Source organism: Vicugna pacos, unplaced genomic scaffold, assembly GCF_048564905.1.
Source record: "Vicugna pacos unplaced genomic scaffold, VicPac4 scaffold_118, whole genome shotgun sequence".
Taxonomy (NCBI): domain Eukaryota; kingdom Metazoa; phylum Chordata; class Mammalia; order Artiodactyla; family Camelidae; genus Vicugna; species Vicugna pacos.
In genome coordinates, this window is record NW_027328798.1 from 454,437 (window position 1) to 526,525 (window position 72,089).

Below are 72,089 nucleotides of genomic sequence, written 5' to 3' on the forward strand. Positions count from 1 at the left end.
ATAAACAACCTGTTTCCCAAAGTGTTTGTTCTCGATCTGAGATGATTGTCCTGTGGTGGTAGGTAAGTGGGCGATGGGGCCTATTACATCACCCCCTTTCACTAGAAGTCTACCTCGCTACTTTTCACCCTACTCCTAGAGGTGCTGTCATTCTGTTACACCTAGGCCTGTAAGACCGTCTTGCCTGAATCCTCACGTGAAGAGGGATGGTTATGTGCAGTTTTAAAAAATTGCTTGGGTCATGTGGTCCTTTGTTCCTTCCAATGGAAATCACTATTCCAGAGCAAATAGTATGCCTCCATAGAAAGTATATTGTTTGTAAGTTGTCTTCAGAGGTTTTGCAGTTGGTTTAAATATTTGCTTGGTGATGGCATCTTGATTGATTGAAGGAGGCAACCCTCACTAGGGGCATTGTGTGCTTTCTGTCTGAGAGTTCCTTTACTGGCAGCAGAGTGTTCGTAGGCAGAGTTAGAAAGTTACCTGGTCTGAGAAGCCGAATTTGCCCGCAGCTGGGAATTGGCAGAAGAGTCTGTTATGGAAGGAAAGCTTTAGGATTATCTGGTAGCAGAGTTCTGGGATCCAAACCCTGGGAAACCTCAGCTTTTGTAGAGTATGTTCTGTAACAATAGGCTATAGGATAATTTTTACACTTGTTATAGGATGTAGAGTTGGGGAAAGGCTTAAAAGTGAAAGAACCTTAAAAGAGAATCTCCGAATATTTTAAAGAAGACAGTTCTCAGAATGAGAGCTTTTCTGGAAAAGACTAGCTCTTCACTTCACAGGGGAAGCAGGGAGCAGGTGTAACTGCACTTACGGTAACTTAAAAGGTAAACCTTACCCTCCCACTTAGCTGTTTCCTGGTGTAGGTTCATCTCCCACATCTGTAGTTTTAGACCTGATGTGTCATTTTCTGGTACTCCATTCTGCTTCTTAGTGAGAGACTGACCCAAAGTCACATAGCAATTGAAAAATTGCGCAAAGGTCTTTATTGTTAAAAATGTAGACCTGTGGCAGGGTGCTGCATTTGCAATTGACTTTCAGTACAGAGAACACTGAAAAGAATGCAGTGTTATTTCTTGTTTTATTCCTTTAAGCCTTTGAATAGAAGGTTTTCTTTGCAGAGTTTCTGGAGTACATCAGAACAAGCAGGAACTAAAATAGCTTTAAGAAATCTCCAGTATAGACGTTGCTTATAGTGTGGTATCTGTCTTATGTTAATTCTTTAAAGCAGGAAGTTGTAACTCTCAATTTCTTAAGCAAATATAAACATTCTTGACTCTTATTGACATTCTTTGTGGGGTGAAGCTGCTTTTGCTTCCATTCTGAGCATTGAAAGGCCTTCTATGATACTTCTACCAGTCCTCAGTATTTTATTTTCCCTCTGTTGTGAACTTGTTTTTAAATTTGAAGCAGATATAAATATCATTAACTTGCTACATATGTAGATATTCAGTGTTACATAGTCAGAAAGTTTGTGTACATCACACGTATCTACATAATTCCCCCCTTTCCAACTGTGTTCCTGATGAAAGGATGGTGGGAAATGGCATTATGGGCATATGTCTTACAGTACACAGTGTTTCCCCTGTTCCCTCTACCATATCTGGATGTTCTTTCATCTTTCAGCTTCTAGACTTACTTGCTCTTTTTCTTAAGCCAGGTGTATCTCATCCCCCTGCGCACACACACATGTGTACACACACACACATTCTACCGTAGGGAGTAGCGTGCACCATCCAATTCTCCCACTCCAGCTCTGGACCCACCCACTGGAGGCAGTGTCTTGCACGAATTCATTTGTAAGTTGCTTTTTAAAACTCGAGTGGTCAGGAATTAGGACTGATATCCACACCTACTAGGCAGGCCCTCAAGGACAACTTCTATGGTTAATGCCAGGTTATCTTAATGTTTGACTACCTGGGTTTCATGTCTTCCTGTGCCACCTGTGTGACCCATGATTCCCACATTTCTGTCTCCTGCTAGAATTTTTCTCTCCAACTCTGGACTCTTACAATCTTCTACTGATTTGACACCTTCAATTGAAACTCTGATATCTTAAAAGCAACATGTGTAAAAACTGAGCCCTTTGTTCTCCTACCCCCCAAACTGGTTCTTCCTGCAACCTCCCCCATTCAGTTAGTGGAAACTTAATCCATCCAGCTGCTTGGGTTAAAAAGCTTAGAGTTACTCTGACTTTCACTGACATACCACATGAATTCTGTCAATAGATCTGGTTTAACACTGCCTTTAAACCATATCCAGAACCCAGCCACTTCTCACCATGGCTCCTGCCTCGACTGCTGCTTCCCTGTCCTGAGCCACTGTCCTCTCCTCCTGCACAGCCCTTTTCAGAGGCTTCCCACCTTTCATCTCTGACCCGTTTTGACTATTCTCACCCGGCAGTCAAGTGAGCCTCGAAAACCTAAGTTAGATAGTGTCGTCCTTCTGCAGTGCCTCCCCATTTCACTCTGGGTAAAAGCCACAGTCCTTACAACGTCCTCCAAGGCCATGAAGGACCTGCACTGACCCTTCTCCGCAGCTCCAGCCGTGTCCCCATTCTGGAACATGTGAGGTGTGCGCTGCCCTTGGTGATGGTTATTCCGTCCACCTGGGACTTCTTACCTCCAAGTCTTAGTTCTAACCTCAGTCCTCAGTGTGGCCTGCTCTGGTATTTAATACAACATCACCCTCATCCCATACCCTCAACTCTCTTTACCTTGCCCTTTTTTGATTTTTCCATGGTTCCTCTTTCCTAACATGCCACCTCCTCTGCTGCTCTGTTGTGTGAATTGTCATCTCCACCCCCATCCCAGCTAGACTCCAACCAAGCTCCGTGAGGACAGGAATTTTGTTTTGTTTATTGATCTATTCCAAGTGCCTAGACTAGTCCTGGGTACATAGTAGGCAGTCAAAAATTATTTGCTGAATAAATTTAAAGACTATTTTAAAAATGAATCATCCTTTCAGGAACGGGTGAGGATCGGAAGCTGCATGAAGGAAAATGGTGCAGTAAATATTGATATTTGCCTGTTGTTCTTTGTGTGATATATATATGTGTTTTAGTCTTAATTTGGTATCCCAGTTTCTTAATTTAATAGCTGTATTAAGGTGTAATTTACAGGCCATAAAATTCACACATTATAATTGTACAAGTCAGCCATTTTATCTATTTCTAGATTTGTGCAACTTTGTCCTCATAAAGTCCCCTTGTGTCCGTCCATATGCAGTTTGCCCTCCCCTCAGTGGCACCCTGATTTTATTTCTTTTTTTTTTTTGGCAATCACATCTCAAACGGATAATTTACACAGCAGTACTAATATAGCTTTGCACTTTTTGAAATGACACACTTAAATATGAAATTAGCAGTCATTGCTGAATGTAGGTAGCAGTATCCGACATTGGTGAAAAGAATGGACTTGAGTGTCAGACTGGCTGCAGTCTTACCCAGCTCCACCATTTACCAAGTTACCCAAATTATTTTCTGCCTCAAGCTCTTTATCTGTTATATGGGGGTAATAATAGCAGCTTACAGAGTTGTTGTGAGGATTAAGCAAACAGGGAAAAAAAATTTAGTATAGTGGCCTGCTTATGTTATTACCTAAGAAATGGGCTTATGTTATTACCTAAGAAATAGCCTTGCAGGTAAAGGGCAAAATTCAAATCAGTTTCTAAAGTATATGTAAAATATAATCCAGTTCCTGCCTGGTTTGTAAACACGTATGCCTACTGAAGAATTTAAAAGCAGGCTAATTTCCAACAGAAAAGATCATTTCTCAGCATTTCTTTCAAAGATAGCTGCAAAATCACTTTTACTAAATGTTCCATGCCCAACTCTTACAGAAATTTGACACCACGGACGTAATTATCTACATTTTTGTTAAAATGATTCTGACCATCAGGAAGTGTTCTCAATTATATTTTAGCCTTTATGTTGAGAAATACTGTGAGACTTCTTCTAAATTAATGGGTGGGGGCATTCATTGTAGCTCTTGTAGCCTGATAAGCCTGCACTAAATTATCTTTTTTTAACTTTTAATTAAAGTAATAAATTAATTTTTTGCTGGGGGGTGGTAATTAGGTTTTTATTTATTTATTTTATTTTTAGAAGAAGTACTGGGAATTGAACCCAGGCCCTTGGGCATGCTAAGAACATGATCGTCCACTTGAGCTATACCCTCCCCCCTAAATTATCTTAAATAAGGTCTTTTTCTCTGTTTTGTTAATTTATGTACAGATGCGCAAAGCAGGGTCATCAGAAGCCTCTCAATCACGAAGATGATAATAGTGAAAAACATTGCGCAGTGACAGTGAATCCTTGGCATATGAAGAAAGATTGTAAAGTCCTGAATGAATTAAGAAGGTATTGTTACATTAACATACGTGTAAGCATGGCTCTCTTACCTTTATTTTTCACTTTATAATGAAGATAATCCCCAACCGTCACGGTTGCTTTGTTTGATAGAGGCCATATCTAAACCCTTTTCTGCAAGTTTTTTAAATAAGAAAGAGCAGCTAATTTATCAGAAGTGTGAATGGTGTAATCTGGTCTGTCTAGTATGGTAGCCACGAGCCACATGTGGCTATTGTGAATTGAGATGTTCTATAAGTGGAAAATACATAATAGATTTTCAAGACTTCGTACAACAAAAATAATGTAAAATATTATTAATAAGTTTTAAAAGTGTCAATCACACTTTTGAAATGATAGTGTATTGGATATTTTGGGATAAATGTAATTATTACTGGAATTAATTTCACTTATTGCTTTTTATTTTCTAAATGGAATTACTGGAAAATTGTGACTTGCACTATGTTTCTATTGAGAGTGCTGGCTTCTAACTTATTGCAAATAATATGAAAAGAAAACTTTGATTAAAAATTTTGTAATTGAGTCGTTGATTTACATCATATTAGTTTCAGGTGTACAAAATAGAGGCTCAACATTTTCATAGATTATATTCCATTTAAAGTCACCATAAAATAATGGCTATATTTCCCTGTGCTGTATGATACAGCCCTGTAACCTATCCATTTTATATGTAGTACTTTTTACCTCTCAATCCCCTAACCCCTTCCTGCCTCCCCTCTTCTCCTTCTCCCCATTGGTAACCACAAGTCTGTTCTGTGTACCTGTGAGTCTATTTCTGTTTTATTATAGTCATTAATTTGTTTTATTTTTTAGATATACATATAAGTTAATACATAGAATATTTGTTTATCTTTCTCTGACTTATTTCACTTAGCATAATACCCTGTAGGTCCATCCATGTTATTGAAAATGGCATTATTTTATTTTTTAATGGCTGAACAGTATTCCATTTGTGTGTGTGTTCATGGTATGTATATATGTGTGTGTATATATATGTATACATGTATATATACATATATATATATATATAATATACCACAACTTCTTTATCCAGTCATCTGTCAGTGAACATTTGGGTTGTTTCAGTGTCTTGGCTATTTTAAATAGTGCTGCTGTGAACATTGGGGTGCATGTGTCTTTTTGAATTAAATTTTTCTCCAAACATATACCCATGAATGGGATTGCTGGATCACACGGAAGTCTATTTTCATTTTTTTATGGAACCTCTCTTCTGTCCTCCATAGAGGCTGCACCAATTTACATTCCCACCAATCGAGTAGGAGGGTTCCTTTTTCCTTAAAAGGTAAAAAATTCTCTACATTTACCTACCTTCCTTTCAGTTTAGGACACAGTTTGGCAAAAACCAGATAGAATTTAAAAGGAGTAAATACAGTATTTATTTTGAATGTCCATGCATTATGGATAGATATGTTATTGATGAGTTGGTTCCCTATTTTTGTAGGTGCAGATGTTTTTATAGCTTCACAGACATTTCAGTCTTGCAGAGAGGAAAATTTCTTTTTATTTTGCTGAACTTGTCCGGGTGTCTTTATCGGACTTGGTCCAGGCCTGCAGAGGTGAATACACATCCAAACCTGAACCATTTGAATGTCTGCAAGATATTAAGAGTCTAGAATATCAGATCTGGACTGTAACTCTGGTAAATGACATCAGTGACTGGACTCAAGAAAACTCCATTTGAGGACAAAACCTTTCATAAGCCAAAAAGGCTTTGAAATTGTGGCAAAGCCAGAGACTTTTGTGCACCACTTATGGCCACAAACCCATGAGGACAACCACAGGCCTTCTGGAGTGCCAAGGAAATTCCATGTGAGGAGTCCAGCACTCACAGGAATCCAACAAGTCCCTGTCTGCCAGAACACTTTCATTGCTACTGTGCTGTTTTGAGTAAATGTCTTTTCATCAGGTTCAAATTGGTTTGTTGTTATTTTTTTGCATAAAAAAACAACTTCTTGTTCCCTGGTGAAAGTTAAAGCCTAACATTTTCTGATTTCTTTTGACAGAGAAAACATGAGCCTGTGGATCTAACCTCATCTGTGATGGTCTGCAGCTGGGAGCAACCAGATCAGTGTCAGTCCCCTTGCAGCCATTGGCTGGGAGCCTGCATGTTCCTTGGAATGGTATTTGAAACATGTCACACTAGCCGTGCCTTCGCTGTGGGCTGGGAGGCGAGTCACTCAGAATCTGCATTATGGAATGTATGTTTCAGATCTACAGTTAGGAGATCTTTTTTAATAGCCAGAGAATATAGTCATAAATATATCTATTAATGTATTTATGCAAGAACATTTTTAAAGATTTTTTTATTATAAAAAGTTTCCCCCCAAAATTGAAAATGAAAGAACAATGGAATTAAAAATCATCTGTACCTTAATTATACATAAAGAATCATAAAATCCTTCTAAACTTTTTTTGTTCAAATGAAGATATTTTTCCCTTCCAAAAAGGAAAATTATCATTTCACATTTTTTTACTTTCTCCTTTTATTATATATTCCATATCAATAAATATAAATCTTTTAAATCCCTTTTAATGGCTGTTTAACACTATATTGAACAGATATGTAAATAGTCCTAGGTTTCAGAAATTTAAAAAATTGTCATTACAATACCACTGCAAAGAATATTTTGGTGTTTCTATTTTTAGTTACTAATTTGGACTAAAAATTAACAAGTTTGCTTTTCTTCATCTAAAACATTGGTTATTTTACGAAGGAACTGTAAGGATTTTAAATAACTTTTCAGTAATTTCAACAAAGAAATTATCTTTAAGGCAAAAATGTATGATGGATTGCAAATCTATTTTTATTATATCTTCACTTTTACCAGTGTGACATATGTGTGTGTTTACACAAGTGCTTTAACTACCAGCAACGTAAGAAAAATCTGTGTACTAAAAATGTGAAAATACTTTCCCGGTTTGTGTTTTCATTCTCCCAATGTAGGTTTTGGATGACAAGCTTGTATTTGCAAAAGTACACCCCCTGTGGGAGGTGTTCTGTACATACGCTGAGATACTGCACATAATATTGCCTCTGAAGCCCAATGATCTGAAAACCCGGTCCTCAGCCTTTGATAACTTGAGATGTTTTATGAAAGTCCTCCAAGTGGATGAAAGTATCAACAACCGGAACAAGAGCTTTTCTTTGCCCTATTTGAGAAGAGCTCCGTGAATGACTTTTATATTCAGCACAGAGATACATTCTCCAATCCAACCACCAGAAACCGCATTGTAAGTCTAAACCGAGTTTAGCTGCTGTCTTGGGGGTGATTTAGAACCTGCTGTTGAATTATCAGTGATTTGGTTTGGTTGGTTTGATTTGGTTTTTAAAAGCTGCCCATAAAAAGGAAAAAAGAGAAAGAAAAGAAATATGCCTACAGATTCCTGTTAGGATAGTAAACAGTGGCTGGTTAGTTACCTTGTATAAACCACAAGCTCTCTTAGAACATTTTTAGGTTTACTTCATCCTTTCTCAGATCAAGTATCAAGTAAGGGACAGTGTTAAAAAAAATTCAGGATTAACAGGTTTGTGAGCTCCAGGATTTGCAAGGCAGCTTTCCCTCCCCATGGTGTAAGTCAAATGGCAGAATTGAAATAAAGCACCTCATGTATCCTCCGGTGTTAACAGGAAAAGGCTAATCTTCTTGACCTTGTTTCTTCCTGGGTAAAATGAAGATAATATATCAGGAGGCGGCAAGCTCATTTAAGGCAGGAAGCATGTTGTCTTGTTCACTGCTGAATCTCAGGCACTGGGAAGGCTGAGTTTAACGAGCGAATGAATGAACGAACTGTACTTCCCCCACAGTTACCATGTGGGACAGTGAGGATTAGAAGCTAAGAGCATAGACTCTAGAGGGGAGGGCACAGCTCAAGTGATGGGGCGCATGCTTAGCAAGCATAAGGTCCTGGGTTCAGCCCCCATCACGTCCTCTAAAATAGACATATAACCCTAATTACCTCCCCTCCCCCACCAGAAATACCTTATTATCTCCCCATCACCAAAAAAAAAAAAAAGAGAAGTGGCCAAGAGCGTAGACTCAAGCTGGAACACCTGTGTTGGTTTCTCGCTGTCGACCTTGTAAATGTCATTTACCCTCTGTGTCTATCAAGTTCCTCACCAATAAAATGGGGATAATTGTAGTACCCACCTCGTAGAGATGCTATGGGGATTAATGAATCTGTGTCAGTGATACAACAGCCCTGGCTTATATTAAGTACTATGCATCTGTCAGCTCTTTTCATAATTACTGACAGATGTTATTATCGACAAAAGATGTATTAGTTCTTTGAAAGAGAAATGCATGTTAGACCATTTCATTTATCACTTTCTGTAATTCAGGCTTTTCCCTCTGAAATAACATTTTATGTCTGTGCACTAGAAAGCCACAGGGCTTTCCAAATTTCATCTGTCTGGGTTCTTGTCATGATGGCAATACTGCAGATTGCTGACATTTTTTAGGGACTCCGTCTGAGATGACAGCAACCCCTCAAATTTACGAGCGCTTCTCTAACTGATAACATCTCGCTAGAAATGAAGTTTTTATAATGTAACAGCTTCAGATGCTTAATGATGCCATAAATGCAAGGATGTTATATCTAAGCTCTTTAAATAAATCTTGTCATTGAAATAAAGGAAATACTATATTATAGCCCTCTATGACTTTGTTATCTTTGCTATCTGTTTATCTGACTCTCTAAGACCAAAGAAAGCAAATACTAAGATTGATCATTACTACTGTGTGGTACACGTATTTGTGGATGAAGACAATATTGAAATGCACTGTTTAAGATATTAAAATGGACATTAAACAGCTTCTTGATGCACATGCATGAACAGAACAGGGAGCTGGGTGCAGGGAGCAGACACTGAGCTTCCTGGATTAGAGACCCAGCTTAGCAGTCCAGCCCAGCAGTCCACATGTTTCATATTTATGTCCCAGCAAAATTAGCAGTGAGAGTCTTAAATGAACTTTGGGGACACTTGCAAACAGCTGTCATGATTACTAATGTGGGACACCAGGATTCTACAGTGTTTAGTTGGCATCTGTGCATAACCAGTTCTTTTCCACTAAAGCTTCTTGTAATTGCTGGTCCCACATCCAGGTTGAGGAATCATCTCATGTGGTGTTTGGGAGGGAGGTAAGTGGAGTCAGGACCCATGTTAAGGCTGGGTGGGTAATAATCTGGTGCTAGTACAAGAGAAAGGAAAGTAGGTCAGGTGGGAAGGAGAATGACTGGATTTAAACTTTGTTTCTTGAGTAAGCTAAATATATGACATCATGTCAAGTTACTTTGTTGTTTATATTCCATTTGCTGTCACCAAATAACTACTGAATTGTGGGGACAAAAATGCCTGGGTTTTAGAATTGACCCTGCCCCTAACCTGCCAGAGTCCAGGTTCCTCTGGGTGCCCAAAGAGGGGGCTGGACCATCAGGTGTCCCTCCACTGCAGCAGTTTGGGCACTTGGGTGGCCTAGATTTTTGCTGTGGAAGACTGGCCCGGTTGTAGGACATTAAGCATCTGCAAGGTGGTCCCAGGACTGTGACATCTAAGCGTTCCTTTCCACCCACGTTTGCAAATGACCCTCAAGGGGTTAATATTAATCCTGGGTGAGAATTATGAAAAATTATATGGTACCTCCATCCCTCCTGGCAAGTGAGGGCCCCTTATTTACAAATGACCATGAAGTATTAGCACCAGATTTTATCAACAGAACATGTGAACATTTTGTGACAGTGACACTCACCTGTTTGCTTCTGATTCCCAGTGCCACTTCAACCTCCATCAGAGGACTTCAGCTGCCCCAGAGATCAGGGCCTTCTGTACAGGGAATGGGCTCCTCCTCGAAGCACAGACAAGCAGCAGCCCTTAGGTCTCATCAGGTGAGCTGTTGTGGAGAGCACTCCAGTGGGAAGGGCTCAGGGTTGTCCTCATGGCATCTGAGTGTGACAGTCCTCCAAGAGTGTTAACAACCAGGAAGCTCACAGGAGCTCTGAACTTCGTTGCCCCAAGTTTTTACTGCAGGCTTTATTACAAAGCCATGATTTATTGGGTCACTACCGACATGGCTAACCCAAACCCTAACTGTAAGTCAAACCTTTCCTTAGCCCTAAACTTTGAGCCCCTTCCTCTCCTGGTGGCCACTCACTTGTCACAAAGCTTAAAGCCCCACTCCTCTAACCACATGGTTGGTGTCTCTGGCTGGCCAGTCCCCATCCTGAGTCATCTCATGAACACAAGCCATCCAAGGTTCCACCATGAATAGCATAGACACTCCTATCTTGGGAAATTTGGAAGCTTTAGCGGTTGCTGCCTAGGAACTGGGAAAAAAGACCTACCAAATTCTTCATTAAATAGGAGTAAATGTTATATTTCATTTAAATTATAAAATAAGAGAGAAATTCTCACTGCTTTTCTGTATCTGCTGTTCGACACCGTTTCACTACACCACGTGATTGTAATGTCGTGCTCAGCATGTGTCTTCTCAGAGCACCAGTGCCGGCTGCTCCCCGGGAGCTTATGCTGTTTGGGCAAGGCTGCTGGGGGGATACAGGCCAAGGACAACCGAGAAAACAAAAATAATCGGGCAAATAAGGAAACAATGTCAGATTGAAATGAAGAAATAACACAGTGTTGAGATTGGAGTCTTGGGGGGAAGTGAGTTAAGAAAGTTATCTTTGAGTAGGTTACATGTGAGCTGAGATGGTGAAAAGGAGGCTGGAATTTGAAGATCTGGGAAAAGTCACCCATGGAATAGAGGCAGCTTGTCTATTGGCCCTGAGGCACAAATGTGCTCAGCAGGTTTGAGGAGATACTGGAGCCAGCGCTGGTGAGAGTGATGAGACGCGAGGTTTAGAAGGGCATCAGGAGCACGGAAAGGAGTGTAGACTCTAAGCGCAGTGAGAAGCAGTCATGATAGCTTAAGCACTAAAGTAATTTTCTCTCACTCACATTTTGCAAAGATAATGTGGAGAATGTATAGCAGGGACTCAGGAAGCAGGGAGGCCAGGTAGGAAGCTCTTGGATTGGGCCAGATGAGAGATGGTGGGAGCCAATGAGGAATGCGTTTGGGGAGTGGGGCTGACAGGATGCAGTTATGGGCTGGCTGTGGATGGTTAGGAGAAGAGGAGGGTCAAGGTAGCCCCAGGTCGGTCTGGAGCCAGGTGTCTGTTCTTTCTTTTCTCAGTGCCCCATGCAGTTGCCCATCTACTTGGGCAAACCTCTTAACCTTCAAAGTGAGGGTTTTAAAACACTGAAGTCTATTTGTTGTTTCACATTTTATGGAAAGATTCAAACATGTACAGAAATAGAGAGAACAGTACAGCCAGCCTGCCTGTATCAGTCACCCAGCTCCAGAATTATAAACTCAGAGTCACTGTTGTTGCATCTTTCATCTCCATCTCCTCCCCTCCCCCACTATGGGGTCATTTTGAAGACAATCCTACATAGCTTAACCTTTCATTAGTGAAATGACAAGGTCTCTTTCAAATAAAATTGGAATATTCTTTTTTTTAGGGTTACAAAATAATTCCCTGCTTGTCACAAAAATACACTTTTAAGTAGTTTTGGGGTTGAAATCAAGATCCAGACAAGATTCAGACATTGCAGCTAGCATATCTCTCAAGTGTGTTCTAATCTATAATTTTCCTGTTTCTCATTTTCCTTGAAATTGCTGAGGGGTTTCTCTATTTCCTGTTTGGCTGATTTCATTCTCCCCTATGGTGTTAGACTTGTTTCTCCATCCTATGTATTGGCTTTAGCTAAGTGATTTAATCCTCCCCTAAAAGCTTGGTCTGATTGAGGTTCAACTTTGTGCAAAAATATTTTTTATGTGAAGTTTTGTACTCCTGTCATAAGGTACATAATATTACAGTTGACTCTCTTTTTTGTGATGACAGCAGCCAAAAATGATTGTCACCCGGGATCATTATTTCATAAGGAATTTTATTTCATGTGGTCATACTCTAATTTCCTCCCTCAATTATCAGCAGGATCAGTCACGAAGAGGCACTTTCTCCTTAACCCGGGTTATCCTTTAGAACACAGTTTTAAAGGAGGATATTTGTTAATATGTAAATATTTAAAATTGATAATTTTTTTTTCTTTTTAATTTTTTTTTCTAATGGAGGTACTGAAGATTGAATCTAGGACCTTATGCATGCTGAGCACACACTCTGCCACTGAGTGTACCCAATCCCAGTTGAGATTCATATTTATTTGATATCTTCCTTCTGTTATTTTTGTTTTGTGTTATACAGAATTTGAAGGCAGGGCAATGGGTTTGACCGCTTTTTAATCATTCTTTATGGGCTTTTGGGGTTTGTGTGTGTGTGTTTGTGTTTGTAAAGAAAACAATTTTCCCACTATTTTAAGTATGTATTGCTAAGGCAATTATGTTGATCTTTTCCCTGCTCCTGGTCCATGTATTCCCTTGTTACTTCCCACTAGTGGCCCCTTGAGCTCTGTGACAAGACTAGCATGTCGTTAATCCATGTGGAAGGAGATCTGAAGAGATTTATTCAAGGAGATGAAATTTGTAGACAATGTATTGGAAAGTATTGTGAAAGTTGTTCGTTAAGAGAAGGTCTGAGGTTGAATTGTTAAGTGCACGGAAATCTAAGCTATGAACTACCAAGACAATTATTAACTTCAGGAAAACAAAGTAGGGAAGAAAAGGTAAGACTAGCACAAATTGCTACAGCTTTGAATAGTCTGTACAGAGTAATAATAATGTAAAGCAAGGATACTGAGCTGATGAAAATTATAATGTAACTGTATTAAAAGGTTGGAAGAAAGAAGGTTTGGGTATGTAGATGAGATGGGGTTTGAAAGAGATCTGAACCCTCATTTTCCAAAATAGAAAGTTAAATAGGTGATACATAAAGCTGAAAAAGTTATTAGGCTGTGTTACAAGGATATTAGTCAGAGAAAGGGAGTAAGTATTCCAAGAGTCAGCAGTAGGAGCTGAACGTGGTTGTTTCTGGCCAGGAAATGGGGCAGTTGTTGGGAACTGCTCCTTTTTACAATCGGTGTTCGAGAACTGTTTGACTCTTTATTGAATGTATGGCATTAGTTTGATAAAAAGAAATCAAAGCTGAATTTTGAAAAATTTATGTTAAGAATTGGGGTGCTTTTGCAGAGAGAGATAACAATCAGCAAAACTACATTTGAAGGGATCCTCATTATTCCTTGCATTTCAGCAAGGACTAGGAGGCAGACATCTGTTTAAGGTTCAAAAATTCTGTCTGACCTTCCTGCCGACTTGTAACCTTTGGAAGTAATGAACTCCCCGTCACTGTAAATATCCAGGCAGAGGCTGCCTGACCAGCTCTCTAACTGTAGCAGGGTGTGTTTACCATTGGGCAGTTAGAGCAGGCAACTTCTAACATTCTTTCAGTTTTGAATTTGGCATTTTCAGGATGGATAGTTGATAAGAATGTATTACAAAAAGCTTAACAAGAAAGTCCAAGACATCTCAAACCCATTGCCAGGGTTTTCTCTGCCAGACACCATCCTAAGCCTGCCACCAGTGAGGCAGGCCACAAAGCCCAGTCACATAAGAATGAACACACTTTGTCGCTCCTATCTGATTTGGCATCAGTCTCAGCCCTTTTCCCCATGGAATGGTCCACGCCCATGTCTCTGACGATGGAGCTGGTCTCACAGCAGCTCTATGAGCACTGGTCCAGCCCAAGGGATTCCTGCGTGAAGTTTTCCAGGATTCCAGGCTATTCTCAGAGCTGAGTCCCCCTTAGGCTAAGCCCACGGAACTCATCTTAGCTCCAGACTGAGCCGGAAGCCTCAGAGAGAACTCAGAGCTGAGGAAATCCACAGGTTTTACCCAGCACTGCCGAATCATCAGTGAGCCAGTTGAGGGAAGGATCAGCAACAGCAAGACACACCTGAGCTGCCGTCTCATTGTTCCACCTCATCCCTAAACCCTCTGTGTCTGCCTGTCTGTGTCGGTCTCCCTTTTAGGATCAGCCTGGCACCACTTCATGCCCTGCCTCCTTTCTTCTAATCTTGCCTCCCTGGCCTGTTCCATCTACTCCAGATTAACTGAGAAAAGGTTTTAAAACCTAGGAACAACAGACGTGCTAGATACAAAGAATACAGGGCAATGTCTTCCTCAGCCACATCCCTCCTGCCCTCTCCCATTCCCTCAATGTCAATGAGTTTTATAAATATTTTGTCAGACAGACATTGCACTCGCAGTTGTTATCATTATCAGCCATTTCCTTATTATCTGTGGTTTATGATGCATTTGCTCCAGGGACTTTCCCGAGATAAGGCAGGAGCAGATGACTGAGCCACTTGTTGATGTCCACTTGTGTCACGCCTGTTAAGAATGATTTTTGGGGGGATTTGTTGAATGTGCCAGACTGTCCAGTGAGTGGTGATGATCCCCTGCATCTGCTCTCGAGTTGGCCTCATCCCCTCCTTTGCTCTGTTCTCATTTATCTCTCTTCAGCAGGTGAGCCAGTGATCTGTACTTCTATGATACATAAAACACTTCTTATTTCATGGTAGAATTTGGGGGCTGCTATGAAAACGGATATGTTTTAAGAGTGAATTGAGTCGGAGGTTTAAACTTAAAGCCCCCTTGATTTAGAATCAGAAATTAATATGATGGAGGGAGGGTATAGCTCAGTGGTAGAGTGCATGTCTAGCATGCATGAGGTCCTGGGTTCAATCCCCAATGCCTCCATTTAAAAACAAATAAATAAACCTAATTATGCCCCCCAAAAAAGAAAAAATAAATTAACATGAGGATGAAGCTACAGAGTGATTATTTGTGTCTTCTGAAACTTCCTTCTGTCTTTCTGCAGGAAATTCTAAGGAGAGAAGTTCGGAATCTACTTTGCTTGGCTGGGCTATTACACTCAGATGCTCCTCCTGGCAGCAGTCGTGAGGGTGACTTGCTTTCTGTGTGGATATTTTAATCAAAATAACTGTACCTGTGGGTAACTTGTCTTTATTCCTTCTTACCGTGCTTACTTAACTTAGAATGACATTCTCCAGGAGCATCCATGTTGCTGCAAATGGCCCTATATTGTCAGTTTATATGGCTGAGTAGTATTCCATTGTATAAATATACCACTTCTTTAGCCAGTCATCCGCTGATGGACATTTAGGCTATATCCATGTCTTGGCTACTGTAAATAGTGCTGCTATGAACATTGGGATGCAGGTGTCATCCTGAAGTAGGGTTCCTTCAGGATACATGCCCAGGAGCAGGATTCATAGGTCATATGGCAAGTCTATTCCTAGACATTTGAGGGAACTCAATACTCTTTTCCACAGTGGCTGCACCAAACTGCATTCCCACCAGAAGTGTAGGAGGTTCCCCTTTCTCCACAGCCTCTCTAGCATTTGTCATTTGTGGATTTTTGAATGATGGCCATTATGACTGGTTTGAGGTGATACCTCATTGTTGTTTTGATTTGCATTTCTCTGATAATTAGTGACATTGAGCATTTTTTCATGTGCCCATTGATCATTTGTATGTCTTCCTTGGTGAATTGCTTGTTTAGGTCTTCTGCCCATTTTTGGTTTAGGTTATTTGGTTGTTTCTTATTAAGTCATTTGAGCTGCTTATATATTCTGGAGATCAAGCCTTTGTCAGTTTCATTTGCAAAAATTTTCTCCCATTCTGTAGGTTGTCTTTTTTTTACATATGGTGTCCTTTGCTGTGCAGAAGCTTGTAAGTTTCTTTAGGTCCCATTTGTTTATTCTTGCTTTTATTTCTATTGCTTGGGTAGACTGCCCTAAGGGAACATTTCTGAGATGTATGTCAGATATTTTGCCTGTATTTTCTTCTAGGAGGTTTATTGTATCTTGTCTTATGTTTATCTTGCTGAAGAGACTGTCTTTATTCCATTGTATATTCTTCCCTCCTTTGTCGAAGATTAGTTGACCAAAAGTTTGTGGGTTCATTTCTGGGCTCTCTATTCTGTTCCATTGGTCTATATGTATGTTTTTGTACCAATACCATGCTGTCTTGATGACTGTAACTCTATAGTATTGTCTGAAGTCTGGGAGAGTTATTCCTCCAGGCTCTTTCTTTTTTTTCTTCAGTAATACCCTGGAATTTCTATGTCTTTGATGGTTCCATATAAATTTTATTGTGATTTGTTCTAGTTCTATGAAATATGTCTTGAGTAATTTTACAGGGATTGCATTAAATCTGTATATTGCCCTGGGCAGTGTGACCATTTTAACAATATTGATTCTTGCAATCCAAGAGCATGGGATACCTTTCCATTTTTTAAAGTCTTCTTCAATTACCTTCACCAATGGTTTATAGTTTTCTGTGTATAATTCTCTCACCTCTGTGGTTAGATTTATTCCTAGAAATTTTATTACTTTGGGTGCTATTTTAAAGTGTTTTATTTCTTTACTTCCTTTTTCTGTTGATTCATCATTAGTGTAAAGAAATGCAACTGATTTTTGAACATTAATCTTGTAACCTGCTACCTTGCTAAATTCTTCGATCAGCTCTAGTAGTTTTGGTGTGGACCTTTTAGGGTTTTCTATATATAGTGTCGTGTCATCTGCATGTAGTGACACTTTTACCTCTTCTTTTCCAATTTAGACCCCTTTTACTTCTCTTACTTGCCTGATTGCTATGGTCAGGACTTCCAAGCCTATGTTGAATAGGAGTGGTGATAGTGGCATCCTTGTCTTGTCCCAGAATTTAGTGAGAAGCTTTTGAGGTTTTCACCATTTAGTGCTATGCTGGCTGTAGGTTTGTCATATATAGCTTTCATGATGTTGAGTTATGTTCCCTCAATACCCACTTTGGTGAGAATTTTTATCATAAATGGGTGTTGAATTTTATCAAAAGCTTTTATGCATCTATTGAGATGATCATGTGGTTTTAGTCCTTTCTCTTGTTGATGTGAAGTATTACATTGATTGATTTGTATATGTTAAACCACCTTTGTGTCCCTGAGATGAACCCCATTTGAGCATGTTGTATAATCTTTTTTATGTGCTGTGGAATTCTATTTGCTAGTATTTTGGTAAGGACTTTTTTGCATCTGTGTTCATCAGTGATATTGGTCTGTAATTCCCTTTATTGGTGGTGTCTTTGCCTGGTTTTGGTATCAGGGTGATTGTGGCTTCATAGAATGAGTTTGGGAATATTCCTTCTTTTCAGTCTTCTGGAAGAGTTTGAGAAGGACTGGTAGGAGTACTTCTTTGTATGTGTGGCAGAATTCCCTGGTGAAGCTGTCCAGTTCTGGATTTTATTTGTAGGGATTCTTTTTTTATTGTTAATTCGATTTCATTCCTAGTGATCGGTTTGTTCAAGTGGTCAGTTTCTTCTTGATTCAGTTTTAGTGGACTGTATGTTTCCAGAAACTTGTCCATCTCCTCTAGGTTATCCCTTTTTTTATGTAGTTTTTCATGATATTCTCATATGATATTCTATATTTCTATGTTATTTGTTGTAATTTCTCCATTTTCCTTTCTTATTTTGCAAATTTGTGCTCTCTCTTTTTTCTTCTTTGTGAGTTTGGCCAGAGGTTCTTGATTTTATTTACTCTTTCAAAAAATTGCTTTTGGTTTGATTGATTATTTTCTCTATTACTTTTAATCTCTATTTTATTTATTTCCTCCCAGATCTTAATTATTTCCTTCCTTCTGCTGACTTTTGGGTGTTTTTACTCTTCAGTTTCTAGTTCTTTTAACTGGTGGGTTAGATTTTTTTATGATATTGTTCTTCTTTTTTGAGGAAGGCCTGTATCACTCTAAACTTTCCTCTTAGTACTGCTTTTGCTTTGTCCCATAAGTTTTTTGTGGTTGTTTTCATTTTCATTTGTCTCAAGGTATTCCTTAATTTCAACTTTGATTTCATCATTGACCCATTTTTTTTTTAATACCATGTTGTTTAATCTCTATGCTTTCCTTTTTTTTATGCTTTGTTTCTCTGAAGTTGTTTTCTAGTTTCAATGGCATTGTGGTCAGTAAAGATGCTTGAGATAATTTCTATCTTCTTAAAATTTTTGAGGCTTCTTTTGTGACCAAGTACATGATGAATCCTAGAAAATGTTCCACGCACACTTGAAAAGAATGTATATCCTAATTTGGGGGGTTGTAATGCTCTGAAAATATCCACTAAATCTAATTTTTCTAATGTATCATTTCATTTCTCTGTTGCCTTATTTATTTTTTGTGTGGAAGATCTGTCTAGTGATGTTAAAGTGGTGTTAAAACTTCTGACAATGATTGTATTCCCATCAATTTCCCCATTTATCTCTGTTAGTAGTTGTTTTATGTACTTAGGTGCTCATGTTGGATGCATATATATTAATGATTATAATATCCTCATCTTGTTTTGCTCCTTTAATCATTATAAAATGCCTTTATATATCTTTCTTTATGGCCCTTGTTTTAAAGTCTATTTTGTCTGAAATCAGAACTGCTACACCTGCTTTTTTGGAGTTTCCATTTGCATGGAATATCCTTTTCCGTCCATTCACTCTCAATCTATATGTGTCCTTCTCCCTAAAGTGTGTCTCTTGTATGCAGTTTATTGAAGTTTCTTGCTTTATTATCCAGTCTGCCACTCTGTCTTTTGACTGGAGCATTTAGTCCATTATCATTTAGAGTAATTAATGATAAATGAGTGTTTATTGCTATTTGAACTTATATTTGCAGTTGATTTCATATTTCTTCTTTGTTCCTTTCTTCTTCCTTTTGTGGTATGGTAATTTTCCTTTGTGTTATCTTGGATTGTATTTAGTTTTTGTTACTCACTTGTAAGTTTTTGGCTTGTGGTTACACTTTTTTGTAAGTCTGTTAACCAATTACTGTGAATGTGTGTACTAAACAGATAGTAATGTAATCTCAAACCCATCCTACCGAGAACAAAAAATTTAAGTAAAAAGAAGAAAAAAAAGATACTCTATATTTTCTTGCTTCCCTCTCCCACTCAATGATTTAGATGTCTTCTTTTACAATTTCATGTTTATTCTATTTGTAATTCATGGTAGTATCATCTTTCCAGTTATAAGCTCTCATTTCTGTATCATCCTGCTTCTTTTTTATTTAGAGTGTACCTTACAATATTTCTTTTAGCATGGGTTTAGTGTTGCTAAAGTCTTTTAGTTTTTCTTCTCTGTGAAATTCATTACCTCTCCCTCTGTTCTAAAGGATAGCCTTGCTGCAGAAAGTATCCTAGGCTGCATCTGTTTTTTCATTCAGGACTTTGAATACATATTTCCACTCCCTTCTGGCCTGTAGTGTTTCTGTAGAGAAATCAGCTGAGAGCCATCTCTTGTAACTCACTCTTTGTTTTTCTCTTGCTGCCTTTAGGATCATTTCTTTATCCTTCAGTCTGGCCATCTTGATTTTGTTGTCCTGGTGTGAGTCTCTTTAGGCTCTTCCTGTTTGGGAACCTCTGAGCCTCCTGTACTTGGGTGTCTGATTCTTTCTTTATGTTTGGGAATTTTTCAGTTATGATTTCTTTAAATACCTTCTCCATCCCCTTTGTTCTTTCTTCCCCTTCTGGAACTCTTATGATGCATAGATTGGCATGCTTTATATTATCCCATAGGTTCCTTATATTGTTTTCATTGTGTTTTATTTTTTTCTCTCAACTGTTCTGATTGTGTGCTTTCTGTTGTCCTGTCTTCTAGGTCACTTATTCGTTCCTCTGCATTATCTAGCCTGCGTTGTACTGCCTTTAGGTCAGATCTCATTTCAGCCAATGAATTTACCAATTCTACTTGGCTCTTCTTTATAGCTACTATTTTGTTTTTGACATATTTTATGTCTCTAAACACTATCTCTTTTAATTCCTTCAGTAATTCGATCACTTCTTTTTAGAAATCTTGATCTAATAGGCCATTAATATCTATTTCATTGATCGTTCTTTCAGGGGATTTCTCTTTCTCTTTTAATTGGGAATACTTCCTCTGCTTCTTCAACTGCTCATATCTCTCTGGCACTGTGGCTTAAGGAGTATCAGTTATCTATTGTGGCCCTTAAAGGGGTTTATTTCTTTATCTATCTAAGGCCTATGCTGGAATAAAACTGAAAAACAAGAGAGAGAAATAGAATTTTAAAAGAATGGAGGAAAAGAAGGTTTGAAAACAGTGCATAATCAATAATAGAAGAGCAAGTTGAAGAAGAATAGGAATCGAGTTGAGATGTCTTTTTAAAACCTTAATAAAAAGAAGAAAAAACTCAAAACACAATATTTAAAACCTGTGAATAATCAATAACAGATCAAATCCAAGAGAATTAAAAATGAAATGAAAATTGTAAACATATAGAACTGTTTAAAAAGTAAAGATTAAAAAGCTAATAGAAAATAAAACAGGTATAAAAAGATTTTAAAAACAAAGATGTGTTCTCCTAGAGACTGAACGCTCTTAATGGTTTTATTGAGAGGTCTTTGTGTCTTCGCCCTGTTTCATGAACTCAGCTTGCTCTGTTGGCCCCCTCATCTGTGCTGCTCACAGTGTCCATTGGCAAGAAGACTGCACCCCTCCAACACTGGGTCAGGTGCTTCTCTCCTTCGCGGTGGGCGGGTGGGTCACTCCCCGTCCGGATGCCACAGTCAGTGCTGTGTCAGTTGCTCCATAGGTGGGCTCAGCTTCAAGAATAACAGGTTTATGGAGATATAATTCACATACCATAAAATGCAGCCTTTGAAAGTGTGCATTAGGGTTTTATGTACATTTCAGGGTTGTGTAGCCATCACCCCCAAAAGGAACCAGTACCCTTTAGTAAGTCAGTCCCTAACCTTCCTTTCCCTTAGCCCTCAACAGCCACCACTCTACTTTCTGCCTCTATGGGTTTGCCAGTTGTAGGCATTTCATATAAGTAGAACCATACAGTATGCTGCCTTTTTTGATTATCGTCTTTCATTTAGTGTGACGTTGTCAAGGCTCATCCATCGTGTAGCATATATCAATACCCAAATTCCTTTTTGTATTCATATAATATGCCATAGTTATAAATACACCACATTGCTTATCCATCCATCAGTTGATGATGAATAATTCTGCTGTAAATGCTCATGGACAAGTTTTTGTGTGAACACATTTTCACTTCTCTTCAGGATATATCAAAAAATGGAATTGCTGGGATGTATTCTACTTTTAAATTTTTGAGGAATTGCTAATATAGCTTTTAAAGTGACTGAAGCATTGTATATTTCCAGAAATAATGTATGAGGAGTCCAGTTTCTCCACATCCTCAACTACACTTTTTATAACTGGGTTTATAAATTCATATTTATATATCATATATCATATATATTTGTCATCCTAGTTGGTATGAAGTGGTATGTCATTGTGATTTTGATTTCTGTTTCCCTAATGCCTACTGATGTTGAACATCTTTTTATGTGCTTAGTTCCCATTCGTATGTCTGCTTTGGAGAAACACCTATTCAAATTCTTTGCCCATTTTAATTATATTTGTCTTTGTATTGTCATGTTTTAAGTCTTCTTTGTCTATTCTGGATAAAAGTCCCTTATCAGGGAAAATTTTGGAAATATTTTCATCCATCCTGTGTATTGTCTTCTTACTTTCTTCATGAAGTCCTTTGAAGCACAGAAGTTTTTAATTTTACTGAAGTCCAGTTTACTTGATTTTTTCCTTTTGTTGTTTGTGCTTTTGGTGTCATATATTACAAGTATTTGTAATCCAAAATCCTGAAGATTTTCTCATTGTTCATTTTCTAAATGTTTTATAGTTTCAGGTCTGTGATTTATTTTGAGTTAATTTCCATAAATGGTGTTAAGATAAAAGTTCAGTTTTCTTTCTTTTCAGATGTATGTACAGGTGTCCCAGCATCATTTTTGTAAAGATTATTTTTCCCCATTGGATTGTCATGGCACCTTTGTCAAAAATTATATGGCTGTGTGTAAGACTTTGTTTATGGTCTCTTAGTTCTTTTCTCTCAATCTATTTTTCTGTCCTTTCTGCAAGTATCACACTGTATGGATCACAGTTTTGTTAGTGAGTTTTGAATTTGGAAACTTCAAAACTTTGTTCTTTTTCAAGATTGTTTTGACTATTTTGGGTATCTTGCATTTCCATATTAGTTTTAGGATCAGCTTGTTCATTTCTGCCAAAAAGCCAGAGCTGCATTGAATGTATAGGTCATTTTGAGGACAATGGCCATCCTAACAATAATAAGGCTTCTGATCCATGAACACAGAAGAGCTTTCCATTTATTTTAGGTCATTTTTAAATTCTATCACTAGTATTTTATTTTTCAATATACATGTTTCAGATATTTTTCTCAGTATTCCACATATTTTTCTTAATATTACTAATTATTTTATTCTTTTTGATGCTATTGTAAATGAAAAGGTTTCCTTCATTTTATTTTTAGATTATTCACTGCTGTTGAATAGAAATGTAATTAATTTTTATATATTCATTTGTGTCTTACAATTTTGGTCAGACTGGGTTATTAATTCTAAGAGGATTTTTTTTTCTTTTCTCTCTATTTTTACTTTGTGGATTCCTTGTGATTTCAATATATAATATCATGCCATCTGGAATCAAAACAGTTTTATTTCTTTCTTTCTAATCTAGAGGCTTTATTTTCTTTGTCTGATTGATTTGACTAGAACTTCTAGTACAATGTTGATTTTGGGAGGGAATAATTCAGTGCTTCTGCATTATGTATGATCTTTGCTTCAGGTTTTTCATAGATGTTCTCTGTCAAGTTGAGGAAGTTCTCTTCTATTCCTAGTTTTTATCCATTATTCTATTAATATGGTGTATTACATGAATTGACTTTTGTATGTTGTACTGCCTTTGCATACCTGGATACATCCCACTTAATAGTGGTCTATTTTATATGTTACTGTTTTGGATTTGCTTGTATTCTGTTGAGGATTTTTGCATTTATATTCATAAGAGACAGTCTTTAGTTTTCTTGTGATGCCTTTGTCTGGTTTTCGTATCAGTGTGATACTAGTCTCATTGAATGAATTGGGAAGTGTGCCCACCTCTTTATTTTCAGACGAATTTGTGAAGCATTTTTTGTTTGTTTTTGTTTTAGTTTTTTCTTTAAGTACTTGATGGAATTCACCAGTAAAGCCATACGGGCCTAGCATTTCTTTGTGTGAATGTTTTGGATTGCTATTTCAGTCACTACTTACTGTAGGATTATTTGAGTTTTCTATTTCTCCTTGAATTAGCTTCAGTCATTTATGTCCTTCTAGGAATTTATCCATTTCATCTAGATTATCTCATTTATTGGCTATATAATTATCCATGGTATTCCCTTATATTCCTTGTTATTTTTGTAAGGGCAGTAGTGACATCCTTCCTTTCATTTCTCATTTTAGTAATTTGAATCTTCTCTCTTTTTTTTTCAGTATTAGATAAAATTTGTCAATTTTATTGATCTTTTCAAAGAACCAACTATTCCTTTTGTTGATTATTCTCTGTTGTTCATCTATTGTCTATTCCATTTATTTCTGCCTTTAGTATTTTGATTAGAATGTTTAATTCATTTATATTAATGTAATTTCTTATCAGATTGAAGTTACAACTGCTGTCTACTTTCTATATGTCTTTTTTTCCCATTCCTCTATTACTACACATTTTTGTACATAGTAAGCATTTTCAAGTGTGCCATTTTAATTTGTTTATTTTATCTTTTTCTTCTCCTCCTCCTACTCTTCCTCCTCCTCCTTCTCTTCCATTGCCCTGGAGAGTAAAATTAACATCTTGTTTTAAAGCAATCTAGTTCACATGAATACCAACTTAATTTCAACAGTACACAAAAACTTTGCTTTGGTATCAGTCTTTTCCCTCCCCCTCCTCATGCTGTCATTTTCATACAAATTGCACCTTTATACATTTATAAGCTCATCTACACAGTTTCATAAGTATTGTTTTATGCAGTTGTCCTTTACATCAAATAGAACAAAACATTTACATGTAATGCCCGATTTATACTGTTTTATTTTTTTACTCATGTAGTAGTGCTCTTTATTTTTCAGGCGAGTGTCCTTTCATTTACACCTGCTGGACTATCCTTAGTATTTCTTGTAGGGCAGGCCTGCTAGCAATGGATTCTTTCAGATTTTGTTTTTGTAGGAGTGTCTTAATTTCTCCTTTAATTTTTTTAAAGAATCATTTTGCTGGCTATAAAATACTTGGTGACAGTCTTTTCCTTTTATCTCTTTGATGATACCATCCACTGCCTTCTGGTCTCCATGGTTTTTGATGAGAAATCAACTGTCTTACTGAGGAGCCTTTCTATATGTTGAGCCACTTTTCTCTTTCGGCTGTCAAGATACTTTATTCTTGTCTTTTGACACACTGAATCTGATGTGCCTATTTTAGATGTCTCTAAGTTTATACCACATGGAGTTTGTTGAGCTGCTGGGATGTACAAATTAATATTTTCATCAAATTTGGGAAGTTTTCAGCCATTATTTCTTTATATATTCTTTCTGCCCCTTTTTTTTCTCTCCCTCCTTCTGGCGCTCCCATTATGTGTGTATTGGTATTGTTGATGGTGTCCCACCTATCTCTGACACAGTGTTCATTTTTTTTTCATTCATTTTTCTTTCTGTTCCACAGACAGGGAAATCTCAGTAGTTTTAATTTAACTGACTTTTTCTTCAACAAGTTCATATCTACAGAGAAACCACTTATTGAAGTTTTTATTTTAGTCATTATATTTGTATCTCTAGAATTTCTAGTTGGTTTTTATTATAAATTTTATTTATTGTTATTCTCTGTACAATGAGATGAGCACATAATTTAATCCTTTAGGCATGGTTTCTGTTAGTTTTTTGAACATATGTGTAATTGCTTATTTATGTCTTTGTCTAGTAAGTCCAGTGTCTGGGCTACCTCAGGGAGTTTCTGTTGACTACTTTTTCCCCGTCTGTTATGACCAAACTTTTCTGTTTCTTTGTACATCTTGTAATTTTCTGTTGAAAGCTGGACATTTAAAATATTACAATGTGGCAGATCTGAAAGCCTGATTTTCCTCATCTCCAGGGTTTATCGTTGCTTTCATTGTCATTGCTGCTGCTGCTATTTATTTAGTTACTTTCCTGAACAAATTCTGTAAAGTCTGTTTTCTTTATCATGCATGACCATGAGATCAGTGTGTGTGAAGAAAGCCTAGTTGTCATCACTGTAGTAATGATTGGACAGTGATTTCTTTCAATGCCTGGAGACAATCGTTTGAGCTGTTGCCAGGTGGCTGTGTGTCCACGTGCTGAGGGATGCCCTCAGCACCGGCATGCAGTCAGCAGCTCTTCCGTATCCTTTAGTTCTTGCTTATGCAGAACCTCAAGTTCAGCCAGAGTTGAAGGCTTAGGATTTTCTCAGATCTTTCCTTGCCATGTGCCACACATGTATATTACCTTCTACAATTCTCAGAATTTTTTGGAGCTTTTTAACCCTACCTTCACCCCCAGAACGTCTCATTAATCAATTTTGCCTTCTAAGTTTCCTAGTCAGCACGTAGTTAGCCTCTACTGGTCCCACTGCCTCAGGCAGTTGTAATGTTAGATACTCACTGCTGATTGTTTCCCACACACACTCTGGGGACAGGCTGTTTGCACAGCATGAGTTTGTGACAGGTCACATAGTGACAGCTCTCTGGGGGCGGATTTTTTGGGTAACTTTAAATCACTTCTGCCCCTACCTTGATTGTGAGACTATTGCTTATAAAGGCCACCATTTAGGTGAGGATACAGGGATGGGGTAGATCAAGTTACAATGCCTCAAAACTCACTATCTTTATGGAGATTTAGCTGGGTTTTTTTTCTCAAATAAAGAGTCCCCGAATTGCTGGAAGTGTTGGTTTAATTTCCAGAGTTCTACAGAGGTTAATTTTGACAAATTTTACAAAGCCATTGTCATTGCTTCATAGAGGAGTAAGTTTTCCAAGATGTTTACTCAGATAGTCTAGAAGTGTATCCCATTTGCATTTGTGTTTAACTGAGTTACTTGCAAGACTAACTAATTCTACAGCTCCAGCCCCATTCACATAAGGGTCCACCTGCATGGATTCTCCTACAGCAGTGTACAACCTGTTGTCAGATTGTTGTTTTTCTTATTAAAGTGTAGGGGTTTTTAAAAATATGCTCATGAATAGCCTTTTGTCATTGTTACACGTTACAAAACTTCCACTAGTCTGTAGCTATTTTTTCCCCTCACTTATCGTTGCTTTAATGAAGTTCTCACTTTTAAGGATTTTCAGTAAAGCAGTTTGTGGATGCTGATCACACGGGTGAGGCATTTAACTACTGTCTAAACCTCAGTCTTTGCTCTGATTCACTGTCTGGAACATCTGAACACATCTACTGAACCCCATATACCAATGGATGCTGACAGACCTAATTAAAAAAATGCTTTTTAAGTAAAGCAAAAAATATTAACTTTGACACTGGAAACGACAAATCTCAAATTTCCTAGCTGATCTTGCTTTCTGTGATCATGAGCTACATCATGTTTTTAGAGCCGACAGGCATATTGAACTACTGATTTTATTTCATCGGATTTTAGAATGCAGAACACATTTCAGGCCCACTTATAGTACCATATGTGTATCTTAAATGATATGTACATATGATGATGTCTTTATTATAAGTACCTTATTTTATTTTAAGTACCTACTGCTGTGCATCTCATTAAGGAAAGCTTGAAACTGCAGTACTGAAATTTTTCATACCACCATCATCCCATAGCATCTCTTTTCCACTTATATGTTGTGTGGCAGAATATTTTTCTGCTCCCTAGAAATGATCAATGTTGAAGGGGAAAAAAAACCCCTCCTCAAATAAATATACTCCAAATCACACACTTATCTGAACGATGGCCACCATTTTAGTCCATAGTCCACACCAATCCATCTAATCATACTGACTCAGAATACTCAACATAGACAATCCACCCCTGAATTCAGGGTCCTCAACACACGTTCTATCCCCTCCCCATTCCTTGTTGACTCTGACCTACTTTTGTCCAACGTGTCCTGCCAGTCTCTTTGCTACTTGACTGCACTTTTTAATTTTTACCTTTGAGTTCCAGGCTGCGCCTAGTGATTTCCAGAGAAACGCCAGACACTTGGCTCATCAGGAGGGGCGGTGAGGATTTCAGAAAGCTGTTAAACTAACTCACTTTCAGATAGTGAGTGGCTGTTGTGCGCATTCCTTCTAGATCTCTGCCATGCCGGCTGCATCCACCCCAGCAAAATAACGTAGCTCCTCCAACCACCTCTGCCTCCATTCATCTGGGTTTCTGCTTTCAGTGACACTCAGATGCTGCTGATGGGCAATATATATATATATATTTTTTAATTGAAGTATAGTCAGTTACAATGTGTCAATTTCTGATGTACAGCGCAATGTTCCAGTCCTTCATATTCACATATATATGTATGAATTCCTTTTCATATTTTTTTACTAAAGTTTATTACAAGATATTAAATATTGTTCCCTGTGCTATACAGAAGAAATTTAGTTTTTTAGCTATTTTTATATATAGTAGTTAATATTTGCAAATCTCAGTCTCTGATGGGCATTTTTAAAGCCACATCTGGAACCCTTGTTGCAGAAGTGTCTGAGAAATATATTTTCGACCTCATAGACTTTTGGTTAGGAAGTTGGAATAAAGGCTGACCTGGCTCACCTAACTTGTCTGCCTTTGTGAGTAAAGAGGTCTGGAGTTTCAAGTCCCAATGAAATGTCCTGGCCCTTCAGTAGCAAACTCTTAAAGCAACCAAAATGCTCCCGTCTACCAGAGCATGACTTGTCCTTAGACACTGCTGGACATAACCACCGATGTTGTCTAAGGCATCGTCTTCATCTGGTGCACACTTTCTTTAGATGTGTAATATCCTGATTAACAGGACAAGCTAGTTTGGATTCCCAAGGCCACAGGCAGCCTTCTGCCTGACTTTGGAGTATATATAGTCCTCTCTCAGATCAGCTAGAGCTGTCTGGTGTGTGCTTTCCCAGAGAATGTGGGTGCAGTGCTCCCCACCAGAGTCCTACCAGTTGTTTTATTGCAGGAAGAGAGAGAGTAAAAGAGACAGAACAGGAAGTTCTTGTCCAGCCTCAAACACAGTCACCCCCGTCCAGGGCTCTTGCTCTGGGACACACAGCAGTGCAGGTCAGCAGCGATGTGGCCCCGGTGTACTCCAAAACATGGTGTGGTTTTACTGGGCTATCTGTGTCTTTCATGGGCCCTGCAAAGTTCTCGGCTTTGTGAAATGGGGAACTAAGGAACTCCCACCCATGGCTGTAACTCCCAGGGTTTGCACCCTTACGGGTTTTGAGGATTTGCTGGCAACTCATTCTTTTTCACTGGGTCATTTCTCAGTTACACCTGCAATCCTGTGACTTCCTTATCAGAACTGCTCCTTACGTTCGGGATTTAGTGAAAGATGCCATTTTAGCCTGTAAGTTCATGTTCAGGGAGGAGGAGGAAGAAGCATAGATCAGAATTGCTGTTTTGCTTTTTTTATTATTGTTTTCATAAGCCATCTCCTGTTGTCGAATGGACACTGAGCAAATGAATGACTGTTACACTCCCATTTGAAAGATGAGAAAAACGACACTCAGGGAGAGGAGGCAAACTTCCTGAGTTTCCAAAGACCAAAAGGGATGAGCACAGAATAAGATCCCTGCAAATTTCTTGTCTGTCATTCGCCTTTAGGTCAATGACAGAGTGCCGTGTGTAGTAGTAAAGTTGTAACGTGCTTTTAAAAGGGTGCAGATGTTCTTGTTTTGTTTATAAAATCACAGTGTTTTGTCTGAGACTCTGAAAAAGAGAAATGGGTTAGTAAATGTTGGTTTCTCATCCTTGGCCCTTCCTCCCCTTCACAGATATGGACCCTTCCATCTGTAGCAGGAATAAGACAGCCCCAGCCTTGCCGTCTCATGAGATCAGTACTCATTCATTTCATTCCTGCCCACCAGTAGGTGATAAAGCACAGCGAGATTTTCATGTCCTGCTTCACTGATTCTTGTGAAATTAGGTGTTTGAAAAGGGAAGCTGCTTTTTTTTATATAAAGTGCAGTAATTTTCCTAGCAGAGAAGGAAATTGAGGATTTTCTTCATTGAAAATCAATAGAGATTTCAAGAGCATCTGTATTTCTGATGCATAGATTAAAATGACAAAATCTAGAGGGATTACCGAAACACAAGGAAGATACCAAAAGTGTCTTTAAAGAGCTTTTCTAAGACTGGGCTTTTAAAGAGACTGTTAGTTGACAGAGACCCTCTTCTCATCCATAGTCCCTCTCCTTAGGTTGGAAAGGGCCAGCGCTTCCCATGTGTGCAGTTCTGGTGCTTCAAGTGAGTTGTAGGGTAGGGCGGTGCACGTGGTGCTCCCTTCAGTTTGTCCATCCTAAGTAACCCCTGGCAGTCAGAGGGCGAGTGTTTTGCAACAACGTGAACCATTCACCATGCTCTCCGTGGTGTGTACTCATCTCAGCTCATCCAGGCTCAGGTGATGGCAGAGCAGAGAGTGGTGGCAAGAGGTCAGCCATGAGTAGCAGGAAGCAACTGGAGTCAGCTGGGGCCCAAGTGGCTAGGAGTTCCAGGTTGAATTCCCAGGACTTCCCACAGCTCATTCATTCAGCTAATACTTCTCCAGCACCTGTCATGTGCTGGTGCTTCATTGTGAACAGAACCAAATCCCTGTCCTCATGAAGATGACGTTCTAGTGGACATAAGAAATGATAAACGCAGAAGCAGATCCAGGTCAGGACACATGAGTGCTGTCTACTTTGGAGTGCACAAGGTGAGATCCTTTGGGAAGGAATGTATGATACAGGAAAATGTGGGGGAGAGGATGGCCGTATCCCAGGTCTTATTTGGGTCCCTGAGATGCACCTCGTGATGTGTGGGTCCTTGGTTTGCACAGGAACGAATCCAAGAGAGAGCCACAATTCAGTAAATGTAGATTTATTCAGAGAGATATATACTCCACAGACAGAGTGGGCTGTTTCAGAAGGCAACAGAAAGGCCATGAGGCGTGAGGGTTGGGTGCTCCAGTTTAAAGGAAAAGTAGATACACACTCCACAGACATAGTGTGGGCTGTCTCCCTCAGCAGAGAGAGCAGCCACGAGGTGTGGTTGTTAGTTTTTATGCACTCAGTATCTTCATATGCTAATAAGTGGGAGGAATATTCCAACCGCTTTGGGGAAGGTGTTGCGATTACCAGAAATTGGGCCACCACTCACCCTTTGACCTTTCATGGTCAGCCTTGAACCTGTCCTGGCACCTGTAGGAGTGCCATTTAGCATCCTGCTGTATTTCAGTGAGTGTGTATTGAAGCTCAAGTTCTACTGGGAGTTGACTTTTCCACCGTCTCGGTGCTAATGGCTGTGCCATTCTTTTAATGGCTGTGCCCTGCCCCCTTCCCTCCTGTCTCATGAAGGAGCTCTGGACTGATTGCACAATTGCAGAGCAGGGGACAGAGTGGAAAGAACTTTATAAGTGGAAGGTGGAAGGCAGTGTTGGTAGTAGAATTCTCAAGTCAATTATAAAGTAAGGGTCTTCTGTTTGCTGGGATTACCTGGTGTCACATTAGGGAGCTGTGAGCCTTGGGGACTTCAGTGAGTGGGTGGCTCACTGTATATACTGTGTTGCTTCTTAGGCGGCTCGAGAACAGTTGGCTTATATGTGACCCATTCACTCAAGCAGGGGTCTTTTTGGGGATTTTCTGCACTTGAGGCTAACATGGGTCACATGGGGGGGCAGGACCGGCCAGTCACAGCTTGGTCCACAGTCACCTAGTGCCCTCGTGGCTTTCATCCCATGGATGTGTCACCTCCCTCTCAATGGGGACAAGGTCAAAAGTGGTGGGGCAGCTTCTCAGTGGCGAAGGCATTGCTCTCCAGACCCAACACTCAACAGCATGGACCCCTGGTTTTGGCTACAGTCTTAGCTAGATGAGGCTGTTGAGTAGCTGAGCTCATGAGACGTGGGTGCCATGCTTCCACTCTCACCAAGAGCTCTACTTTTGAAGATTCTGATCAGACAGCCACAAATACTCCCTAGCCCATAAACAAGGAACAGTCCCTTTCACTCGGGGAAGGGCACACAGAAGGAGAACGGATCATCCCGAGAGCAGGAGAGGCCAAATCAGTCCTGCCCTCAGGGGTCTGAGAGACGAGCCAGCTCAGTTCCTCTTACTAGTGGTTTACTTGGAGGATCTGGGGTATTTTGGTGACCTGCAAGTGTCAGGAAATAGTACACGAGGGCTTTGTAGAATTTCTGGTCCGGTGTTAACTCACCCCATTGTAGCTGTTGTGCAAGGAAACAAAACTTGGTGGACAACAGGCCATGGCCTCTGCTCCCTGGTGGAGCCAGGAGATTACAATATTAAGAACGACTGCAGGGGCATCATTTCTATGTTGAGAGGCCAGATGGCCTTACATATCTCTCATGCTGGATGCCTAAGTTGCAAAGGGAAACTGGATTTCATCCAGCTCTCCAGCCAAGGAGGAGACCACAAGTGGCCTCCCCCACCAACTGTGAGCTCTTTGCCTCCACTGACAGCAGCATGTATAGCAAAAAGCTGGGCTGCCACCTGCGTTTCCGTGTAAACATCCGAGTAGCCACAACAATGGCCTCGTGAGCGATGGTGTGCCCAAGGAAGCGTTATGTGGGGCAGAGGGAGGAGTGCCGGGGTCAGACACCGGGAGGGCAGGCAGGCAGTGAGGACATCTGTGCAGCGCAGATGCCATGGAACTGAGCCAAAGGGAGGCTGGTTTTGGAGCAGGGAGCCTGGGCAGTGCCATGTTGTTCGTAAGAAGATCCTGGGCTCTGGATCCAAGAAGTCATTGGCTTGATTCCTGACCTCAACCCTCATCTTGGGCAAATGTTTGAAGCTTTCTGTGCCTCTGTTTCTTGGTGTCCCAGTTGGGGACAATAGTAGCAATTACTTCTGAGAGTCAGGAGCGCCTTTATAGATGTCATTTCATTACGCTCACATCAGCCCACAAGCACGGTGCTTGGTCCCCCGTTTTACACGTGGCAGACGAGTAACTTTTAATCAGTAATCACGCAGCTAATAATGGTCATAATCAGCATTTGAATTTGATCCCTGTGTCCAGATAATTTCTATTCTCACTCAGTATTACTGGAAAACTAGTAAAGTCATAACAAACACTGCTGGGAAGTGGGTGCTTGAAACATGTTTGTCATCTTTGCCATTGGGGAGTGTTGAGTTCACATTCCTCACAGCACTTCTGAGGCTCCCTGCGTCTCCGGCTGCCCCTGGTGGGGTCTACAGGGCTCTGGGCAGCTTCTCCTTGTTCTCTAACCCCAAGGCTCTCTGCTCTCTGCAGGTTGATTCTCAACCCTGACTGCTCGGTAGAGCTAGTGTCTAAAAACAAAAAAATGTGGGGAGGGTACGGCTCAGTGGTAGAGCACGTGCTTAGCATGCAAGAGGTCCTGGGTTCAATTCCCAGTACCTCCATTAAAATAAATAAAGCTCAATACTCCCCACAAAAAGAAAAGAAGTATTTAAAAAATAATAAAGAGTACAAAGGCCCCACTCCAGGCTGTGGTGCACTATTTTTTAAAGGCTCCCAAATGCATCCCATATGCAGGAGGGTGAGAGCTATCCCTATACACTTCTTGTGAGCTTGTCCACTCACACCCATTAGCCTCTTGAAACAGTAAAACTACTTGGCTCAGCCTAGAACTTTCTCCCGATTTCTAGAGTTTTATTTTCCTACTGCACATCTCTCCTGGAGCCCACAGGAACTCAGCCAGAACTGAATCAGTTGTCTCCTCTCATGACTTGCCCCTCTTCCTGCCCTTCTTTTTTTTTTTTAACATTTTTTATTCATTTATAATCATTTTACAATGTTGTGTCAAATTCCAGTGTTCAGCACAATTTTTCAGTCATTCATGGACATATACACACTCATTGGCACAATTTTTCTCTGTGATTTATCATAACATTTTGTGTATATTTCCCTGTGCTATACAGTGTAATGTCGTTTATCTAGTCTACAATTTTGAAATCCCAGTCTATCCCTTTCCACCGTCTAACCCCCTGGTAAACACAAGTCTGTATTCTCTGTCCATGAGTCTATTTCTGTCCTGTATTTATGCTTTGTTTTTGTTTGTTTGTTTGTTTTTGTTTTTTAGATTCCACATAATAGCGATCTCATATGGTATTTTTCTTTCTCTTTCTGGCTTACTTCACTTAGAATGACATTCTCCAAGAGCATCCATGTTGCTGCAAATGATATTATGTTGTCGGTTTTTATGGCTGAGTAGTATTCCATTGTATAAATATACCACATCTTCTTTATCCAGTCACCTGTTGATGGACATTTAGGCTGTTTCCATGTTTTGGCTATTGTAAATAGTGCTGCTATGAACATTGGAGTGCAGGTGTCATCCTGAAGTAGATTTCCTTCTGGATTCAAGCCCAGGAGCGGAATTCCTGGGTCATATGGTAAGTCTATTCCTAGTCTTTTGAGGAATCTCCACACTGTTTTCCACAGTGGCTGCACCAAACTGCATTCCCACCAGCAGTGTAGGAGGGTCCCCCTTTCTCCACAGCCTCTCCAGCATTTGTCATTTGTGGATTTTTGAATGACGGCCATTCTGACTGGTGTGAGGTGATACCTCATTGTAGTTTTGATTTGCATTTCTCTGATGATTAGTGATATTGAGCATTTTTTCATGTGCTTTTTGATCATTTGAATGTCTTCCTTGGAGAATTGCTTGTTTAGGTCTTCTGCCCATTTTTGGATTGGGTTGTTTATTTTTCTCTTATTGAGTTGTATGAGCTGCTTATATATTTTGGAGATCAAGCCTTTGTCGGTTTCACTTGCAAAAATTTTCTCCCATTCCGTAGGTTTTCTTCTTGTTTTATTTCTGGTTTCCTTTGCTCTGAAGAAGCTTGTAAGTTTCATTAGGTACCATTTGTTTATTCTTGCTTTTATTTCTTCTAGGAGAAAATTTTTGAAATGTATGTCAGATAATGTTTTACCTATGTTTTCCTCTAGGAGGTTCTTGCCCTTCTTATTTCAGGGAATGGCACTATAATTTAGACACTGCCAAAGCCAGAAAGCTGGCCGGCATCTTTGACCTCTTCCTGCCCTTCCATCACACCTGTGGCCAATCCGTCCACCTGCTGAAAAGTTTTCTTCTCTCTCCTCCTGGCAGGGCCTCAGCAGGCCTTCACATGAACCTGCCAATAGTCCTCCCTGCCTCTATCTTGTCTCTTTCTAGATCACTTTGCATGTCTCCTCTACCTTGGAGGCACACAGAGTCCTTTGTGATGTGCCCCTGTGATCTCTCCACCTGGTTGCCTCACCTGCCTCCCACACCCTGTGCTCGCTTCTAGACTATTTGCAGTTCCTGGAAGGGACCTGGCTCTCTTTGGCCTCCCTCCTTTGCATGTGCAGCTCCCCAGGGAGAAATGGCCTTAACATTATAAGTTCACCTGATCAATTCTAGGGCATCTCAGAGCTCACCACAGTGGTTCTCTCCTCTGGGAGAGCCTTGGCTACAGTTCCGGCTCCCTGCCCCGAGCACCCTCTGCTGACTGTTATCCAAGCCCTCTTAACACGCCTCCTCAGCCATCATTTCACAATGAGTCCTGTGCACCTAGGAGCTCCCGGAAGCAGGGACTGTGTCTTTTTCCTCTTTATTCTCAGAGCATTGTAGAGACTCAGGTACAATGGTGGAGGACACAGTGGTTATTCTGCAATTTCTCTAGAGTTGGGGCCTAGGGGTAACAGTCTGGTGGGAAGAAGGGCTTAGGGGATTCACCCTGAAGCCACATTTTCAATTAACATTTCATGTTGTTTTTGTCTACTATTTAAAGTTACGAGTCTTAAAACACAATGACGATTTCTAAAAATTACATTACCGATGATTGAGAAAAATGGCAGTTTTCCATATTTAAGAATATTATTTTAAGTTTGTGTGACTGGGGTGGTGGAAAATAGAAATGCAGGGGCTACTAAAGCATTCTCATCCCCTTCCCCACCCTCAGGTCCTTTGGACAGAAGAGACAGAGGGATGTGAGGAGAAGGCTTGGATGGTGAACCGTGCAGTGCTTTTAAATTGTGACAGTTACTTGTGCTTTTTTTTTACTTTTTTTTTAATGGAGGTAATGGGGCTTGAACCCAGGACCTTGTACATGCTTAGCACGTGCTCTATCACTGAGCTATACCCACCCTTCCCCCCGATATTTGTGTTTTTAGTGGGCATAATGTGCTGGTAGCAGGTACTTTAGCATCAGACACAGTCACCTGCCTCTGACCATCACGTTAATACCTTTCCCTTGAGCTAGAGAGCTAGTCTGTTTCCAAACGTTCAATAAATTATCTACATTTTCTTTTTTCTTAAACAAAAGGTATTAACTCATTTTTTTCTTTAGTATCGCCTATAAATAAAATGTGATTTTATTAACCATTTACCAAAGTGTTAAGTGTAATAAATATTAAGTACAGATTTCTGAAGCATCAGGCATCACTGAAGATCCACATTCTGCTGTTCTGTCTCTCTGTTAGTCACCTTACTTTTGGAGTTCTGGAAGCGGTGCCAGGCAGAACTTGAGTACAAATGGGAGACGGTTGAGCAGGAAGAACAAGTCTGGCCAGAATAGGAGGCGAGGTGTCCCCACGTGGAGATAGATGAGATTACCCAGGAAAAGCGGGCGCTGTTTAGATGCACTTTATTCTGTTTACTTCTGGACTTGTCAGCCTTGGCTGCGTGTTGGAATCACCAGGGGACCTTAAAAAATGTTGGTGCCTGGGTTCCATCACTGCAAACTCTGATTGTACTTAGTGGCCTGGGGGCGCATTCTGGCATAGGGAAGTTTTTAAAGCTCCTCTGGTTATTCTAATGTGCAGCCAAGTTGAAGGAGCACTGCCTGGAATGGTGGACACAGAAGAGAAGTGAGGTCCTTCCTTCATAATAACAGTAAAAAGGGGGAAAAGAAAAAGACTGGTATAAGTGTATATGAAAAGAGGCATTGATTTGTATCCTTTCATGACACCAATAAAAAATGCAAAATATAAATTAGCTGCAATGACATAGATGTAGAAGGAAAGACAAATTGGTTTTTATAGTTGACTCCCATTTTTTTAAATGCGCCTTCATTATTGTGGCCTCCTTTTCATCATAGACTAGGTGCCCCTTTGTCTTGAACTAAGTCCCGGTCACTGCTCCCCCTTCCTACTGGGATGTGCACAAAGCAGCATGGCTCTCATCCTAAAGTCAGAGAAAGGGTAGAAGAAGCAGGGAAACATTTGTTGAGGTGCCATCAGTGTTTGAGCAGTGTTTGAGCTAGTCATTTTACATAACTGGAAATGTAAATTTATTGCTGCCACTCCTGCTGCAAAATTAAAAAAATAAAACTGTATATCTTTGTATCAACATTCCAGAGCTATGAAAAGATGATTTTTGAGTCATTTGTATTATTGCTTCTTTCCATCAGCTGAGATAATTTAGAGCTGATGGTGCTTGCAGTCAGCAGCAGCAGGACAGTAGGTTGTGAGAATGAATAACTCTTGGGAAAAAAATGCTTTTACTAGGAGTATCTGAAAATGTCTCCAAATATAGATTTAATAAATTGAATCACAGATCTACAGAATGTTGGCACTGAAAAGATATGGAGGGAGCAGGTCAAACTCCTCTTTTCATAAATGGAAAAAAATGAGGTTCAGCTACCAATAGAAAGTGACATTTGTCTTTTACAATGTAATAAGCTTCTAATAATCCCCATTATGAATAGTTCCCATTGTTTACAACTGAAGATGGGGGTAAAAGCATATGTTGGTGAAAGACTGTACATTCAGAGATGAAAGCTGAATCTTAGACAAAATTAGATGTTCATAATGCTTTTGAGTCCTGAAAAACAAAAACTTATCATATTGGCAGCATACAAAAAATACTGAAGAGAAGTTTTTTGGTCATTTAAACTGCCAAGCTTAAATTTAATTTTGCAAGCTAATAAGTTTAAATTTTCATTGGGACATGCTTGTTGAAAAATTGAAGATGAAGACTCATTTAACTTTATCATTCTTCCTTATTTAAAAAATTGCCTTATTTTTTTTTAGTTTTTTATTTGAAGTATTTTACTTTACTTGAGAAAGCATGCTCCATTGTTTAGAGAGGCCAGCGTTGTGGTAGTGAGATCTTGCGAATGAAGTTGCCTAAATTCATATTTGAACACAGCAGCTTGCTTCCTGAGTGATCTTGGACAACTTAACTTCTCTGTGCCATAGTTTCCTATAAAATAAGAATAAGAGAGTTGCTTCTTCATGACAGTGGTAAGGACGGGTCGAAGTAATGTATAGAATCTACTTGGAAGGCTTCCTGGCACAGAGGAAGGGCCATGTACTTAGTTACAGCTATTATTATACTATATCTGGTTTTATAATCCAGTTAAATCTTGATTCTTGCTGATTTCATCTCTTAAAAAATTCTAAATATAAACTCTAAAATGGAAACTCTTAAACTTCATAGTTGTAGCTAATTAACACATAAATCTCAACCAAGAAACACACAGTGGACACCAGTTAGCTGCAGACAACTGTGATTCTTTCTGTCCTGCACAGACCCTAAGCTGTCATTACCTTCACTTCTGAAATCAAAGGCAAGCTAAGGAATAGAGCTTTAAATCTTGGCCTCATCAGGTGCTCAGACCATGGCAGGGAAACAGTTTACTGTTCACATGTGCATTTTCAAAAAATAGTATTAAAACGAACACTGTACATATTTTGTTGTGTGTTTGACATCGTTAACAGAAAAGAAAAGGAAAAAAAACAGGAAAAAACCCATGCATTTACAAACAAGGAGGCTATGTCTGAAATTTTTTTTTTATATTATGTTTAGGATTTACTGACCAGTTAGGAGAAATATCATTTCATTGGTGTAATCCCTTGATTGACTAAACTTGTTTTTTTAATTAGGAAGAAGAGCGTGTTCCCTTTACCACCTGGGGAAAGTGTATACATATAACCCTTTGTGCAAGTGCTCTTTTTCTGGGTAAGAACCTGCCACAGACTTTTAAAATCTAATGTGAAATGCTGAGAAAACTGAAAGTCAAGCTGGGAACTATGTAGTCTCATAGAGGAAACTTTTTCCAGAGAACATCTGAGCCAATGCAGGGCGCCGCTCTGGAGGTTCCACAGTCTCTTCTGCTCACAGTGCTTCCCCCAATTCTTTTCACCTCATTTGTTCAAATCAGATCAGTGGTTTAGGATTCTCCAGGGTCTGATTAAGAGACCAGATGGAGGCATTAAATTTCTAAAATTTTCCAAGTGTAACAACCTAGGTAAAATGTCTAAGAATAGCCTAACAAAAGGATAGTAGGAACTATCAAAAAATAAAAGTAAAAACTACTGAAAGATATAAAAGGTGCTTTAATCACATGATTCTAGATTAAAAGATCATATCTCCAAAATATCAGAAGTTATAAAATTGATTTGGGTTTATTGTGAATAAAATCATATTAGTAATATAAAAATTAATAAGATAATGAGAGTTTTACTAGTTCAAGAATAGCCAGATTATAAAATAAGGCAGGAAGTCCAGATATGGGCTCTGATATCAATAATAATTTAATATAAGTGATGGAAGGCATTACAAATCAGGGAGATAAATAAAGGTTATTCAGTGAATGAAACACTTGTTAGCTACTTGGGGGAAAAGAAAAGATTGAAATCATACAGTGAACCATATATTGTGATAAATTCCAGAAACATTTAAAAAGTAACACAATTAGAAAAAAAACTACAAATAAATATGGATGAGTATACAACCTCTAGATGGACAGTAAGTATCAGAGGAAATTATACAAAGATTTCCATGCATCAGAGCATCCTAATTTTAAACAAAACACCAGAGAATGTTGTTTGCTTACAAATCCGACAAGGGGCTAATTCCTTCAATACATAGAGAGTTCAGATCACTTCAAAGGTAACATCAAAATATCTCAGAAGCGTAGAAGGCAGAGAAGATGAACACACATTCGCAAAAGAAAAAATAGATGTCACACTTCAATGGTAATTCACTCAGTGCACATCAAAATGAAATAGTTTTCCACTTCTCAAGTGACACAACTCTGTTTATGAGGATGAATTGCCAGTGATCACCAATCCCATGCCTAGGTTACTGGATAATTTTTGTGAAGTATGGTTGATTTACAATGCTGTGTTAATTTCTGGTGTACTCCTCAAGCCTTCTTAGAAAGCAGTCTGGCAGTTGATATCAAGAGTCAAAAATATTCATATGTTTTAATCCACTAATTCAGCTTTGAAAAACTTTTAATCAGGAATTATTTCAAAATGGCAGGGAAAAGTCAGTATGGATGCAAGTCACAGACATACTTTTATATGTGTGTATATATATATAAAATCTCAGCCAAAATATTCTTCCAACTCTTCACAAAGTAGAATAGTATGCAGTCATGAAAAAGTGTGTCCATGAAAATATTTTATGACATGTCAAAGTGTTGCGCTTATGATAGATTGGAGAATTAAATTAATATATAAAATGATTTGTAATATACAAACAATGCACCATTCTGAAGGAATTATGTCTATAGGTTGAAGCATTATTCTTATTTTATTTTTTATTCATTTTCAGAGTTGGAGTCTTTTGATTGTAGGTGACAAAATCAATCTCCAATGTGTTTAAACAAAAACCAAGAAATGGGGATCCATGGGATTTATTGGTTCCTGTAAATGAAAACCTCAGGTCTGAGGTCTGGCTTCAGTCAAGGAGAGATACTCTAGCCCAGATGATGTCAAGGGCTGCTTTTGTCCTGTCTTCATTCTGTGTCCAAAGATGTCTCAGCATGATGCTTCTAGGCACGCAGTATCCCAGATCATCCATCCAAACCAAGACAGGTCTCTTTTGGCAGCTTCCTCTCTTGATAGAAGAAGCTTATGTTTCACATGGGCACCAGCATGTATCTCCTCACATAATAGTGGCTCTTCCTGGGTTATTTGCCAATTCTCCAATCATGTGCAAGGCCAATACAATGAGGGGTATTATTTGTCTTAAACCAACTGAGATCTACTTCTGGTGCTTCAGAAAGAGTGGGTCAATCGAGGTTAAATCACAGGACTAAAAACAAAAGGGAGGTTATTTATCCTAAAGCAAGTTCTGGGTCCTCTTCTAAGACTGGGGACAGATCCAGGACAGCAGTTCTGTCCACTACTGAGTACTTTCAAATTTTCTTTAATGAGCAAATGTTAAATTTATGATCAGAAAAGATGATAAATAAGAAGAAACTTGAGGAAGGAGAACGGAAAGCTTTCCTGTTTCTTAAGAAATAGTGAACCCATTAAGTGCTTGGAAGAAAAATGGAAATGTGTCAAGTTTGTAAAAGTTCTGAAATGAATTAGAATTGATTTTACAGACCATGTAGGAGACAGTGCTATACAGTTAGTGTGTCTTTGGGCTCTTTGAGTATTTCAGTACTTTCACTTAATAGTTGCTTCATTTGGGGCAAATTGCAACATCTCCATGTGGCTCTATTTCCACATCTGTAAAAGAGATATAATATTACCTTCCCCACAGGGTGATTGTGAGGATTTTGAAAAATAGATGTGTGCTGAAGCAATAGTAAGTATTTACGCATTCTTAAATATTATGTTTACTTAATACATAATTAAAAAATTACTATGCAGACTTTTAAAAAATGCATACTATTTAAATGGCCTATATGAGCTGTACAAGAGAGGAAGGCTTAATATACCTTCTATAATACATTTTTCTCAGCCTTAACTAATTTTCACATTTAATCACAAACACACCAAAAAGTTATTCCTTTCACAAGCATGAAGACTTAACTGTGAAGAAAAGGATGATGAAAGAGAGTAGAGGAGAAAATAAAATGCTTTCTCTACAAACTGATGGCTTAAAAACTAAGAAAAAACACCTTTTTAAGACTTTGGTCACCATATTCATAGCTTATACTTAGGTAGAGTTTTTCACATGCCTGCGGTTAATGTTCCAATTGTTTTCACAATTAGTAAATAATTGACTCATCACAATAGTCCTATAAATTGCTATTATTATCTCCCCATTATATGGGTGAGGAGATTGAAGCCCCTAGAGGTTAAGAAATTTGCACAAGGCCCCACAGCTAGCATCAGAGCTGGGATCCAGATGCAGGAGTGTGGCTCCAGGAGGGGCTTGTAAACACTCCCTCTGCTCTCCCATGCAGGTGCAAGCCAGCCGCCTGCTATTACTGTAAATAACATGATGTGGTTCACTTAGTCCTGAAATTCACATTCTTTGTAGCTTTCTCTCTGGGGCACCCATCAGGAGCAGCCAGGGACACTGAGTACATGCTTCTGGACTATGACCAAGAAGGTAGATGGAAGGAAAACTGTTTAAAAATGGGATCTTTAATGTTCATTCTTCAGTGGCCAGAAAAAAAACCTGCCTAGTGAGGAACTGAAACCCTATTAGCCACGTGCAAATTTTGCTTCAGACACCCCCGCTGCCCTTGGGTCCACACAGTCAAAACTACTGTGGATTAGGGACATGAATCTTGTGCAAATGCAGGGAGTAGGAATACCTGCCATTTCAAGATCTCAAGGAGTATGAAAAGCATGTGAAGCTTTCATCAGCAGAGACCTGCTGTCACTCCCACTATTTCCCTCAGGGCATGTCCACAGCTTCACTGGTCCTATTCAGAATGAAGACGACAGCTAGCACCTGCTGACCCCTGAATCAGTGATAGGTTCTCCCTTGAAAGGAAGCATATCCCCTTCATGGGTTACAACTAGTTCATAACCTAAGTAATTCTACAGATGTAGAAGGGCTACTTTCATTTGTTCTGCTATCACAGACTTCCCTCCAAAAGATCATGCCACCAGTTACCCCATTTTCACCCATTAAAATATACTTAACAGGCTTCCTTCTTTAGTGCAGTTTTAGATTTACAGAAAAATTCACAGAAAGTGGAGTTCCCATATATTCCCTATGCCCTGCACACAGCTGCTCCTGCTGCCAGCGTGTTACATTAGTGGATGCACTCATTCTTTTTGACATCTTTCATTCCTCCTCCCCTAAAATTTAACATGACTGATATTCACGTCTCTTATGGCATTTACGTGCGATTTATATCACTTCTCACGTTTATGTGAAGTTTACAACACATGCATGTTTTCTGTTTAAGCTGGGTTGGGGGCAAGTTTTCTGTGTAAAAATACGATCATTAGTGAGTCTCATGCTGCTGGGTTCTTGGGTTGTCAGGTCCTGTTAACCATTGTTTCAGTTATTGGGATCATTGTCTACGGACTTTCAGTGTTCATTGTATTTCCTGCAAAACTTCCCAAGAACCTGAATGGAACAGACCCAATCCAAAAGTACCTGACTGTGCAGGTGGGCCACGCCCATCACTGCTTCCCATATCAGTTTTATCATCATGGTGACCCTGAACGCCATATATGAGAAAGTGGCAATCATGATGACTGACTCTGGTAAGCTCCTCCTGCAGCTGAGATAATTTCTACACCAGTTTTAGAACCAGGTCAAAACAGAGACTATCTTTTAGGCACTTCAATTGCAGTACATTACAGTCTTTAGTTAACTTCAACTGCAAACCTATTTTCTCTAGCCTATATGAGAAGTGAATTAGCTCCATTTTTGCATTAGTAAAAGGGACAAAGGAAGCTTTAGAATGTCCAAGCTCTGTGTAAATATGTCAGTGCTTAATAATAATTTCAATTACATTAGATAATGTACCCTGTTGTTGAAAGTAAATAGTCTCTGTATTGCAAATAAGTGGAAGAGGGTCGTGGTTCCAGTGGCAGATTTGCTTGCGCGTTACGGAGAGGACAAGTAATCACACTGTTATGTGTCTTCCCCCCATGCTGTTCCTGTTAGTGTAACTCCATTCTCATCAGCTGCAGCTTCTATAATAAATGTTTCTTCTCTCTGGCTTGTATCCCACCCAGCGGCTTAGCGGCCTAAGTTAAGTGCTTCCAACACATTGCATGTGGCTGGGTGGTCCTCCCAGTGGTCTGCTCAGTGGTCATCTTCTGAAAATACTAAGACCAATTCAAATTCTGAACTAGGAGGATGACCCGTTTTATGGTCCCCAAATGCTTCTAGCAAGTTGCCCCGTGTTTCGTTTGTCTTCTTCAATAGTCCTACCTTACTGCCTTTCAGGGAGACAAGAGAATATTATCTAGCAGGATGTTTAGAAGTAGCTTTCTTTCAAATTACACCTAACAGAGGACAGTTCTTGCCCATTGGATACTGTTGTGCTTATAAATTTTAAGGAACAGGTGACTTTTTTTTTTTTTTTTGCCTTGTGGGATATCACTTTCTTAGTGGGAGAAACTCTTAAAACAGTGTGTACAGTTGGAATTAACATAGTGGATATGTTAAGAAATTCAAAACAGCTGGTATGAAAACAGTGTGAATTGTGTGTGTGTATGTGTGTATATATGTATATATATATATATACACACACACACACATATTAAATGTGTTAACTCATGTGTCCGTGGCTTTGATTAGGGTCTCAAAGCCGTTCACAGTTTTACAGACTTACCTTTTCTTTATTCTAGCTGCAGAGCTCCCAAGGACCAGACTGACTATGAGAACAACCCAGCCATGAAGGTGTTCTTGTTCCATTTTGTCAACTACTACTCCACGTGTTTCTACATCACATTCTTTAAGGGCAGATTTGTGACTTATCCATGAGATCTGGTGTATTGGCTGTAAAAATACAGAAATGAAGAGGTGTGAATACAGATATGTGTTCTGAAAATCTAACCTGTTTCAGGTTTTCTCTTAGTTGCCCAATGAAGAGTGTCTTTACTCTCTGCTCCTTAGATTTTTTTAGGCATAAAATAATGACTTTATTTCATGTTAGAGCTATCTAAAATTTAAATGAGATTTTCTTTCTAATATTCCAGTGTGACCCATGTGATGTCTCCTTGAACTGATGACACAGCTGACAATAATCATGGGAGGACAGCCCATCTGTAATAACATACAAGAGGTGTTAATTCCATGAGTACTCAGTCATGTGATCTTGGGTGGGTGAGAATGGCCCACCCACCCACATCATTTTCCTGCATGCCCATCTCTAGAACAGTGGAGACTCTCTGCTTATTAAATCTCTCCAGATAAGATGATCCAGCCAAAAGTATAAACGTACCTGATGTTTAATAATTATGTTTAAATACCTTCCTTTTTATGTTTAACATAAATCCCCAAGTGCTATAGTCTCTGCTTATTAGCCCACCACTGGGGACTGACTGATCAGAGCCCATTGAGAGATGGCCCTTTTTGGGGCCATGAACTTAGTTTTCCCACAATTTCCTGCAAATTTCTCCTCCTTTTATATATGCATTTAAAAATCCATAACAGGAATTTGTTGAGTGCCTAGTATGTGCTAGTCACTGTATTAAATGTTGTACATATATGTATGTGTGTGTGTGTGTGTGTGTGTGTGTGTACAAGTTAATCACCCAAACAATCCTTATTCTTATCTTCCTTTTGCAAATGAAGATCCTGTGGCTTAAAGAGGGTAACTGATATGCCCAAGCTCTCATTGCCAATAAGAGACCACTGTGGGACTCAGATGTAAGACACTATCTCTCTGAATCCATGTTCTTCTAAGAAGAGACTCTCTTAGGGTCCTAAGGCACAGGGTTACATAAAGTTTTAAGAGACACTTGTCTAAAATAATAACAACAGAGGTTTTGACTTACTGTTCTCTTCCTAAAATGAGAAAAGCAGATGTTAGCAAAGGTCACACTGTCCTTTTGATTTTCACATAAGCCCAATCCCACATCAAAGTGGACAGTCCAGTGTTATCTGCAATTTCTGAACATTTCAAGGAGCTTACTCTATTCACTTTCTGTTGCTGTTGTAACAAGTATCCCCAAACGTCATGGTAGTAGGAAGAGAAAAGAAAAAGTCTCTACTAAACAACGCAAATTTAAACTTGTAGTTTTCTTGAATGCAGAAGCCTGCTGAAGTCAAAGTGTTGGCACGGCTCTTTCTGAAGGCCTCAGGGGAACCTGTATCTGACTTTTCTGGATTCCAGAGACCACCTGCGTCTCTTGGCCTGTGACCTCTTTTCTCATTCTCAAGGTCAGCATGGTTGTGTGCCTCTGACTCTGAACCTGTGGTCAGATCTCCTCTCCTCTCTCCCCTCTTCTGCCTCTTTCTTCCTCCTTTAACGACCCTGGTGATTACACTGGGCCCAAATCTATAATCCAGCTGGTCTCTCTTAGAGTCGACTGGTTAGCAACCTTAACCACATCTGCAACCATAGGCCCCCTTTGCCAGGGAATCTGACCTCTTCCTATGTTCTGGGGATAAGGACATAGACATATTGGGGGGGAACATTTTTCTGCCTACCACACTAACCATTTTAAGATAATTTCTGGCTTTGAGTTTCTGTTATCATGAAACTGTTGAACTTTCTTCTGTCTTGCCTTCCACACCAGCATTCTGCTCCTGGCCAACCTAACTGCAGAGCTCGCCCCTCTCTGTGGTGTCCCCCAAAACCACTTACACAAGCAGGTCTTACTGTTGTTTGGAGAATGGGGGAGAAATTCAAACAACTTGAATTTTGAAATAAAAAACCTCCATCATTTTAAAATCTTCCATGCCACTATAAAAATATTTATTTTTTTAACTTTGCTTTTTAATTTTTAAACTATTTTAAACTTTGTAACTTTTTTAAACTTTATTTTTTCTTATCATCCTTCATTGTAGGCTCCAGAAACCTGCTCTTCTGCCCACCGCATCCAAGTTCCCTTTCATTGTTTCTCCTCCCTTCACTAACCTTCCTTCTCTCTAGCTTATTACCAAGTTTCTGTCCATTCTCTTTATAGGGCAGTTAAATTATTTTTTCTTTCTTTCTTTCTTTCTTTCTGTTTTTGCAGAGTGAACACCTTTGCGTGTCAGTGTGTCCTTCCACATTTCTTCATAATGGCTTCATCTTTCAGTTTCAGTATGGATTACTGGGGTCTGTCTCGAAACAAAGGCATTTCCCTTGTCCCCCAGCTCACCACGCCCCTCAAAAAAAGATTCTGATCTTCGCTGTGAAATGAATCTTCTTTTTCCCTACTGTGCAGTAGACAATCCGTACCCTGAGCTCACAGTCAGATATTTCCAGAGAAGTAAAAGTAGGTCATGTGCAAATAATACTACTTTTCTCTGTGAAAAGAAATACAGCAGATAGAGGAAATACTTAACTCAGATTACTCAAAAGCATTTCCTGAAGGAAATAAGTAAATTATTTAACAATAAATTTTGTTGAATCTGGTTATCTGTGAGCTATTTTTACCAATCAAGGAGGATATATTTCCTAAACTGGTACTGAGCAATTCATGTGAAATGAAACTTGCTCACATGAACTAGTTTAAAGTAAAGGATGCATTATAGTATCTGTGGTCTGTTTATACCTTCACTTAAATAAGCACATTGTTCTAGGTTCCAGTGAGCTGAACTTTGCCTCCATGTATTTCTACTATGGGCTAAAATATTTAGGGAATTTATTTTGAATTTTGTTTCCCTTTTTTGAAAACCAGGAATTCTGAATTGTAGCCAAGTTCAAGGGTGGCTTGTTTTTTCCTCACTGCCTCTTCTCTTTGTATAAGTGCAGTTTCCTTCTTAATTTTTCATATAAAATCCTACCATACCAAAGATCTATCAATTACTCTTGCTGCACCAAAACTATACCCATTCTCAAAAATACATAGGAAGGGAAAAGAAAACTTATCAAAATTAGCTACTATTTTCATGCTATTTGAATATGTCTAAAGGAACATAATGAAATGAATTTCACCATATCTCACCTGCCTCCACCCCCCAATCCCATGTGGGGTTCTTGAGTAGGATTCTGGGAGCAAATGAAGGAAAGTGATGCCGTGATCCAGGCTCCCTCTGGGGTCTCCCCAGCACTTGGATTGGCACTGGTATAAAGTAGGTCTCAGTCCGAGCCAGCTGAGTGAGTGAGTGACTCACAGGCATCGAATGTGTAAAATCAGTGAATTAACAGCATTCTTTGTAGGACTCAGAGAATAAGCTGAGTGCCCTGTGGCCTTCCCAGCCTCACATACTATTTTGATGTTGGGGTCATTTCTGGGAATGTTATTCTGTACTGGACAAAAGGCTAGTACAATTCCAGGGTTAAGCAACTTTCCTAGGGAAATTTTATGATAAAATATTAAGAAAAATAGTTAAATGCCCCAAATGACATAGCATTGTCCTTTGGTGTTTAGATAATGTATGGCTGTAATTTTCTTACTTTATATGTTTTCTACATTTTCCACTATGTGTATGCACTACTATATAATAAGAAAAACAAATGTTTAAAAGAGAAAATCTCTCTTCTCCAGATATGATTTGGTTAGAGGATGAGTCAGATACATATAATAAGAGAATCTTATTTACATGTGTCCATAATTCACTCTTTAAATTCAGGAACAGGAAACTCAGGAATGAAATAGATTAAGAGAATCAAAGATACTTGTATTCAAGATTAGCAAGTAGGAGTGTCCTCAACAGAAATGGTGATAATCAATAATGCAGGGATTAAATGTGATAATGAAGGTACAAAGACAACATGAAGTAGAAAATGCCACGTGGCAAGCACAGAGTAAAGGGCAATTTACTATGATTATGCCAATATGTGTGGTCAATTCCCAAGCAAATGATTGTGTAACCCCTGCTAGAGGGAGAAAGCTTCCAGCCTTGGCTGAAGAGGGGGGAGGATCCAGTGTCTGTATTTTCTAAAATGTCTACAGTTGCTTCTCATGTGCAAATTGATATCCCTGCACGAGAACCATAACCCAACAGAAAACCCAAAAGACCGAGGACAATGATGGGTGGACGACAGCCCAAGCTTTTCTGCCACAGATGAGTGGTTCCACTCAGGAAGACTGAGCAAGAGGCTCAGAGTCTTAGCTAAGGACAAGCAAGTCGGGACTTCTAATACGACCTAATGCCATCGACAGGGGAGGGCATTTCAGCACAAGAAGGGAGCGCCAGGTGATTTAACATGGAAGTTTCACCCTGGATCCATACAGTGATGGATTTGGGTCCCGGAGGGTAAAAGCCCTGCTTCCCTGTGGCATGGACCGGATTCCACAAATGCTGAGACAGGAAGTATGAGGCAGAGAAAAATTCCCCCAGGAGAATCCCGAGTCTGGGTGCCAGGGAGGGTGATGGACGAGCGTAGTCCCAGCGCCACCCGCATCGCAGGGCTCCGAGTGGCTGTGGAGCTGCGCGCCCCCGGCCGGACCTCAGACCTGCCTGCAGCACTCCGGGCTGTGGCCTGGGGAGCGGCTTCAGCAGGAGGCTGGCCCCGTCATTCTCGTAGGTGCTGCAGTGACCCCCACCCCTGTGGCCACGGTGATCCCAAGCCAAGGGTCTAAGTGACTTCAACCCTATTTACAAGTGGCCACAGCCGGATAGCCAGTGCTGCTCAAAAGGAAGATCCCACATGGGGTTTTGCTGTGTCAGGGGGGTTGCTAATACCTGGCCTGCTTTGAATCGTTTCATCGTGACAGCAGTCTGGGCAGTGGAAGTTTCATCTCTCAATTTTATTTCAACTTTTTTTGTTGAAAGTATAGTTGGTTTACAATATTGTGTTAATTCTTGGTGTACAGCATAGTGGCTCATATATATATATATATTCCTTGTCATATACTTTTCCACTAAAGGCTATTAAAAGTTATTGAGTGTAGTTCCCTGTGCTATACAGAAGGATCTTGTTCTTTGAAACAAAAATTACTAAACAAAGTAACAAAGTAAGCAGACTAAACCTAGCCATGTATATGACACAGCTGAGTTTATCTAAGGATTTAAATGTGGTTTTGATCTCCAGGATCTCTTTATCCAAGTATCATATGTACAGTGCCTGTGGAACACTTCTCAGAAAAATGTTCTAAAATCATAATATATAGAGAATAAAGAAGAAAGATAATTATACTGAAAAGCAGATATCAAAATATAGAAATGGGCATTTGTGATACAGTAATATCTGAAATATTGGAAGAACGTGTTGAATAAGAGGATCCTGTGGTGAGTCTACTAACCGCAACATTCTGCCATAGCAGTGAGTGTAAATCATCTTCTGAGATCTGCAACAATTGCATTTTGAATGTAAATAAAGTTAAATAACAAATAAGCCATGAAGTGTGGATTCAGATTCAGGGGTATCTCGAGTCCATATCCCCAGCATTTCCCAGGGCTCCCTGCTCTTCCCCTAATGTCATTGAAAGAATTGGGGAACGTTTGTGAAGCGAAGGGCATGTTCCATTGCAAAGAAATCTCGTAGCAAACCTGGGAGCATGGCCAGTGAAAGGTTAATGCTGAAATTAGAGGCCGTGGGAAACCAAGCAGAGGCAGCTCTTTACAAGTCACATCATATGCTCTGTGTGTGTCTACGTGTGTATGCATACAGACGTGTGGGCATGTATGATGTATACACCTGCCTTTCGTGTGAAGCCGCCTCACTGTCCAAATTTGAAATACATCCAAACGTGCAGTGCAGTCAGCCGAAACTCAGCCAGATGCTAAGTTGTCTGTTGTTGCTCTGTCTCTTCTGCTGAACTCCACGAGTAAACCACGCGCCAGCTGTTGCTTTCAGGGACAACAGCTCTGTAGGCTACAGGTCCATGCCTTGTTTCACTGCCAACTCTGATTTCCTTTCAGGATAAATTGCCATTTGAAAAGGGGGAAGCATTCAGTTGGCCCACAAGCCTCTGAGTGAGGAAAAAACATAACTTTAGAGACAGCTCTGTGGGACAGCATCCAGAAGGGGACAGAGCATTGGGCTGGGAGTCGAGGCTGTGTTTCTTTCAAGCTCTGCACTGAATTTGAGGTGGCATGTCACTTCTTTGTCCCTTGATTTGTTCAGCTTGTATTAGGGTCTTGGACCTGTTCTATCCAACATTAGAGTATCACATTTTTGCTCGGTGACCCTCCATGGCTCCGCAATTCCTTCAAAGGGAAAAATGCCCACATCCTCACGGCAGCCTCTAAGGCTCCACCCCCAAAACCACCACTTATTTCCTATTCACTGTGGCCCACACCAGTCTCCATGCTGTCTGTCCAGCGTGAGGGACCTCCAGGCCTGTGATCACTGTTTCCTCTGCCCCTCCTCTGCCCACCTCTTTGCTTCAGTCTTTGCCTTATTCAAAGGTCACTGCCCCATCCCCACTCCTCCCTAGCACACATTCTTCGCTCTCCTTTATTTTCCTCCACAGCACTTATCACCAGCTCACAGAACCTGTATTTCTTTCTTTTACTTATTTTCTCTGACGACTTTCAGACTGGAAAGGCCACGGTGGATAATAGGAGAGAAGTGGGGGTAAAAAAGACAAATGAGGGAAGGCATCTTCTAAAAGCTAAAATGAACACCTGAAAAGGAGGTAGGAGATAAAGTAGTAGTAGTCGTTACAATTTTGGTAAACCCAAGGCACGTAGTCAGGACTAGTTTTCACAATATTTGAGGGTAGGGAGGCAGCAATAAAAAGAAATTTATCCTGAAAACAAGAAATTAAATTCTTGGGAAGATGATGTGTTCAGCTTGAGATATCAGTAATACCTTTATGACCTTGGTCTGATAATATCCTGCCTTATAATTTGATCTGTTTGACAGCTGGATCATGAATCTAATGATGCCACAGTTTTGGGAGCAGAACAGACCAACCCACGATGGGAACGGGAAAACCATCTGTATCCCATGGGCAAACTGGGGTTATTTTATGAATACCCTGAAATGAGTAAGTCATCAATGGAGATTTCTGTGCTGTCGGTTATACTAGAGTATGCTTTGGGTCTCAGAAGCATTGGTTACCGAGCCAAACAATGTCCTAGCATACTGAAACGGAGCCCGCTTTTCTCGATTAGATGCAATTATGCAGTCAGGCTTTCAAATAGGGTGCCTGTGTGTATCTTTGTCAATATTTATGTTGCACAAAGCTGAAGATTTACTGCCAAGGAATGAAATGGAATACTCATTCAGATACGTCTCCTCCATTGATTCTCAGATCCTTCTGGTCATGTCGTCTAAGGATGAACTCAGAACCGTTACTAGATGTGACTCAGCTCAGGCTGTAGCCCGTGTGGCACAGCTGTTGGCTGATATCCTTCTAAATAGAGTCATGTGAGCCAGCCAGCCTGTGCAGAAAGCCCGCAAGCACATCCTGCCTCATTGCAGCAAGGTTCACAGGGTCACCCCTTCCACATCTCACACCTGCCTTTGATATTGTTCCTATTTCTTCTGGCTGATGGTTTCTGCCTGATTCCTTGAGTGACATCATGTCACATCACTGGCTTGAATTCAGGATGAATTTGCTGATCTGGAGTATCGGTAGAACACAGATCCCCTCCTTCTCCAATGACTTTGTCCATTTCTGTACATTTGCTTGGGCTCTGTTCCTCTTTGGTTGAACTTGGTTTTGAGCTCTCAGTTGCCTTTAAATTGTTGAATCTCAAAATAGATTTCCATAGGAAACGTTATCTTTTCTATTATGCATGGCGCACTTTTATCTACTAGAAGGCTGATGATGTGCACGTTTTGTATCTGAGCCCTTTCAGCTCACCACTGCCTTGAAGTAGTTTTTTTTTAAGCTTAGGAGACAGGAAAGGATTTTTGTCAGTAGGCTTTGCATTTATGCATGCAGGTTCTTGTTGGCAAAGGCACCCCTTTGTGCTTCCTGTTTATAAGTCTACAGATGGAGTTTTCTTTTTCCTAAATTACATTCTATATATAAAATAATTGCTTTTAACAATATACATTATACATAGAAATGCATCTGGTTCCCTCGGTGAATGAAAGGTCATCTTGTGGCATCTTCAGTCAGCTATGCTTTGTGGCCTGGTGTCTGATTTGAGTTTCATCTTTGCTTTTGTTGTGTTTAGTGACCAGGTTCCATTAAGGGTGCAGCTGCTGTCCCTGGTGTAGTAATTATGTTCGTTTATTCTTCTTATTTTCAAAAGGACTTTAAACCAATGACCTGTTATTCCAAAATGAGTCATAATTGTAAATATGTCTTATTGGGGCTATTATCAGTATTAATAATAACAACAACATTCTGGGGGCAGCATATCATTAGGTATTTTAACACACACAAAAAAAGCCTTGGAAAAAAGTTATTCTAATTAAGTCAAATAAATGTCATGAAAGGAAAAGTTGTACGCTTTTGGGAGAAATTGATAAGGCTTTTAGAAATTTATAGTCTCATTAAAATATCAATTAAATAATTCAGCCTAACTCTACCCTACATAACAGGATGGAGTAACAGCTATTCTAGAGAGATTGTTCAGATTTATTCGTTTTCCTATTATCTAAATAATCCCTGATGAATTAGAAAATTCAATCCATTTCTGAGAGTAGGCAGTCTGTTATTCTGTATTCAACGCTGGAGTGAAACTTATTTTGTGTTCTTTTCATTCATGGGAGATAGAATTTCCAAGTGCTTTTTGAATTATTTTTGTTCCTCTAAAATAAATTGCCTTTGGTGGTGATCTCCTGACCTCAATTTCCTCCTCCCAGTTTTCCCCATGATCATTAATGACACCCCACCTGCCTTTTTAGTTATGCCTCTTAGCTGCTGAAGGGGAACAGCTACTGACAGATGACCCTGGAGCCCTCCATCTGTGCTTCGTTAGGCCTTGCACCCAGCCACCAACCTTAGTCTCCTTCGCCTGAATTATATTTCTCTGCTTTTCTGCCTGGAAGGACACTTGCCAAGCCTTGGCAGGGACCCCTCCACTATTTAGAGATTATCTGCTCTCCTGTCTAGGCATGAATTGCACTTGATTCTTGTCTTGATGGTGTGTGATCGTGTCCATGTCCATTGTACTCCCCGACTGGACTGATCCTGTCGGAGGCAGTAGTCAGGCTTTTCATCTTCCCGTCCATGTCTGGAGCACCACAGCCTGGACCCTGGTTCTCCTACTTGTTTAAGTGACTTGAGCTTGGAGTTTCAACACACTCAAATAAAACTGTTAGATGAGGTGGCGGTAACATTGCCCCCAATGCCCCCACAAAGTTCTATATGACATATGGTTTTTTCTGAGTGAAATTTCTCTTTTATTTGTTTTCATGAATTCCCCACTGTCCTTTGAGATTATTAGAGTAACCCTGAGTTGTTAACCACAATATCTCTCCCCCCACCAGCGAATGATCCTGCTGCCTGAGAACTCAGACATGGGACATAAGAGAAATTATCTATCAGTCTTAAAATCTGGAAGCCATAAGATACCGTTTTGTACTTAGAGCACCCACAGCACAAACACCAGTCTCTCAAGAATTTGACACTGCCTTCACAGAGGGCAGGTGCCATAAGTGAAATGCTGTGAGGGATGAAGTGAGAGCTCTTCATCTCTGGTACTGCCTTTTCCACCCTTGCTTTGTTAACTTGATTTCCCCTTCATATATTATGTTCTCCATTTAATTTACTGCATTTAATATCAGTTGTTCTTCAACATCTCCTTGCACCCGCCCCCTCCATTCCCTCTCTCTCCAGTGCTCTCCCACCCACGCCTATCCTGCGCTCTCCAGGACCAGGCCTGTCTCCCCCACGCCCTCACCACTGTTCTGTCTGCCCACCACCTGCACTCACATTTCCTTAACTCCGCAGAATGAACTTCCCAAAATGGCAGCTGAGTAACTGGGGGGGATTGTAGGCCTCTCATCTCTTTACTGATTCATTCATTTATCCAACCAACAAGCATTGAGCACTGCTATGCCAAATACTGTATCAACTGCTGGGGAGACCAAAACAGGTAAGACTTGGTGTCTGCATTCCCCAGGCTAGGCGAGGCATGGCGAGTAGTTGATGGATTGCTAAGCAGGTGAACACAAATTGGACTTCCTAGAGCTGGAAATATTTGAACTGAATCTTGAAAAGTGAAAGGACGTTAGCTCTCTATTTTGTGGTAGAGGGAGTGGACACTTCATGCAGAGAGGTGGAGACATATATGTGTACACAGCATGAAGCGGCTTGGCCAGACTGAAGAACAACAAGTAGGGCTAGAACAAAGGATCCATAGGTGGGAATGTCAGGTGCACAAGGCCTCTGTCATGATGGGCCTTGTGTGCTTAGACTTCAATGTATCCTTAAGGAAGCAGGGATATATTGGATTATTTGTAAGTAAGAGAATTGCATAATGTTTATGTTGCAGAATATCTGGTTATTCTGGCAGCAGAATGGAAGATACTATTTTAGGGGGAGAGGCCCATATTTTGGGGGGAAAGGATATTTCGGGGACCAACGCAGGTAACCCAGACAACAAATGGCACACGCCTGCTGAGAGGCCGTGGGCAGAAAGAGAGAGACATGGGCGGCAGAAGTGGTGACTGCTGCAGTGGGGATTGGAGGGCCTGGGCGGCGGGCCGCAGAGCTGCTGAGGTGACTTTCCAGTGACCCATCCGGAGAGCAGATCTGCAGGGGGAGTGTAAGGAGAGGAGCTGGTTTCGAGGAGATGGTTCTGTGTGTGTCATTTTGAGTGCGAAGTGTCTATGGGACATATAAGGAGTGATGTCCGTTGTTAAGCTGGATTCACCAGTCAGGAGCTCAGAGGAGCTATGGGTGAGGCCGTGGGGGCGATTCAGTCCTGCCAGGTGGAGGACTGAAGACGAGGCCCTGGGGAAAAGGGCCATGTACATGGCAAATGGGAGAAGAGAGGTCCACCAAGAGAAAGAAGAATAGCAGTGCAGTTGAGAGAAAACGATTTGAGGCAACACAGAGAAGGCTGTAACCTGGCTTAAGAGGAATTTGAACACTGACTAAAGGGAGCGAAGTGAGAAAGGGGGGGTGTGTGGGGCATAAAAGCAAGGGCTAAAGCCCACCTTTAATTGTCTAAACTGAGGAAAAGGCGGAGTTGGACTACACTAATGTAGCCTTTAAAAAACAGATCTGTGTGTATCTGTGTGTGTGCATATGTGCACACACACTTTTCTGCCTGGGCTTTTAAAATTTATTTAAGTAAAACAAAAATTAAGGGGGGAAAATGTTCCACTGAAAGGAAAATATTTGTCCACGGCAAAAGCTACCTGGTAATCAAATAAACAGGAGCTGAGAATGCCCACTGGTTTGAAACACGCAGCCACCGGCAGTGCAACTCCTGTATCAGTGCCGTGGTGGGGCTGTGGGGGATGCAGGGCTCTGAGCCCTGGAGGAGTCATCAGCGTAGGCACTTCTCCAAGAAACTGGACTTTAAAGGGAAGAAGAAAGTATAGAAAGTATCAGAGAGCAATACAGGTCCGTGAGAGAGGGTTGGGAGAGGGTCAGCTTTGTTTTACAGGGGGCGTTTCTGGCCTTGCTGAGTTGCTAGGCCTTTGCTCTTGTTGGTCTTTGTTCCAAAAGCTTTTTAGAAAGTTCTTCTCGCTTGAATATCTGAACAGATTAAATCATGTTGGGTTATTTCTAGTGTTTTATTTTTAATTAAAAATTTTCTGGAATTTATTTTAATGTCAAAATTGAGGACAGTGTACCAGGCCTTCTAATGATTTAGCTAATTACACCAGTACCTGAATCCACTGATTTTAAGTGTCAGTTTTATAATATTTCTAAAATCTCTTAAATATCCACGTCTATTCTTGAAATGTGTTCTATTTCATTCATTCTCTCAGTGCACTATTTCTATACTGTTTCCATGACCATAGATTAATATCTCCTACAGTTGGTCCTATTTTATCCTTTTCCAGAATGTCCCTAATATTACAAATTCAAACATCCCTCCTCATTATTTTATTTGTATATTTGTGTATATTTCTGGAAGAAATTTAGGATCACCTTTCAGAATTTTTTCTTAAATCCATTCAGGATTATTAACTAAATTTGCATTCAGATACTAAATTTATTTTGGAGAAAAAATGTTCAAGTCCCCCAAATTTGAGTCTGCCAACTGAAGAGGATGGTGCATTCTACTGTTCATTCAATTATCATTTTTTTCTCTTTTTAAGTCATTTATCAGAATCATTTTAACATTTTTCATTAATTTATTTCTGAATAGTCTGTGCCTTTGTTGTCATTATAAATGATATCTTTTCTGGGTTTGAAGAGGGATGATTGCTAATGAAGTCTTAATTTCTAGTTTCTCTTGAATAAGAAAGGGATCTGACAGTGTGGGGCCCTCTTTCCAATATGGTGACTGTGAGCAGTGCATTTCATTAAGATGTCCACTTGCCAATTTGCCAGTGGCTGCACCCACTCCACATATTTCTGCTACTTACCTGCCCCCTGTAGGCAGATGTGTTCATGTAGGGTTAGGTGGGTTATGGAAACATATACTGATATCACTGCTGCCACGCTGCTGACCCTGTGGCATCACTAACTCTGGTTCTTTCTCTGTGACCTCCCTGAATATGACAGCTCCTTTTAGGCTGTGGACATGAGGCTTCTTTCCAGCACTGTCGGTTTTTCTGCAACACACCCCTGCCTCTCAGGTCAGAAGCAAATGTCAGCTCCTCCTACCCATCCACCCAATCCACTGTCTTGCCATTCCTGGCCAGAGTGGTCCCTATCCCTTGACTGAGCAGTAACACTGAAGGGACTACAAACTTGCCTCTCATCCACTGTCTTAGTTACATACCTGTGCTAGTTTACTTAAAAGTCTGCCAGTTAGGGTCTAAAAGTCTTTTAGATCTCTGGCCTTATCATTTCTAACTGCTCCCCCACCCCATGGAACAGCTTACCGCAGATCTCTGCTGCCCCATCTGTAGCAATGTCCTGTAAATTACAGACAGAGAGAAAAGAACTTCTAAGCCACCACCATAACTTTGACTTCCTGTGACCACACAGACCATAGAAATATCAAGATAAAAATTCCTGAAGAAGGATATTTTGCTTAGGAAGACACTTTAATTGCATACCTTTCTGTGACTTGTAATAACTTCATAGACTCTCTGAATGTGCTGCACTCACCTTCCCAGACTCAAGGGAGCTTGCTCACTTGCCTATTTTCAGTGCATTTCCTCCAACATTCTCTATGCAGAGCTTTCCCAAAAGTACATTCCTTATTCCTTTTTAAATTCTTATATACAACCACAGTATTCTTTTTCTTAATCCTCAATGACAAATCATCTTCCAAGATTGTATTATCAACACTGAAAGTGAATAATATGCTTCAAGATTCCCAAGTTTATTACCAGCAAATAACTATGATTGGTTGAAGATTTTTAAGTATGTTATTCCTACTAAGGTTATATACGTGAAAGAAACAGTTTGTAATGAGTCTTCTTCCGAGAGATTTTATATTTGCCTTTTGTTTGGATTCTTTCACTGTTGAATAATATTATTATCATGAATGTCTTTTCTCTTTGGGATTTAGTTCACCATTTGCCCCTCTCTCTTTACAGGAGTAGAGGAATTGTTGTTGTCCTTCCATCCATCCACCACTCCATGTTGTGTGTCCATTCCTTTAACAGGTATTCAGTTTGGGTTCACCACCTTATCTGTGGCCTCTTTCCAGTGGCCCCTCCGTTGGCTCTGGAGAACAATATATTGCAAATCAGAGTGGGTATGTGGAAACTTGACTATCCAGTATAGACGCATGGTGCCAGAAAAAGCCCAGGACATTGCAGCGTGGCAGCCCACCATGCAAGGAACAGCAATTCTGGCTGTGGTGGACCAATGTGAGTAAAAAGGCTTCATGGGCTGAAGACTTTGAAAAGTCCAAACATGCATTGGCATTGCTTCCTAAGGAATCCAATGTTGGGTATTGTTTAATATGAGAGGGAGATGCTAACACTATCATTGCTATAAACAACATATTTGTTGTAACTGTAATTGTTATTATTTTAATATATTTTCTTTATAATTTTTATTTGTGACTTACAAGAGCTCTTACAGAGGCAGTTGTTAAGAAGCGTGGCCATTATACTGTTGCTGAAGTGTTAATTCAGTAGAAGCATGGTAATAGTATTAATAAGTACTCACTCATTTGATCCTCACATGGCTCTAAAGGTTACCCAGCAGTGCTTGTATAATGGAGATAGAAATCCATCCATTTAAGTGTTTGCAGAAACTAAAATAAGAGCAGTCATTCCACCGTATTTTACCATATATTCCAGACTATCATTTTAAAGTAGGAACTACCTGATGAGGCCATAAAAACCCTTTGTGAATCCCCAATCATTCATTACATTCCTGGACCCTGGGGCAGAGGTTCTTCTAGAAGGTGGTCCCATCTCTCCTCCCCACCCCACTCTTGGGCTTTGCTACCCACTGTTGGTCATTAGCTAAGCATCCTCATGTCCTGCATGTGTCTGAGCTGTGAGGGAACAGACCTCAGCTCTTTACAAACTGTAGTGACTTTGACCAGTCTGAACAGTCTTTCTCCTTCCCTGCCCACTCCCACACAGGGCAACAGGGGGCTCACAACCACAGCGATTCCCATGCCAGCCCATTAGGGAGCCTTCTTCCCTAGAAATGTTCTTACAACCAGGGCTGTTTCCTCCCTTACTTCACTGACAGTTTCACTCCCAGCTTACAGTCCCCAACAAAATTCTATCCCAGTTTGAATTCCTTAATCAAGTCATATTTATGCTAAGTCCATGGCACTTTCCCATGAACACTCATAGAAACAGAACAGGGCCTGGCAGTGGCTGTGGGCCAGGTTCCTGAGTGAGGGGACTTGCTGGGCCCTTCAGGTTCTGTAGTCTGGCCCAAGCTTAGCTCCCGGCATGGCATCTTCCCATCTGCATGATTTCGGGCAAGGTTTCAACACTTTAGAGCTTCATTTTATCTCTGCTTCATATTTTAAGACTGTTATGTACCAAAAAGTGTGCTTAGGGAATTCAGTGAGTCAATGAATGGATGTCACATAAGATGGTCCTCAGGGAAGGTTAGTTATTTTCATTATGCACCATCGATAAAATTGGCTGCACAGACTTGGCCAGGTATCACAGCTACAGGCACAAGAATTTGACAGTGTGTCACTGTGGATCATAGTCACTATTTTACACAGTAAAACAGCTACCTGAGACCACCCAGCTGTCAGCCCACCCGACTCCCCACCCCACGATCCCTGAATTTATCTGATTTGCTTGCTACCCCTACTTTTTGGAGAAAGTTGGCAAATCACACACAGTCAATGACTGCTAGGTTATGTCCATTCCCATTCACTCAATTTGCCCCATTTTCAGTATCCACTGTGCTGCAAAACATAGACTAATATTCAGAATATGACAGCAAGGCCTTTCCCATTCCACAGTCAGAGAAGCATAAATCTGTCATGTTTAATATGGCATATGACACTAAGCAAGGCAGGAAAACAGGCTCCTGTGCTTTAAGAACATTTTTAATAATGACGTTTGAAACGAAAAGTGTTTTTGTTTGACCTTCAGCAAAGCAGAAAATTCAATTGACTCCTATTACCCATTCCTCAGATGTCCTGATTTGATTGTATTAGGCACTTTTTCCTCATCTCCCCAGCATGACTTTGCTCCATCAGCACAGATGGAGTGTCTCCAAGGCTGCTCCGTGTGCATGGGCGTGTGTGTGCACACATGTGCCCCCACTGGTTGGTGCCACTGATTCATATCCAGGGGTTGTTCTGTCTTATAACTCAGGCATTGCTTTATTATATCCTAGAAAACTGCTTTTAGATCTTTGATTGAACTATAGACCATCCTCTTGCCCACATTAGGAAGTGACGTCTTCCAAGACACAGGTCCTCTGTGCTTGTATTTATGTATAAATAAGAATTAAATATGCATGTCATCCCCTCATTTATTTAATTTGTGCCTTCCCAATTGAATGTGCACAGTAAGGGCTAACTCCATAACAGGAGAACTTTTAGGAAGAAAGAAGAAGGAATTAGCCACAAGGGAGAAGAGAGGACATCAAGCAGGCGTTTGGTATAAAATCATTTACTCTAAAGCTGCTCTGGCTCAATAAATAAGTGGAATTGACATTGTTGTATCATGCCAGAGCATCTACTGTTGAAGACCGATTTTAATTTACTTTGATATAACTGGAAAATTGTGTTGGAACAACATGGGAAATGAAGCACACTGCATCAATCTGTACTCCTGAAGTGTGTCTCACAGCTACTTAGTTTTGAGGAAAAGTATCTTGTCTGGAGACAATAGAATTATTTTCATTGTTGGAATTTTTCTAGCTTCCAGAAGCACATCTGCAGGTGATTCTGTAAAAGTCTAGATTTGACTTAAATAGCAGGAAATTTTAGCCTATTGAAATCAGGAGAAGTGAAATATTTTTGCCTACCACCACCACCACCACCAGGCAAGCACGTGTACACCCAGAGAGATTTCACATCAGACGGAATGACAAAGCTGGTTCTGTTACCGAGGCCAAACTTTTTCTGCTCGCTACACAACAGTGATACAAAAATAAATCAGGAGACAAGGTTTTGGAGCAAGGTATAGTAACTTTATTCAGAAAGCTGGCAGACCAAGAAGATGGGGGACTAATGTCCTGGAGAATCATCTTGCCCAAGTCAGAATTCAGGCCCCTTTTAAGCTAAAAAGGGGAGGGAGTGTGGTTGGCTGTGCAAACTTCTTGCTGCAGGCATTCTTTGTTCTTGCAGTCATCCATGTGGGTCAGGCTGTGGTGTCCCTTTAAACCTCCAACAAAACAAAGGTTATTCTCTATTTTGCAACTTGCCATCCTTGCATAAGTGCAGAAGTGCTAACATCATTAAAGGTCAGAGCCCCGAGAATAGGCTTTCCTGTAGGTTTTAGGCTAAAGGCAACGTTGTTTTACAAAAGGTGCAGAGCCAGCAAGTTTAAGCCTGGAAAACAGGGCACAGTGCTTCAAACTAAAGGAACAGATCCAATGTGGTGTCAGATTTGTTCTCTATTACAGTTCGATTTAGGGGAAATTTTGCAGTAGAAAGTCCCCTCAGTTTTTTTTCTTGCTTTACCTGACATCTTGTTTGTTGGCTTGTGGTCTCATGGTGTCTAAACTGTATGTTCAGATGAATAATATTAAAATCATATGGTGCAGAAAACATATCTGTTCCGCTTCAAAAAATGACTAAAACATTTAGCTTTGTTTATTCCCATAGAATTTGGATTGAATCAATTCTCGACTTTCTTCTTCCTTCAAACCAGTATTTTATTGGAGGGTTTAAAGCCCAAATTAAAGAATTTTGCAGGGAAATATACACAAAATGTTATGATAACTCACAGAGAAAAAAATGTGATAATGAGTGTGTATATGTCCATGAATGACTGAAAAATTGTGCTGAACACTGGAATTAGACACAACATTGTAAAATGATTATAAATCAATAAAAAATGTTTAACAAAAGAATTTTGGAGAAGACTCATGTAATTCATAACAGCTTTACATCCGAATTTAAGGCTGACCCATATTTATACTTTTAATCAAGGAACACAATAAACTTTCTTAGTGGATCATTTATGGCGTTTTTAACTTTGTCCATGTAATCGTTTGGAAGTTAAGAGGCCTAGACAGCTGATCTAACAAAACAGGAATCATTGCTTGACTCTGTGAATGAAAGAATCCCAGTATAGTTTCCTGCAAGTATATTTTATTAAAAATAACAAGGAATTCTTGCTCTCTAATAAAGCAACAGACAAAAGAACATTCTGAGTGTTTAAAATAAATCAGACTATGGGTTAACTTATCTAAACAAGTCAAGATAGTTTAGGGAAAAAAGTATGAACTTGAAGGAAAATACATATTGTGTAATTAATATCCTATTTTTAAGAAGCAAATGATAAAAAAAACCCAAAATTTAATCATTTATTTAAAAAGTAGTTATATAAAGCCAACTTGTTTTCATAAGTTACATAAATAAGAGGGCTATCAAAATCTACATTATTAAAGATTAAATTATACCAAATAGATCACCAAGGTTGATTGATTTTCATGATATAAATAATTTTTGAAAATATAACTTACATATAACATATCCAAGCAGCCCTTCAGTTATCCACAGTACCCTAGTCTACAGTTGTTCTTACTCTACTTAAAACAATTAATAGGCAAGGTTCAGGCCCTTTCATTTGAACTGCCGCTGGAATTCTGGATATTCCCTTAGTTTAAAGACCAAAAGCAAAGTAACAATTCTAGTTTAAAGCAGTTGCTAAAAGACTATAAAACATTCACTATCTATATCCAGTTACAGGAAAGAATTAAGTTTTCTGAACCATAAAAAAAGAAATCTGCTGAAAATGAAATTCTGTCATGTATGCTGACCATAACTATACAGGCTCTTAAATAATGCTCCCTTTACTGTTTTAATACCAACATAGGTCATTATAATCGCTTTCAAATTCCACTTATGCTAGATGAATGAACGCCTCTCCACATGCTCAATTCTGACAGCTGAGTGTGTGTGAAAGCCGTCAATCACCTAGCTAGTTGGGAACACACAGTTTCTTTTCAGTGGGAAAACACACGACATAAATATATATGGGGAGGTACTAGCTCCAACTCGGTTTAACAGAGAAAAGTGCATGAACTTGAAACTGACACTAAGAAGCATACTGAGAAATCACATTAAGTGTTTCTATGGCTCCTCAATCCCTTTATGCTACATTAATGAACGCGTCTCCACATGCTCAATTCTGAGAGTTGAATGTGCGTGTAATCAGTCAATGACCTATCTTGTTGTGAACACACAGTTTCTATAGAGTGTGGAACTAAAGTACATATATATATATATGGATAGGTAGTAGCTCCAACATGGTTTTACACTGAAAACTGCATGAACTTTAAACCGGCACTAGAAAACATATGTACAAATCACAGTAAGTGTTTCTAAAGTTACAAAATCCATTTTTGCTACATGAACGAAAGCCTCTACACATGTTCAATTCTGAGAGTTGAATGTGTGTGAAAGCCATCAAACAACTAGCTTGTTGGGAAAACACAGTTTCTTTTCTATTGGAAACTACACAATATCTATATGGTGAGATACTAGCAACAACCTGGTTTTACAGAGGAAATTGCATGAAATTCAAACCAGACTTTGGAAAAATAATGAGAAACCAGACTAAGTGTTTCTACTGCAACCCATTGCCCTCATCCTAGATGAATGAACGCCTCTCTCCATGCTCAGTTCTGAGAGATGAATGTGTTCAAAAGCCTTCTATCGGTTAGCTTGTAGGGAACACACAGATTCTTTTGAGTGGGGAAAAACAATACATACATATATAAGGGAGGTAGTATTTCCAAGTCGACTTTACAGTGAAAAGTGCATGAAATTCAAACCAGCACTAGGAACGAAACAGAGAAACCAGAGTAAGTGTTTCTAATGCAACCCATTCCCTTTATGGTAGATGAATGAACGTATCTTAAAATGCTCTATTCTGAGACTTAAGTGTGCGTGAAAGCCGTCAATCACCTAGCTTTTTGGGAACACACAGTTTCTTTTGAGTTGGGAATAACACTATATAAATATATATGGGGAGGTACTAGCTCCAACTCTGTTTCACAGTGAAAAATGCATGAAATTCAAACTGGCACGAGGAAATATACTGAGAAACCATAGTAAGTGTTTCTACGGCAAATCATTCCCTTCATCCTAGATGAACGAACGTCTCTCCACAGGCTCAGTTCTGAGGGTTGAATGTGTGCAAAATCATCTATCACTAGTCTTGTGGGGAACAGACAGTTTCTTTTGACTGGGGAACTACACTACATACATATATATGGGGAGGTACTAGCTCCAAGTCGATTTTACAGTGAAAACTGCATGAAATTCAAACCGGCACAAGGAAATATACTGAGAAATCAGAGTAAGTGTTTCTTATGCTACCCATTCCCTTTATGCTAGATGAACGAACCAGACTCCACATGCTCAATTCTGAGAGTTAAGTGTGTGTGAAAGCCGACAGTCAACTAGCTTGTTGGAAACAAACATATTCTTTTGAGTGGAAAACTACAATACATTCATATATATGGAGAGGTACTAGGTCCAAGTGTTTCACCGTGAAACCTGCAGCAAATTTACCGACACTAGGAAACATACTAAGAAACAAGAGTAATTATTTCTAGTGCAAACCATTCCCTTTATACTAGACGAATGAAAGCCTGTCCACATGCTCTGTTCTGAGTTTAATGCTAGAGAATACCATCTATCACTTAGCTTGTAGGGAACACAGTTTCTTTTGAGTGCCGAACTAACTACATACATATATATGGGGAGGTACTAGCCCGAAGTCAATTTTACAATGAAAACTGAATGAACTTCAAACTGGCACTAGGAAACATAACTGAAAATCCAGATAAGTGTTTCAACTGCAACCCATTCCCTTCATCCTAGATGAACTAACGCTTCACCCCTTGCTCAGTTCTGAGAGCTAACTCTGTGTGAAAGCCATCTATCACTTAGCTTGTAGGGAACACACAGTTACTTTTGATTGGGGAAATACACTACATACGTATAAATGAGGAGGTACTAGTTCCAAGTCGGTTCAAAAGTGAAAAATGCATGAAGTTCAGACCGGCACTAGTTAATATACTGAGAAACCAGAGTAAGTGTTTCTATTGCTAACTATTCCCTTTATGCTATATGAATGAATGTCTCTACACATGCTCAATTCTGAGAGTTAAATGAGTATAAAACCCGTTAGTAAGCTAACTTTTTGGGAACACACAAATTCTTTTCAGTGGGAAACAACACTAAATACCTATATATGGGGAGGTACTAGTTCCAAATCGGTTTTACAGTTAAAACTGCATGAACTTCAAACCCAAAATAGGAAACATACTGAGAAAACAGAGAAAATGTTTCTACTGCAAATCATTCCCTTTAAGCTAGTTGAAAGAATGCCTCTCCACATGCTCAGTTCTGAGTGTTGAATATGTTCGAATGTAAACTATAACTTAGCTTGTAGGGAAAACATAGTTTCCTTTGAGTGGGGAAATACACTACATATATCTATATTGGAAGGTAATAGCTCCAAGTCGTTTTTACACTGAAAACTGCATGAATTTCAAACCGCCACTAGGAAACATACTGAGAAATCAGAGTAGTTATTTCAAGTGTTACCTCTTCTCTTTATGCTAGATGAAAGAACGTATCTTAACATGCTCAATTCTGAGAGTAAGTGAGTGTGAAAGCCATCAAACACCTAGCTTGTTAGGGAAACACAATCTTTTTCATGGGGAAAATACATGACATGATTTTATATGGGGAGGTACTAGCCTCAACACGGTTTTACGGTGAGAACTGCATGAACTTCAAACCGGCACGAGGAAACAGACTGAGAAACCCGTGTAAGTGTTTCAACAGCAAACAATTCCCTTTATCCTAATTGAACGAAAGCCTCTACACATGCTCAGTTATGAGGGATGAATGTGTGCATATGTAAAACATAGCTTAGCTTGTAGGGAAAACATAGATTCTAAAGAGTGCAGAACAACACTACATATATATATAGGTATTGGGGTAATACCTCCAACTCGGGTTTACACTGAAAAATACATGAACTTTAAACGGACACTAAGAAACATCCTGACAAACCAGGGAAGTTCTTTCTACTGCAAACCATTATCTTTTGGCTAAAAGAACGAACGTCTCTTCACATGCTCAATTCTGAGAATTAATTGTGTGTGAAAGCCGTCAATCATCTTAGCAACTTGGGAACACACACATTCTATCCAGTGGGAAACTACTCTCTTTCTATATATATATATATATAGGGAGGTACAAGCTCCAACTCGTGTCTAAAGTGAAAAGTGTATAAACTTCAAAACGGCAATAGGAAACATACTGAGAAACCAGAGTAAATGTTTCAACTGCAACACATTCCCTTCATGTTAGATGAAAAAACGTCACAACTCAAGCTCAATTCTGAGATTTAAGAGTGTGTGAAAGCCGTCAACCAATTATCTTGTTTGGAACACACACTTCCTTTACACTGGAAAACTACACCATATAAATATATATGGGGAGGTAATATTTCCAACTCGGTTTTACAGTGAAAACTGCATGAAATTCAAACCGTCACTAGGAAACATACTGAGAAACCAAGTTAGCGTTTCTACTACAAACCATTCCCTTTAGGTTAGATGAACTAAACTCTCTCCACATGCTAAATTCTGAGATTTAGGTCAGTGTAAAAGTCATCAATTACCTAGCTTTTTGGGAAAACAAAGTTTTATTGAGTGGGAAACTACACTGTATATATATATATGGGATCATACTAGCTCCAACTCGGTTTTACAGTGAAAAATGCATCAATTTGAAACCAGAATTAGGAAACATACTCAGACCCCACAGTAAGTGTATATACAGCAATCCATTCTGTTTAGTGTAGATGAACGAATCCCTCCTCATGTAGTCAGTTTCAAAAATTGAATGTGTCTGAAAGCCGAAAATCAAAAATCTTATCGGGATCACATAGTTTGTTTACAGTGAGGAACACACTACATAAATATACATTGACAGGTACGTTTTCCAACTAGGTTTTACAGTGAAAACATCATGAAGTTCAAACCGAAAATATTAAAAATACAGCGAAACCAGAGTATGAGTTTCTAGTGGCACCTACTCTATTTATGCTATATGAACAAATGTCTCTCCACTTGCTAAGTACTGAGAGTTCAGACGGTGTGGAAGCCATCAAAAAAATAGCATGAAGGGAACACAGACTTTCATTCAGTGGGAAAACAATCTACATACATAAATAGGGGGGTAATAGCTCAACTCGGTTTTACAGTGAAAATTGCATGAACTTCAAGTTGACACTAAATAACATACTGAGAAAACAGAGTAAATGAATCTACTGCAACCCATTCACTTTCGGTTAGATGAATGGACGACTGTTCACATACTGAACTCTGACAATAAAGTTTCTGTGAAATCCGTGATCACCTAGCTTGTTGGGAACACATAGTTGTTTCTACTGGAAAAAAACTATATACATATATATGGGGAGGTAATAGCTCGAACTCGATTTAACACTGAAAACTGCAGGAACGTCTAAGCAGCTCTAGGAAACATAATGAGAAACAAGAGTAAGTGTTATAACTGACACACATTCACTTAATGATACATAGACGAACGACACTACACATGCTCAAATATGACAGAGAAGTGTGTGTGAAAACCAACAATCACCAAGCATTTTGGGAACACAAAGATTCTTTTCATTTGGAAACCACACTACAAACATATATGTGGGGAGGTATAAGCTACAAAAATGTTTATATTCAAAATCGCAGAAAATTAAAATCGGAAATAGGAAACAGACTGAGAAACCAGGTTGAGGTTTCTAACAGAAACGAGTTTCAATTGTGCTAGATGAAAAAAAGTCTCTCCAAATGTGAAGCTTCAAACTGAAAACAAAGATTGGGTTCCCAAAAAGTTAGTTGAAGGAAGCTTTCACACACACTTATATCTCAGAACTGAGCATGTGGAGAGACGTTCGCTCTCAAAGAACAAGGAAATGGGTTAGGAGAAACACTTACTCTGGTTTCTTAGTCTGTTTCCTAGTGCCAGTTAGAAATACCTGAACATTTCACAGTAAACCAGAGTTGGAACATGTACTTCCCTATAAATAGATATGCAGTGGAGTTTGCAACTGAAAATGAATATTGCGTTCCCAACAAGCTAGGTGAAGGACCGCCTACACACATTATCTCTCAGAAATGGGCACGTGGATAGACGGTAATTCATCAAGCACCAAGGGAAAGGGTTGCAGGAGAGACACATACTCAGGTTTCTCAGTCAGTTTCCTACTGCCGTTTATAAGTTCCTGCAATATACAGTGTAAAAAAGGGTTAGAGATTGTACCTAGCAATAAATATGTATGCAGTGGGGTTTGATAGTGAAAAGAAACCATGTGTTTCCAACAAGCTGGATGAAGGATGAGTTTCACATACACTTATCTCTCAGAATTGAGTATGTGGAGAGATGTTCGTTCATCTAGCAAAAGGGAACGGGTTACAGAAGAAATAATTACTCTGGTTTCCCAGTATGTTTCCAGTGCCAATTTGAACTTGCTGGAGATTTCACTGTAAAATACAGTTAGAGCTTGAACCTCCCGATATATAAGTATGCATTGGAGTATGCATCTAAAAAGAAACTTTGTGATCCAAACAAGCAAGATGAAGGACGGCTTTCACACACACTTATCTCTCAGAACTGACCACGAGGAGAGACGTTCATTCATCCAGCACAAAGGGAACGGATTGCAAGAGAAACACTTACTCTGGTTTCTCAGTCTGATTCCTAGTGCCGGATTGAAGTGCCTGCGGTTTGCACTGTAAAAACGAGTTGGAGCTTATACTTCCCCATATATATTTCTGGAGTGCAGTTGGCCAATGACAAGAAACTTTGTGCTCCCTTCAAGCTAGGTGAAGGACGGCTTTCACACACACTTATCTCTCGGAATTGAGCATGTGGAGAGACGTTCGTTCGTCCAGCACAATGGGAACGGGTTGCAAGAGAAACCTTTTCTCTAGTTTCTCAGTCTGTTTCCTAGTGCCGGTTTGAAGTGCCTGCCGTTTTCACTGAAAAACCGGGATGGAGCTTGTACCTCCACTATATAATTATGGAATGGGTTTGCAACTGAAAATAAACTTTGTGTTCCCTTCAAGCTAGTTGAAGGATGGCGTCACACACAATTATCTCTCAGAACATAGCATGTGAAGTGACGTTCGTTCATCCAGCACAAAGGGAATGGGTTGCAGGAGAAACACTTACTCTGGTTTCTCAGTCTGTTTCCTAGTGCCGGATTGAAGTGCCTGCCGTTTTCAATGTAAACCCGAGTTGGAGCTTGTACCTCTCCATATATATTTATGGAGAGGAGTTTGCAACTGGAAAGAAACTTTGTGTTCCCTTCCAGCTAGGTGAAGAACGGCTTTCACACACACTTATCTCTCAGAACTGAGCATGTGAAGAGACGTTCGTTCATCCAGCACAAAGGGAATGGTTTCCAGGAGAACCAATTTCTCTGGATTCTCAGCCTGTTTCCTGGTGCCGATTTGAAGTTCCTGCCGTTTTCACTGTAAATCCGAGTTGGGGCTTGTACATCCAAATATATGTGTATAGATTGGGTTTTGAAACTAAAAGAAATTTTGGGTTTCCTTTAAGCAAGGTGAAGGGAGGCATTCACACACACTTATCTATCCGAACTGAGTATGTGGAGAGACGTTCGTCCATCCAGCACAATGGGAACGTGTTGCTGGAGAAACATTATCTAAGTTTTCTAAGTCTGTTTCCTAGTGCCGGTTTGAAGTGCCTGTTTTTTCACTGTAAAACAGAGTTGGAGCTTCTTCCTCCCCATACATATGTATGGAGAGGGGTTTGCAACAAAAAGAAACTTTGTGTTCCCATAAATCTAGTTGATGGACGCCTTTCACACACATTTATCTCTGAGAACTGAGCATGTGGAGAGACGTTCGTTCATCCAGCACAAGGGGAACGGTTTGCAGGTGAAACAATTAATCTGGCTTCTCAGTCTGTTTCCTAGTGCCAGTTTTATGTGCCTGCCGTTTTCACTGTAAAAACGAGTTGTAGCTTGTACCTCCCCATATATATGTAAGGAGTGGGATTTGCAACGAAATGAAACTATGTTTTCCCATAAATCTAGTTGATGGACGGCTTTCACACACACTTCTCTCTCAGAACTGAGCATGTAGAGAGACGTTCGTTCATCCAGTACAAACGGAACGGTTTGCATGAAAGACAATTACTCTGGTTTGTCAGTCTGTTTACTTGTGCTGGTTTGAAGTGCCTGCCTATTTCACTGTAAACACGAGTTGGTGCTTATTCTTTCCCATATATATGTATGGTGTGGGGTTGGCAACTGAAAAGAAATTTTGGGTTCCCTTCAAGCTGGGTGAAGGACGGATTTCACACACACATATCTCTCAGACATTAGCATGTGGAGAGACGTTCGTTCATGCAGCACAAACGGAACGGGTTGCAGGAGAAACACTTACTCTGGTTTCTCAGTCTGTTTCCCGGTGCAGGTTTAAAGTTCCTGCGGTTTGAACTGTAAAATCGAGTTGGAGCTTGTACCACTTCATATATATGTATGGAGTGGGGATTGCAAATTAAAAGAATCTTTGTGTTCCCTTCAAGCTAGGTGAAGGACGGCTTTCACACACACTTATCTTACAGAATTGAGCAAGTGGAAAGAAGTTCGTTCAACCAGCCCAAAAGGAACGGGTTGCAGGAGAAACACTTACTCTGGTTTCTCAGTCTAATTCCTAGTGCCGGTTTGAAGTTCAAGCGGTTTGCACTGTAAAACCGAGTTGGAGCTTATTACTAACAATATATATTTCTGGAGTTGAGTTTGCAACTGCAACCCGTTCCCATTGTGCTGGATGAACGAACGTCTCTCCACATGCTCAGTTCTGAGAGATAAGTGTGTGTGAATGCCGTCCTTCACCTAGCTTGAAGGGAACACAAAGTTTCTTTTCAGTTGCCAACTCCACTCCATACATATATATGGGGAGGTACAAGCTCCAACTCGGTTTTACAGTGAAAACGGCAGGCACTTCAAACCGGCACTAGGAAACAGACTGAGAAACCAGAGTAAGGGTTTCTCCTGCAACCCGTTCCCTTTGTGCTGGATGAACGAACGTCTCTCCACATGCTCAGTTCTGAGAGATAAGTGTGTGTGAAAGCCGTCCTTCACCTAGCTTGAAGGGAACACAAAGTTTCTTTTCAGTTGCCAACTCCACTCCATACATATATATGGGGAGGTACAAGCTCCAACTCGGTTTTACAGTGAAAACGGCAGGCACTTCATACCGGCACTAGGAAACAGACTGAGAAACCAGAGTAAGGGTTTCTCCTGCAACCCGTTCCCTTTGTGCTGGATGAACGAACGTCTCTCCACATGCTCAGTTCTGAGAGATAAGTGTGTGTGAAAGCCGTCCTTCACCTAGCTTGAAGGGAACACAAAGTTTCTTTTCAGTTGCCAACTCCACTCCATACATATATATGGGGAGGTACAAGCTCCAACTCGGTTTTACAGTGAAAACGGCAGGCATTTCAAACCGGCCCTAGGAAACAGACTGAGAAACCAGAGTAAGGGTTTCTCCTGCAACCCGTTCCCTTTGTGCTGGATGAACGAACGTCTCTCCACATGCTCAGTTCTGAGAGATAAGTGTGTGTGAAAGCCGTCCTTCACCAAGCTTGAAGGGAACACAAAGTTTCTTTTCAGTTGCCAACTCCACTCCATACATATATATGGGGAGGTACAAGCTCCAACTCGGTTTTACAGTGAAAACGGCAGGCACTTCAAACCGGCACTAGGAAACAGACTGAGAAACCAGAGTAAGGGTTTCTCCTGCAACCCGTTCCCTTTGTGCTGGATGAACGAACGTCTCTCCACATGCTCAGTTCTGAGAGATAAGTGTGTGTGAAAGCCGTCCTTCACATAGCTTGAAGGGAACACAAAGTTTCTTTTCAGTTGCCAACTCCACTCCATACATATATATGGGGAGGTACAAGCTCCAACTCGGTTTTACAGTGAAAACGGCAGGCACTTCAAACCGGCACTAGGAAACAGACTGAGAAACCAGAGTAAGGGTTTCTCCTGCAACCCGTTCCCTTTGTGCTGGATGAACGAACGTCTCTCCACATGCTCAGTTCTGACAGATAAGTGTGTGTGAAAGCCGTCTTTCAACTAGCTTGAAGGGAACACAAAGTTTCTTTTCAGTTGCCAACTCCTCTCCATACATATATATGGGGAGGTACAAGCTCCAACTCGGTTTTACAGTGAAAACGGCAGGCACTTCAAACCGGCACTAGGAAACTGACTGAGAAACCAGAGTAAGG

General features: G+C 39.9%; 2 long non-coding RNA genes across 3 annotated transcripts; both read left to right on the plus strand.

Moving 5' to 3' along the window:
- The first annotated feature begins 4,234 nt into the window (after positions 1–4,234).
- LOC140695001 (uncharacterized) lies at positions 4,235–7,522 on the plus strand. The gene is made up of 4 exons (XR_012070678.1): positions 4,235–4,360; positions 5,614–5,672; positions 6,394–6,588; positions 7,335–7,522. It is a non-coding gene; the product is annotated as an uncharacterized lncRNA (long non-coding RNA).
- A 2,641-nt stretch (positions 7,523–10,163) lies between these two features.
- LOC140695002 (uncharacterized) lies at positions 10,164–44,375 on the plus strand. 2 transcript variants are annotated; one of them, XR_012070680.1, is made up of 4 exons: positions 10,164–10,273; positions 15,221–15,305; positions 38,306–38,381; positions 43,931–44,043. It is a non-coding gene; the product is annotated as an uncharacterized lncRNA (long non-coding RNA). The 2 variants fall into 2 exon arrangements; XR_012070679.1 differs by lacking the exon at positions 38,306–38,381 and adding an exon at positions 44,282–44,375 and having other exon boundaries at positions 10,226–10,273; positions 43,931–44,105.
- Positions 44,376–72,089: the final 27,714 nt, after the last annotated feature.